The 71,560-nt window shown below is 42.7% G+C and overlaps 3 protein-coding genes across 10 annotated transcripts in view; 1 reads left to right on the top strand and 2 right to left on the bottom strand.

Annotated features, from left to right (window-relative positions):
- AP1G1 (adaptor related protein complex 1 subunit gamma 1) overlaps positions 1–14,511 on the bottom strand; it is an 81,462-nt gene extending 66,951 nt beyond the window's left edge. For both annotated transcript variants that reach the window (XM_024735588.1, XM_024735589.1), the window contains exon 1: positions 14,178–14,511. The gene's annotated coding sequence lies outside the window, so the exon portion shown is untranslated. The remainder of the gene's footprint in view (positions 1–14,177) is intronic.
- A 19,683-nt stretch (positions 14,512–34,194) lies between these two features.
- On the top strand, positions 34,195–45,261 carry ATXN1L (ataxin 1 like). Of its 2 annotated transcripts, none has more exons than XM_024735642.1 (3): positions 34,195–34,332; positions 36,191–36,258; positions 37,476–45,261. In XM_024735642.1, the coding sequence occupies exon 3, from the start codon at positions 37,593–37,595 to the stop codon at positions 39,657–39,659; it is 2,067 nt and encodes a 688-aa protein (XP_024591410.1). In that variant the 5' UTR covers positions 34,195–34,332; positions 36,191–36,258; positions 37,476–37,592; the 3' UTR covers positions 39,660–45,261. The 2 variants fall into 2 exon arrangements, with proteins under 2 accessions (XP_024591410.1, XP_024591411.1); XM_024735643.1 differs by having other exon boundaries at positions 37,473–45,261.
- Positions 45,262–47,010: 1,749 nt separating this feature from the next.
- On the bottom strand, positions 47,011–64,503 carry ZNF821 (zinc finger protein 821). Of its 6 annotated transcripts, none has more exons than XM_024735793.1 (9): positions 64,230–64,497; positions 63,524–63,586; positions 62,024–62,141; positions 60,603–60,717; positions 53,532–53,657; positions 50,883–51,028; positions 50,053–50,157; positions 48,722–48,888; positions 47,011–47,960 (listed from the first exon to the last, which is right to left on the bottom strand). In XM_024735793.1, exons 4-9 carry the CDS (start codon positions 60,640–60,642, stop codon positions 47,306–47,308), a joined length of 1,239 nt encoding a protein of 412 aa, XP_024591561.1. In that variant the 5' UTR covers positions 60,643–60,717; positions 62,024–62,141; positions 63,524–63,586; positions 64,230–64,497; the 3' UTR covers positions 47,011–47,305. The 6 variants fall into 6 exon arrangements, with proteins under 6 accessions (XP_024591561.1, XP_024591563.1, XP_024591564.1 ...); XM_024735795.1 differs by having other exon boundaries at positions 62,024–62,111; XM_024735796.1 differs by lacking the exon at positions 64,230–64,497 and adding an exon at positions 64,145–64,194.
- Positions 64,504–71,560: the final 7,057 nt, after the last annotated feature.

Raw genomic sequence — 71,560 nt, 5'->3', positions numbered from 1 at the left:
ATGATCAGGGGCAGTGATACACAGGAAACTTCAGCTATACTAGTGATGTTTTATTTCTTAGACTAGGTAGTAGGTAAGTGAAGGTTTATTATTTTCCAAATGCTTTATATCTGAAACATTTCTAAAAATTAGATTCAAATACATCTAATCTATGTAATGAATGTTGCAGACTATGTAACATACTTTTATTACAGTGTTGAGGATTTCCTTATTTTTTGAAAGTTTTTACTTGCTTTTCAAAATACTCAAAAACCATGAGATTCCTTAAAATACAACAGCTTAAACACCTATCATAAAAAACAATAAACTTTATGCTTTTTAAAAAAATTTGTAAGAATATAATGTATATAGTAATGACTCAGCTATATGGAACATAGCTGAGAATCCAAAACACATTTTCATAATCTCGTGCAGCCAATAGAGAGCATCACATCAACACACATCTACACAGAATATCTACTTTACTGTATTTGCAGGTTCTTATTCAGCCTTTTCCAGAATAGAACAAATTAGAAAACTAGAGCAACTGAAGAGGTTGGGGGCCAGGAGAAAGAAGCTGTTTTGGGAAAGGACACTGATGGTAGTTAAAGTGTCACCTAACAGCAAGGGAAAAAACAAAAACGGTAGCAAAACAAAAAAATAAAACTTACATATAACAGAAAAAAGCATTCAAAAGCATAGTAGCAAGACTAATAAATTCTAGAGATCTGCTATAACAACACTGTGCCTATACAATATTATACTGTGCAACTGAAAATTTGTCCAGAGGATAGCTCTTATTGCATTCTTACCACAATTTAAAAAGTAAAGTTTGTGCCCTTACTTGATTGACTTCTATACCATTAAAAGAAGTTAAATGATTAATCAAAAAGGAAAAGATCAAATCACTGGTAAATCTCTGCCTTTGGGGCTTCCCTGGTGGTGCAGTGGTTGAGAGTCCGCCTGCCGATGCAGGGGACACGGGTTTGTGCCCCGGTCCGGGAAGACCCCACATGCCGCGGAGCGGATAGGCCCGTGAGCCATGGCCGCTAGGCCTGCGCGTCCGGAGCCTGTGCTCCGCAACGGGAGAGGCCACATCAGTGAGAGGCCCGTGTACCGCAAAAAAAAAAAAAAAAAAATCTCTGCCTTTGACTTCCACAATAATTACCTTAATTTACAGCTTTTTAAAAAATATCCTCAATTAAAGTATTTATCTTACACACACACATACACACACACAGAGCATAGTAGTCTGATGATACTTAAGTGTGCTAGCAAAAAGTCTTCAAGTCTCCCTATAGTCCTAAGGGTATTAACAAATTACAAACAGTACCATAATCCATTTTTATAATAAGGCCCTGGTTCATCAAGGAATGGTTCACAAAGATCAACATTTAAAGTAGAAGGCAGAAAAAACTGAATATAAAACTATATCCTAACTCATCAAATGATACATTAAATATGTGCAATTTTGTCTATTATACCTCAATAAAGCTGTTTAAAAAATAAAGGTAACAATTACATGAAAATAAAGAGTATCCACTGAATAACCAATTTCTAAAAATTATGTAGTTCAGATACTGTCTGCTCTTATTAATTTAACTACCTGACCCATCAAAGGCTGAGAAAGATATATTTAAGTCTATTACCATGACTATGTGCCTGTCAACTTCTCCTTTTACATCTAACCACCTACATTTAGTATTTCAGTGGTTTCAGCCAATGATTAAATGTCTATATATTTTATATGTACATGCTTGTACACTTTTTCAAAATAAAATGTCCTTCTTTGTCATCTTTTATAAAACTAATAATAAAAAGTAAAACACTAGGACAAGGACAGAAGGGAAACACAGAAAAATTAAAAGTCTGACTTGTTAAGGTACAAGGACTGTGGTTAAATATATTCTATTTAATTAATGGTTATGATAAATAATGATGAAAAATATAAAGAAAAAAGGAAGTGTGAAATTCATTTTGGAAAAATTTCTATCCAAAATGGTTAAACAAAATTAGGTTTTGGAGCTTAAACTAAATTAGATTACTTTACATACCCAAAGTAATCAAAATTATAAATGCTTCATATAGGAAAGAAAAATTTTAAACAGTATAAGAGACCAGAAAAAAAAAAAATGACTACATATGTTCCAATTCTCCTAAATTTTATCCCCCAAATGGAGAAAATTGTTATTTTCCAAAATCTCTGCAAATCCCTTTGTGGGATAAAGATTTTCCTCATACATCAATACCACCTCCAAGCCATAATCTCCTCTTTTTTTCCTTTGAAATACCTATTTTTCCCACTCAAATATAAGTTCCCTGAAGCCTGATCCTTATTTGTTTTATTCATCCTTGTATTCCTCTTGCCTAAAAGAGTAGGAACTCACTAAATACTGTATTTATTGAATTCTAAAGGCTAGAAGTCTTATCTAAAGAAAATACACTTGTCCTTTCCAAAGCATACAAAATAAAGTGCACTGGCTGCTAACACCTATGGGAAAGGACTCAACCCAGTCCTCTATTCTACCCTGCTCAGTTAACTTTCTTCCTACTTCTGACCTCACTCCTGGGCTGTGAGCCAACAGTCAAAAACATATAACCAGGACTTCCCTGGTGGCACAGTGGTTAAGAATCCGCCTGCCAATGCAGGGGACATGGGTTCGAGCCCTGGTCTGGGAAGATCCCGCATGCAGCAGAGCAACTAAGCCCGTGTGCCACAACTACTGAGCCCGCATGCCACAACTACTCAAGCCTGGGCACCTAGAGCCTGTGCTACACAATAAGAGAGCCCCAGCAATGAGAACCCCGCGCACTGCAATGAAGAGTAGCCTCCACTCGCCGCAACTAGAGAAAGCCTGTGTGCAGCAACGAAGACCCAACGCAGCCATAAAAAAAATAAATGTACTTGTTTATTTAATTTATTTATTTATTTATTATTTTAAAAGCATATAACCAAGAGGCTGGGGCTCCTGCTTGCTATTTGGTCCTTCTTCCTCTAAACTTAAAGCTTAGATTTGAGCTCTAAATCTAAAAAGAAATCCTAAATTAAAAGCGATTTTCAATATTAAAATTATCTCCTTTTCTATCCACTCACTATACTTGAAGTCTTTCTTGCTAAACAATCAGAAATTAGATCTCAGTTAACTTTACCACTCATTACTGTGTAACAATCCAGTCACAGATTTCTAAGTATGGCTGAAAATACTCAAGGGACCTAAGTTAATACTGGGCAAAACCCTCCAAAAGAAGTTACTCTGCTTTCTCTCTCATACTCTCCATATGGCCTATAATTTCAAATTATGCTCCCCTCAGAACCTCTATTTCAGATTTTTATCTTGTATGTATATTTGAATTGCTTTAGTGCATTTAAAACTTGCAAAATACTATGACCAAAACAGTAAGAATGCTTAATAGTAAGAAACTTAAACCAAATTGATCAACAGTATTATGCTTCAATCAGACTTTTACTTTCCAATATATCTTACAGACACCACCTGTCATTAATATGACTTAGCTTTCTCACTGTGTTTTTAACTTTTTTTTTTTTTTTTTTTTTTTTTTTGCGGTACGCGGGCCTTTCACTGTTGCGGCCTTTCCCATTGCGGAGCACAGGCTCCGGACGTGCAGGCTCAGCGGCCATGGCTCACGGGCGCAGCCGCTCCGCGGCATGTGGGGTCCTCCCGGACCGGGGCACGAACCCGTGTCCCCTGCATCAGCAGGCGGACTCTCAACCACTGCGCCACCAGGGAAGCCCTCTCACTGTGTTTTTATGGTTTTCTTTCTTTTGGGGAAAGTGGGCGGGGAGGGGGAGGCAGTGCACATCTATTTCTCCTGTATGAAGAATGTGTTCATAGAAGGGAATGTTCTACAGAGTGAAGAAAAAGGAGAGACCAGTGTTAGTACATCATTGTTTGAATAAAAGAGATTAAATCTGGGGATAAGTATTTTGGTCTCTGGAGAGGCAAACACCATTGTGGGACAGGGACAGTTCTTTCATCAAGTTTCACACTGGCCTAGAATGATGAAACACTCAAGACCAGCCAACTTTATATGCTCTGGTTTCAGGCTCACAATGCAGCTTTCTGATTATTAATCACCTTCTTAAGTACCTTGCCTCCCAAACACCTCCATACAAGGAACAGAAGAATGTCCTGGAAAGTAGACACAGGTAATTCAGTAGAAAAGCATAACCCCTTATGAATTACAACACTGTTATTTTAACTTACACATCAGTGAGTTCAATCAAGATAAATCATTCCAAGGTGAAATACTGAAATGGAATTTCTGGATCTTCAAGGCTAAGGCTGTGAAACGAGTGACCACGTTAAGATACCACCACACCCTGTCTAGGCAGCCAGTCGGCATCCCTCTGAGAGATCTTAAGCTCAATTCTCCCTAAAATGCCACAGTGTTACAGGAATCTTCTTTTATGCTTAATTATCCATAACCAAAACTGAGATTTTAAAAATGGATGTATGTAAATGCAAATGTCTACTGAACGATTCGATCACATTAATTCACATGAAAAGAAATAAAGGCCGAATAGGGCTTCCCTGGTGGCACAGTGGTTAAGAATCCGCCTGCCAATGCAGGAAACATGGGTTCGAACCCTAGCCTGGGAAGATCCCACATGCCGTGGATCAACTAAGCCCGTGTGCCACGACTACTGAGCCTGCACTGTAGAACCCATGCGCCACAACTCCTGAAGCCCGTGGGCCTAGAGCCCATGCTCTGCAACGAGAAGCCACCGCAATGAGAAGCCCGGGCACTACAAAGAGTAGCCCCCGGTCACCGCAACTAGAGGAAAGCCCGCATGCAGCAACAAAGACCCAATGCAGCCAAAAATAAATAAATAAATTCATTTTTTAAAAAGGCCCAATAAACAATGATAGATGAACATGATCAACATCAAATTTGACACAAATAAAATAAAAAGCAATTTTTCACTCTCCTAACCCTGATTTTAGCAAAGATATCCTAGAGTCCTCAATTATCAAAAACTGTCACAAAATTCTCCAAATAAAATCTTAATTTTCTTAAAGATATGCTCCAAAGGATAAGATAAATTTTAAGGGAAATATCTGTGCCTAGTGTTAATATAGATGCATTTTTAACTTCTGTATATTTTGATATCTTTCATATAATGAACATGCATAATTTGAGAATTCTTGCTTTGAAGAGTCAAACAAATTAACAAAAACTACAAGAATGGATAAATAAAGCAAAACTGCAAATTTTCAAAATAATAAGATGGTATTCATCCTAAAAGGACAGAGTCACAGTTATCTATGGGCATTTTTCTACACAGTGACATTAGAAAGTTATGAGAAAATGATTTAATACTAAGATAACAAATTCTCCCTAGCACATTCTTCATGAATCCAAGTTCTGTTAATTTGGGATAGCAAGAAGGGGGTGGGGATGAGGGGCTCTGGTCTATAAGAAATGAAAGATTCATTTTTAACCTATATTTGACATTAGTCAGAAATAGAGGGGGGGAAAGTCCCACTTACAACAGTGCCGAAAACTATAAAATATCTAGGAATATATTTAGCAAGAAAGGTACATGAACTAGATGAAGACAGGTATTAAATCTATGAAACCTTTACTGAAGAACCTAAAACTAAAATAAGACCTCAATAAATGGAAACATCATAAGGAAAAGTTATCCTCATTAAAAAATGTCAGAAAAAAAAATGTCAGGCTTCCCAAAATTAATATATGAATACAGTGCAATTCCAAACACTGAGCTTGGGCTTCCCTGGTGGCACAGTAGTTAAGAATCTATCTGCCAATGCAGAGGACGCGGGTTCCAGCCCTAGTCCAGAAAGATCCCACATGCTGCAGAGCAATTAAGCCCATCTGCCACAACTACTGAGCCTGTGCTCTAGAGCCCACGTGCCACAACTACTGAGTCCACATGCCACAACTACTGAAGCCCGTGCACCTAGAGCCCATGCCTCTCAACAATAGAAGCCACCACAATGAGAAGCCCGCGCACTGCAGAGGAGCCCCCACTCACTGCAACTAAACAAAGCCCATACACAGCAATGAAGACCTAACAGCCATAAATAAAATAAATTTTTAAAAATTAATTAAAAATAAAAAAACACTGGGCTTTTCTGAGGTTTTCTGAACTCAACAGAATTATTTCCAACCCATACAGATATAAGAATAAATGTTTAAGAACAGTCAAGAAAATGGAAAAGTACAGTGACAGGAGCTATTCTTAACAGAGTGTAAGTTTCTATAAAGTTATGATATACAAAACAGTAAAATAATGGTACAGGAAGAATAAAACAGAACATCCAGAAATAGAGCAAACATATATGGGAACTTTACATATGATAAGGTGGCATTTAATTCATTGAGAAAAGGATGGTTTATTTAGTCTAGACATAGTTGGCTCTCTATACAAAGGAAAACCATAAGATCCCTTCACACTATATAAAAATTAACTCCAGATTAATAAACGCATGTGTTATACAACAAAGAATTAATGTACCATAAGATGTTCCTACAAGATAAGGAGAAAAATAACTTGAAAGAAAAATGAACCAAGGACATAGACAATTCTCAGTAAAGGAAATCCAAAAGGCCAAAAATCATATCAAAAGAGGCTAGCTCCAGCAATAGTCAAGGAAATAAAATTAAGACAAAACTGAGAAACCATTTACCAACTAGCAGAGCAGCAAAAATTAAATTAAGTAATTACGTCTAATGATGTGATGTTATGGAGAACCCACTGCTAGTGGAGATGGAAATTATGACAACCTATTTAGAGAGTAATCTGGCAATAATAACATTTAAAATATAATTCCTTAAAAAATAAAATAAATAAAATAAAATAAAATATAATTCCTTTAACTCAGAAATCCCACCTTGGAGATTCTAGCCTGTAGAAATAATAGCATCAGCAAATAAGGTGACATGTACAAGGATGTTTACTGTAGCGCTGTTTGTAGTGGCAAAATCTAGAAACAGCCCAAATGTCCACAAGAAAATAACTGAATAAGTTACGTAGAGTACATCCATACTATGAGACATAATAGGGATATTTAAAAGAACAAGATAGAATTATATTTACTGACTATGATGTGTTAAGAAAACCTTGTTACACGGTAACATAAAAAGTATGGTCAAAAAAAAAAAGGTATGCTCTACCTTTTGTAAAGACAAAGAATCCCTATATATGCACATTTATGTTGTATATATAGTACTTAACAAAGCATGGAGAGAAATGTTGAAGTATACCCATAACCTGGTAAAATGGCTGGGCAGTAATAACAAAGGGATTAGGGAAATGAACAGCTTTTTTAGAAGTATGTCTTTAGATTTTTTTCATTTATTACAATGGACCTCTATGATGTTGTAAATTAAATAAATTAAAGACTTCTAAAAATCCTCAGCACTATTAAAGTAGATTATTCAAACACAAGGGGAGAGGGACTTCCCTGGTGGCGCAGTGGTTAAGACTCCTTGCTCCCAATGCAGGGAGCCTGGGTTCAAGCCCTGATCAGGGAACTAGATCCCACGTGCATGCCGCAACTAAGAGTTCACATGCCACAACTAAGGAGCCCGCATGCCACAACTAAGACCCAGTGCAACCAAATAAATATTAAAAAAAAATTCACTTTGTTATACAGCAGAAACTAACACAATATTGTAAAGCAATTACACTCCAATAAAGATGTTAAAAAACAAAAAACACAAAAGGAGAGTCAGTAACAAATCACTGAACTATCAACATATTTCCATTTTGGGGGAAAAGACTGAAGTTCTCAACTTACTATTAGTTTCTTCAGTATAATGAATTACATAATAGGTATTCAAAAGAAAGAAAAAAGATGGCAGGAAGAGTAGATTTCTTTGCTGTCACTTGAAGCTTCTGCATAAGAAAGAGTCTGAACAAATTGCAAAGAGGAAAGGATAATATCAATTTTAGAATTAAACATCTAAATAATATTTTCAAAGACACGGAGATAAGGTTTTGTATATGTTCTAAACCTGAAAATAAACTTCACTAACATCAACTCTATCGGTCACAAGTAAATGACCTGTAGTAAACTTCCATAGCTCACTTAGGACCCTGACTGCTTTTGGCTTGACCAATTACCGTATATCTGAGGACCTGAACATGTTTCCATATTATTTTCATTCATATCATCTATTCTGCAGAGTAGCTACTAAGTGCCAGGCACTGTGCTATGTACTAGGGATGCCATCAATTAGATAGTTCTTGTCCTCTGAAGCTCAGGAAAAACAAACAATTCAACAAATACTAAAAAAAAAAGTACTATACTCCTTTGCCTGGTGTAGAGAGGAAGGAAGAATAGGTTCACCAGATGGAAGGGAGAAAGAAAAGCATTCCAGGTATAAGCAGAACAGGTACAATGAATGAAAGAACATGGAGTATTCAAGGAACAGCAAAAAGTTCAGTGTGTGTAAATAGAATAATACAACCAAGTGCTAGTAAAGTCAAATTGTAAGCAACTTCCTCATTCTACTTTCTCAAATAATCAACACCATCTATTAAGCTTTCATCATGTAAAGTTTCTAAAGAAAATACAGAGGTCATGTCTTCACTGACAGAGAGAAATACACATTTAAAAAAATCAAATATATTTATTGAGTACTATCAGAAAAAGAGGCTCAGGGACTTCCCTGGTGATCCGGTGGCTGGGACTCCATGCTCCCAATGCATGGAGCCAGGGTTCCACCCCTAGTCAGGGAGATGGATCCCACGTGCTGCAACAGAGAGCCTCATGCCGCAACTAAGACCCCATGCAGCAAAATAAATAAATAAGTAAATATTTTTGAAAAAGAAAAAGAGACTCTTTCTTTTTTGTTTGGTTGACTGTTTTTTAAATTTTTGGCCACGCACAGTGGCATGCAGGATCTTAGTTCCCTGACCAGGGATCGAACCCACACCCCCTGCAATGGAAGCATGCAGTCTTAACCACTGGACCACCAGAGAAAGCTCAAGACTGCTTCTTCTTACAACAGTTTTTCTTCGGTAATCATACCCAAAAAACCCTAATATCTACAAAGATTCAATTAACTCTACACAGTGTACCTATTTTTTCAGTTAGTTTCCCCATTTATTTCAAACGAGTATTTTCACCATATTTTAAAAGTATCATGTTATGAAAATTTTCAAAAAGTGGGAAGGGAATCTTTCATGCAGACTTTAAAAAGGAATTAAAAAAAATAACTTCCCTTCCTTTTCTTCAGCTTGAAACTGAACAATTTCCCAAGACTGAGGTTTAGTAAGTAGCTACTAAACTGAGCTGCAAAAACACTGATGGAACTTCTTTTAATTTGAGTTGTTCAACTGTGTGATCATTTACAAAAGTTACATCTTATAACCAAGTAGTGTACATCATCTATGCTCTGACAGTCTTAATTTTAACCCAAAGGCTTATAAGGAGGGGAGTGCAAATATTTTACAGTTCCAAAGATCTAAGTTCATGTCTTTCTCATATTTGCTCTTCCCAAGAATCCATAACATTAACCTCAAAGCCAGATAAGCTGCAAAGCCTAGGATGCTCAGCCCAACACAATCAGCTACATGCAAACTGGAGTGAGCAAAGCAACTGCATATCAGGTTACACTGTGACTTCTGCACTGTAACAACAGAGAAAGGAGGGTAAAAACTACTTGCCTTTAAAATGTCTTTAATTATTAATAAAGTACAAAGGTCACATATGTTTTCTCCATCTTTAAAAAAAGAAAAAACAATTTTTTTTCCTTCTAAGACTGTTTTTCACTGGTAATACTTATAACTCATTAATTTTCTCTCTCCAATGGTCTGAGTAGGCCAAAACAAGGCCCCCCCCCCAAAAAAGGCAAAATTTCCAAGTACCTAGTGAAAAATGCATTTCTCGTTTTAATCATATTATCCTAACCCTTGCCCTTTTTTGTACAAAAGTGTTAGTTAATACTGACTCAACAAGTTTGGCAAGTGTGGGGGTTTTTTTCTTCCACTTTTGGACTCTTCAAACTTTGACAAGAGATTGTTCCAGTAAGCAGAACTCATGGCAAATTAAGCGTTTTATGTTACTCCTTCAGTGAAGAAAAACCTTACATGTACTTTGAAGGTAGAAATGACGCCTTTACTGATACAAAATTTTCTATACAAAAAGCAAATGGAGGGCTTCCCTGGTGGCGCAGTGGTTAAGAATCCACCTGCCAATGCAGGAAATGGGTTTGAGCCCTGGTCCGGGAAGATCCCACATGCCACGGAGCAACTAAGCCCATGTGCCACAACTACAGAGCCTGCGCTCTAGAGCCCGCGCTCTAGAGCCCGCGAACCACAACTACTGAGCCCACGTGCCACGACTACTGAAGCCCACGCACCTAGAGCCCAATGCTCCGCAATAAGAGAAGCCACCACAATGAGAAGCGCACACACCGCAACGAAGAGTAGCCCCCGCTCGATGCAACTAAAGAAAGCCCACATGCAGCAATGAAAACCTAATGCAGCCAAAAATAAATTAATTTTTTAGAAAAGCAAATGGAAAAATCCTAATACTTTTTAACAAAGATGATTCTCAAAACCTATAAACCAAGAAACATAAGAACTTAGATAAATCTGTATGTTCCCTTAATTTTAAAACTGCTACTTTAATACCATCCTGCATGAAAGAAACTGAATGTAAGTAACAAAGGGATGAAAGAACGCCAAAATCAACTGAGAACAATTCATAAAGCAAGACTTGAATGATAAGCACCTAAAACAGATAAACAGGTTGCTGCAGTTTGAAGAAAGGTAATAGTTTTAGATTTTCTGAAGCTAAATCTAAATAAGAGTTTTAAAGTTTTTATATCAAATCCTGCTGTATACACAAAATTTTTAAATTCTCAGCAAATGCAAATAAGGGGATTAAGCATTTTGAAAATCTGTTTTGGTATGTATTTTCCCAATTCAATTTTTTTAATTAAAAAATAATCTTTTGGAAAATATTCAACTTTTTCAATTGGCATAGAGTTGTTACAAATCACATAAAAACTTGAGTTTTTGTTTTTGTACACGACTGATTTCCAGACTACTTTAAAAATAGTGAGATGAGGGCTTCCCTGGTGGCGCAGTGGTTGAGAGTCCGCCTGCCGATGCAGGGGACACGGGTTCGTGCCCTGCTCTGGGAAGGTCCCACATGCCGTGTAGCAGCCAGGCCCATGAGCCATAGCCGCTAAGCCTGCGAGTCCGGAGCCTGCGCTCCGCGACGGGAGAGGCCACCAACGGTGAGAGGCCCGCGTACCGGAAAAAAAAAAAAAAAAAATAGTGAGATGAAATATCACCAAGGCATTGCTGACAATTTTTGTACTTTATAGTTTCACTCTAAAATTCATCTTCAAATCTAGAACTGCTGTCAGTGAAACAGATCAAAGAACAAGTAACTGCTCCAAAAGAAAATAAACTGAGGATTCCTAAACAATGTTTATTTCAAGTATAATCCCAACAACCCCTCAGACAAAGTAGACATTCAAGTATGTGCTGATCAATCAAAGGTGCACTAAAATAGGGGCTTCCCTGGTGGTGCAGTGGTTAAGAATCTGCCGGCCAATGCAGGGTACACGGGTTCGAGCCCTGGTCCAGGAGGATCCCATATGCCGCAGAGCAACTAAGCCTGCACTACGCAACTAAGCAACTGAGCCTGCACTCAAGAGCCCGCGGGCCACAACTCCTGAAGCCCATGCTCTGCAACAAGAGAAGCCACCACAATAAGAAGCCCACGCACCGCAACGAAGAGTAGCCCCTGCTCACCACAACTAGAGAAAGCCCACACACAGCAACAAGGACCCAACGCAGCCAAAAATAAATAAATAAAATAAATAATAATAAAAAATTTTTAAATGTGCACTAAAATAAACACTTTACTTATCATTTGCAAGGCAAAGGATGCTTTCTCCAATTGAATGCAAACTACCTAAGAATGAATGACATTTAAATACCAGTACATAATACCATGAAATGAACTGAGTAAATAACACCTATCTGATAGCTCTTCCAATACCTTGTTTTAAAGGTGTATCTCAGAGGCTTCCCTGGTGGCGCAGTGGTTAAGAATCCACCTGCCAAGGCACTGGTTCGAGCCCTGGTCTGGGAAGACCCCATATGCCGTGGAGCAACTAAGCCCATGCACCACAACTACTGAGGTTGCGCTCTAGAGCCCGCGAGCCGTGTGCACAACTACTGAAGCCCACACACCTAGAGCCCGTGCTCCTTAACAAAGACGAGCCACCCCAATAAGAAGCCCGCACACCGCAACCAAGAGTAGCCCCTGCTCACTGCAACTAGAGAAAGCCTGTGCGCAGCAACGAAGACCCAATGCAGCCAAAGAGAAATAAATAAATAAATTTATTTTAAAAATAAATAAAATTTTAAAAATATATAAAAGTGTATCTCAGAAATGGAACATTTCAGTAACAACTACAAGGGGATACTTAGTAAATGAGTGAGGATTCCATACATGTTCTGTTTGACAGTTTTTTAAACCAAAAGAGAAAACTCCATAGCTTCAGAGTAAATACACAAATAGTAAATATATTTTTGAAAAGTCTCCTTAAAACAAATAACAAGAACACTATTTACAATGAAAACATTCACTTTTCTACTAAGACATCATAAGACTAGTACAGGAATTTATCTACCTGATAATAACCTGATAAGAACAACGCACTTATACATGGATTAGAAGTATTAAAAGATTTGATCCAGTTCAAGTTATAAATTTAAGTTTCAGCAGTCACTAGGCTACAATCTCAAATAAGTTATTTCTCTTTTGCAGATGTTAAAACGCAGGCTGAGGTGAAATAGAGGTGACTCAATCACACCTAACTTGAAATGTAAGAAATAATCAGTGAATTGCAGTGAAATGCTTTTTATTCAAGCATGCTATACTGCAAAACATATGTTAAGAGTAGAATAAAAGTGGTGAAATTATGGGTACCTGGAGAGTCTGTATTTTTAAAACAAAAGTTAAGGGGTATACAGTCTGACAAGCACTATGGAGAACAGTAAAAATGAGTATTTAAAATCCAACTATCTCCAGAAAAATCCGATACTCGAAGTCAATCCAAGTATTTTTTTGGAGTTAGTCAACGAAGAACACTACTGTACAAACCACTTGAAAGTTAAAATCACTAAGAAATTTTCATTCACTCCTCTCTTCTGTTAACTAATCCCTACAGCAGCCAAAAAAGTTACTTTCCTTTCTACCAATGTCAGATTAAGATTCTTTTTCAAAAAATAAAAATTCTTTTTCACAGGCAGATTTCCATGGTTAGGGATATACATCAAGAAAAATACTAAGTGTCAAAAAGTACCCAAAAGCTAAGTGTTCAGCATAGAAAAGGGAATCCACAAATGAGAAAACATTTGACAGCCTCTGCCTACCACCTTCCCCCACCAAAGCCCTTTAATGAACTTTATAAACATTTACTGTTGAAGTACACTCTGAGCGAGCGGTTCGACGAATCTCCTACACCTAACAAGGAAACACAACCAACGTCCCAACTCTGTCAAGCGGTCAAGAAGATCGGGAGAATTATTAGTTATCGACGCCTGCAGAATCAGGAGTTTGAGAGAAGGGTAAGCAGTGTATTCGCAGGTGAGTTTAAGAAAATAGAGGAGAGGAAAAAAAAAAAAAGCCCGGAAAATTGGGAAAGAAGTTGGTCGGAAGGCTAGAGAGAAAGCGAGGCCAATGTCCAGTTTGAAAACAACGGCAATGCAGGTGCAGACGACGTTCAACTGAGCATTTGGAAGTGCTGAGGAGAGTTCCACGGAAGACCTGATCCAGGTACGAGATACAAGAACGCTGATACGTGGCATAAAGAATACACGCGGGGGTGAGACCCGCCCCGCAAACCCTAGGCTCTCTGAATGAGCCCCAAAAGGAGGAGCGCAGGCTGAGAAAATCAATGGGTCCAAGGAGGCCCGCACCGGCCGGGCAACGCCACAGCAAGGAACGCAGCCGCGCGCGGACCCTCCCGGTCCGACGCTTCGGGGTCGGCGTTCAAGAAGTCGTAACAACCCCTGAGCTCCGGGCCCCTCCTGGCCCAGCTTCTGTCCTCTCTTCACCCGCCACGGTCTGGGACCGGACACCTGGGATTGACAGGAAGCTTCTGGCCGAGCGCTCCCGGCAGGCGCGGGGTAAAAAAGGCAATATGCTCTTTGCGCCGCGAGTGACACTCACCGGCCCGAAACCTCGAACGAAACCTGCAGCTCCGGGGGCGGCGGCAGCAGTGGCAGCAGGGGCAGCAGGAACCTAACATCCAAAATGGCGGCTCCCTCGGCCTCACCACCGCTACTGCAGGCGGAGGGATCCGTAGGTCGGAAGGAGTTTTTAACTAACTTTGCACACTATCGCAGAAACTTCGGTCCCTATCTCCCTCTGCTTGTCGATCCCGCGTCCCCTGACCGCAACTTCTCGTGCCTCCCCTCTCCTAATAACCAAGAACTCGGACCCCACCGAGGACTATTTGCCAAGGAGGAGGTTACTGCTCCTGGCAGAGCGACGCAAAGCGTAGCAAGAATCGGGGCTGTCACTGATGACGCGAGACGCTGCTGCCGAGTCACCGCTGCGAAGAGTCTGAGCGAGAAAGATCCGGTCGACCCCAGAGCCCACGGACATTGGTTCCGCTTTGGTGGGGGGCTGGGGGGGGGCTACCAGGAAGTGGCGGGGCCACCTGAAGAGGGTGGGGCTAGCAAGGTAGCGAAGGAAGTGGGGAGGCGAGGCAGAGGGGGGCGGAGAGCACTGAACCAGGCTGTGTCGGTCCTAACCCACCAGAACCCCAAATTCTCACCCATCAAGTTTGAGACCTTAGCTTTCTCTTCAGGTTAACTTCAGGAACATGCTCCAAGTGGTCTTGGATTCTGAGGTTTTTATGGCATCTTTGCAATGTATTTTATAAAAATAAAAAGGATGACACAGAAGAATAGATTCCAAGCCCAGTATCACCTTTCAACCTGTGCATTGAAAAAGATACTTAAACTCTCTGGGCTTCAATTTCCTCAAATGTAAAAAGAGAGGATTTGGACTAGTGATAGCTAAAACCATTCCAGAATGGACTTTCTGACTGATTCCATGCACTAATGACCTGAGCCAAAACAGTCCAACCATACAGGTCCTGGCTTGATAAATAATCACTAACACCTGACACGAATATTTTCCATGTTTATGTAAAGAGAGCCAAGATATCTTGGCCCGTTTAAATGAAAGGTGACCTACCATTCCTTCAGATGAAATGGCAATAAAGCATCCCTGAAAGTGAATAAAGCAGAGCACCTAGCTAGATGACAAAGAGAACTGAACTAACCACAAATCTTGAGTTTAGGACCTGTCATCAGCAGGAGGTTGTACTTTTTTACTTTGTGGGTTTCATGCAGGGGATTTCAAAACAGTTTACAAAAATTGAGTTTAGTAGGCCCGCCTGTACAATTTCGTTCTTGAACTACTGGGGCATGCCAAGTGGCCGTAAAGAAAGGAGGCCAAGGGCGTAATAATAGTAATTATCATTTTTCATTATCAAATATTGATATCACATTGTTTATAAAAGCATCTTCGTATATGTAATCTAATTTGACCCTCGTGACAACCTCCTGAGTCAGACTAGATAAGCATAAGTAACTTAGTTTTACAAATAAGGAGACTGAGGCTCAGAGAAGCTGTAACTTGCTAAACGACCCTCCCTGTCTCCTCCCCCACTGGGGTTCATCTATGTGGTACCACCTTAGGAGTTAGAAAATTGTAGGTACCTACTCACCCTCCCCCACACTCAGAGTGGTATCAACCGAGAGCAAATGATTTGGGGAGCAGAATGCTTATGGAATTCAGTCACTTCATATTCCCTCCATGTGCTACTGTATAGTACAGCTCTTGATCACAGGGCAAGTAAAGTGTAAAACTAGAACACCATAATAATGCCATAACGCAGATTTCACTGAGGTATAGCTATACATGCTAAAGTACAGTATGGGGCTCCCGTAAAAGTAAGGAGTTTGCAGGTTCCAAAGCAGTTACCTACAGCATTCTGTTTGCCAGTCACAAAAATTTGCTTAGAAGTCGAATTTAAGTGTTTACCATTGCAAACCACAAAAGAAAAGTTAAACTATCTTCTTAAGAAACAGGGAGGAGCTTGGATTCTACCATGCCAAGTGGCAGAACATTAAAGAGAAAATGACAGACATTATAAAATGTAAATCCTCTTCATGTATTTTTTTACTTATATTTATCTTTATAATTACTAAGCTCCTCTCATAATGCAACTGAAAATTAAAAGCAATTGACCCAATATATAGCATAATCATCATTATCATAGGATCTTTGGTTTCTGTGGCTGGCTATTAAAGTTTGGGAAAACTTACTGCCCATCTACTCAAACATAACCTCAAATTAAATTACAGCACATCAATAAAGTAGAATACTATGCTGCCAATAAAAATGAAGCTACACCTCTATCTTTATTAGCAGGGTATGGCAGATTTTTAAAAACATATTACAAAATAGTATTATAGGGCTTCCCTGGTGGCGCAGTGGTTAAGAATCTGCCGGCCAATGCAGGGGACACGGGTTCAAGCCCTGGTCCAGGAAGATCCCACATGCTGCCGAGCAACTAAGCCCATGCACCACAACTACTGAGCCTGCTCTCTAGAGCCCACGAGCCACAACTACTGAAGCCCACACGCCTAAAGCCCGTGCTCCACAAGAGAAGCCACCACAATGAGAAGCCCGCGCACCGCAATGAGGAGTCGCTCCCGCTCGCCACAACTAGACAAAGCCCACGCGCAGAAACAAAGACCCAATGCAGCCAGAAATAAATAAAATAATTTTTTTTAATTTTAATTTATTTCTGGCTGTGTTGGGTCTTCGTTTCTGTGCGAGGGCTTTCTCTAGTTGCAGCAAGTGGGGCCCACTCTTCATCGCGGTGCGCGGACCTCTCACTATCGCGGCCTCTTGTTGTGGAGCACAGGCTCCAGACGCGCAGACTCAGTAATTGTGGCTCATGGGCCTAGTCTCTCCGTGGCATGTGGGATCTTCCCAGACCGGGGCACGAACACATGTCCCTCCTAAAATAAATTTTTAAAAAATAGTATTATAGGGCTTCCCTGGTGGCGCAGTGGTTGAGAATCCGCCTACCGATGCAGGCGACACGGGTTCGTGCCCCGGTCTGGGAAGATCCCACATGCCGCGGAGCGGCTGGGCCCGTGAGCCATGACCGCTGAGCCTGTGCGTCCGGAGCCTATGCTCTGCAACGGGAGAGGCCACAACAGTGAGAGGCCCGCGTACCGCAAAAAATAAAATAAAATAAAATGAGCTTGTAAAAAGTGTATATATACACAGAAAAAATGTTGAAGGATAAAACTAAAATGTAAAAATGATTATCTGGATGGTGGGATTATAGAGGACTTTTATTTTCTTTATTACGTTTTGTTTTTTGCAATAAGTATACTGTATTTTTATTTGGAAAAAAAGACTTTCACATTTTGGGGGGGAAAAAGTCCTTATAAGATAATGTAGTTTTATGGATCCAAATACTAAAGGAGATTTTTGTTTTTATTTGTTTTAATTTATTTTACTTTATTTATTTTTGGCTGTGTTGGGTCTTTGTTGTTGCACGTGGGCTTTCCCTAGTTGCGGCAAGTAGGGGCCACTCCCTGTTGCGGTTCCCGGGCCTCTCATTGTGGCGGCTTCTCCTGTTGCGGAGCACGGGCTCCAGGGGCACGGGCCCAGTAGTTGTGGCACACAGGCTCAGTAGTTGTGGCTCATGGGCTCTAGAGAACAGGCTCAGTAGTTGTGGCGCACAGGGTTAGTTGCTCTGCAGCATGTGGGATCTTCCCAGACCAGGGCTTGAACCCATGTCCCCTGCATTGGCAGGCGATTCTTAACCACTGTGCCACCAGGAAAGTCCCAGATTTTTGTTTTGAAAACAGCAACAACCAGAAAGGATTCAACAAATTTCTAGCAATAGATAATGGTTGGGGAAAAAAGATCATTGTTTTTATGGTTTTGTTTATTATTGATAACTAGTATGCTTCAATTTAACAAATAATAACAACAAAAACCAAAAACAAACTGAAGAGGCATCTCCAGGAGTCAGACTACTCAGATGTCAGTCCTGGCTGGGTTTAACTGAATTTGTGCGCTGAGCAAAGTGTTTAATATCTCTGAACCTGTTTCCTCGGCTGTCCAATATTTATTTATGACTTGCTTTATTCCAAAATGGATTCTAAGTGGCTTATTATCCAGAGGGATCAAATGTGTGAAAGCACTTTGAAAAGTATCAGGCATCATGAGAATATAAGTATAAACACTTTTTGTACCACCTCACAATTCAACCAAATCATTTACTGATTGCCTACTACTGGTGCAGTAGTGTGTTCTGTCTTACAATTTACAAAAATATTTTCATATATGTTGATTCATTTGCTCCTCACCCACCATGAGCTTGTAAACTATGCAGGCACTATAGCATAGTAGTTAAAAGTGTTGTTTTCTGGTGCCAGACTGCCTGGATTTAAACTTGCTCTTCCTCTCTTCATTGCGTGGCCTTCAGCAAGTTCCCTAACATCTCTGAGCATTTCTGAACCTCAGTGTACCCGTCTGTAAAATGGAGTTAATAGTAGCACCAGCATCTTGGGACTTCCCTGATGGTCCCGTGGTTACAACTCCACATTTTCACTGCAGAGGGCATGGGGTTGATCCCTGGTTGGGGAACTAAGGTCCCACATGCCACGTGGCATGGCCAAAAAAAAAGTATCATCAGCATCTTAAGGCTGATATGATCATTAAATGAGCTGATACACGTAAAGTATTTAGAAACAGCAGGTGGCACTAAGTAAGGGCTCAATAGACATTAGCTCTTTTTAGGATAAATATTATCATCCCTATTTTAGATACAAGGAAACAGAAGGTCAGGGAAATTAAATGATTTGTCACAGCTTCAAACAGCAGAGATCAGATTCAAATCTAGATCGTCCAACTTTGAATGTAACTTTTAGTCCATACAGTAATCATTCAATGAATGTGCTGCCTGAGTCTTTCCACTACACCACACTGCCCTGGGTGCACAGAATATGTAATAGACAATGCAAAAGAGACAGTCGCTACCCTGAAGATAATTATAATCTCATTGAGGAAAACTGGATTTTTTTTAATCCAGAAAAATATCAGTGATATTATTACTCAGCGGATAAGTCCTAGTTCCCCAAAATCAGAAATATGAGAGGTCACTGGGCACCAGAGCAGTGAAAGATGGTTTTTGGAAGACATGGCATGTCAGTTGGAATCTGTGGTACTAGAAGGGGACCTGTTCTCTTGGGCCTAGATGCAGCAGGATTCTTAAGTGACTCAGTATCAGCAGCTGAAGCCATATGATCTTTGCAGCGCATGGGGAAAGCTCTCACTACAGAAACGTGGTCAGCATCTTTCACAAGGAACTCCTCCTGCTTCTCCACGTGCCAAAGCCCTCAGCCTAGAAAGAAAAGGAAAGCAGGGATGCAACCCTGCAGGAAATACACTGACGTGAGTCAAAGAGGCAGTTCCACTGGCCCGTTTTGCTATCCTTTGAGTCACCTGAATCTATAAATAAGCCTGAGAGACAGAGTAAAATTAGTCCCTCTGTTTTCTATGTAATGTTTGCACAAAAAGCATTTTTACAATTCTTTTAAGGGTGGCCCCTAAGCACAATTTATCCTGGCCTGAGAAAAGGTTTTAGGAATCAATCCTACAGTTGTAACAAAACCCAGAAATGATGTAAAAATTAATTTTCCAACAGCTAACTCCATACACTCTTTGGCCTCCTACCAAGAGCATTAGAAATCTGCTATATGTTCCTTCAAAGTAAAGACCAAAGCCCAGAGGATATGAGGCTCTGACAAGCTTCCTCTTAGCTTTTTAAAGACTTTTTAAAAAGAGGAAACCCATTACTAATAAGAACCTGCTGTTTAAAAAAAAAAAAGAGGCCATCTGAGATGTTTTATGTCACAATATTTTTTTAATTAATTAATTAATTAGATTTTTGGCTGCATTGGGTCTTCGTTGTTGCACACGGGCTTTCTCTAGTTGTGGCGAGCAGGGGGTACTCTATTGCAGTGGCTTCTCTTGTTGTGGAGAATGGACTCTAGGTGTGCGGGCTTCAGTAGTTGTGGCTCACGGGCTCTAGAGTGCAGGCTCAGTAGTTGTGGCTCACGGGCTTAGTTGCTCCACAGCATGTGGGATCTTCCCAGACCCGGGCTCGAACCCGTGTCCCCTGCATTAGCAGGCGGATTCTTAACCACTGCGCCACCAGGGAAGTCTCTATGTCACAATATTTTGTTTTTTCTAGAGTAGCTGTACTTCGTGTGTAAATGATTCTATACTATGCTGGCACCTTTGGAGTGAAAAATCTTACCAGATATGAGACTGCAACCACCTCAAACCCTAACTTGAGGAAATGGTGCCAGTTTCCTGTTTAGGAAGACAAAACTGAGGAGGGGGACTTAGGGGAGGGGGGAATGAAGGCAGTCGAAAGGTATAAACTTCCAGTTATAAGATAAATAAGTACTAGAGATGTTATGTACAACATGATAATGAAAGTTACTAAGAGAATAAATCCTAAGAGTTCTCATCACAAGAAAAAAAAATTAACTTTGTACCTATTTGAGATGATGGGTGTTCACTAAACTTATGATAATCACTTCATGATGTACGTAAGTCAAGTCATTATGCTGTATACCTTATTCTTCTACAGTGCTGTGTGTCAATTATATCTCGATAAACTGGAAGAAAAAGAACAACTGAGGCCACCAGAGAAGGATGCACCATCCAGAAACAGAGCAGGGCTTCTGACTCATTGTTTCCTACTCAAGTTATTTTATTTCCTTAGTATGTGCACTGTCATTTCCCTGGAAGGATTCACGGTAAAATGGTTTACTTTTCCTTTAAGTACATAGCCCCATCCTTGTTCTTTTAAAATCAGTCAGTCCTACAAGTTGCTTTAAAATTAGCCTGGGGGCTTCCCTGGTGGCGCAGTGGTTGAGAGTCTGCCTGCCGACGGAGGGGACGCGGGCTCGTGCCCCGGTCCGGGAAGATCCCACAAGCCGCGGAGGGGCTGGGGCCGTCCGGAGCCTGTGCTCCGCAAAGGGAGAGGCCACAATAGTGAGAGGCCCGCGTACCGCAAAAAAAAAAAAAAAAAATTAGCCTGGGAAGTCCAAGAAGTGTTGGGACATTCGCAGTAACTGGGGCAGCCAGTTCCTGGTACCCAGTTCGGAGAACACCAAACTCCTCTGCCAAGCTATTCACACATGCCAGAGGATGATCTAGGACTTGACCAGGTGCCAGGGTGTGGTGCCTTATCCCAAGGAGAGGCAGACAGAGAACCATAAAGTTTAGGAGATGAAAGATATTGTAAATGAGAAAACTACAGACCCACACACAGGTGGCCATATTAAAATTTGTGCCCAGGAGCCCTGATTCCCAAACAAATAGTCAATCCAGGACTAAGGAATTAGGTGGTTTCATCAGCATTTCAAGTCTCAGTTAAGAGTTTCAAAATCGACTTCCTCAGAACCATAATGACATTGTTTAATATTATGAAAGTAAAAGGTATGTGTTACACATATATACTGAAGTATTTACAGATGAAATTATAGGCATAATGTTTGAGATTTACTTTAAATTCCTTCTGTATCAAAAGAAAAATAGGAAGAGATAGGTAGATGAAATAAAAGCAGCACAATATTGATAACTGTTGAAACTGAGGGGTGGGTACATGGAAGTTCATTATGTTATTCGCTCTAATTTTGTATATGTTTAAAATTTTCATAATAAAGTTTTCTTTGTTTTATTTTTAAGCAGAGGACTTGAATACCTAGAAGCTGAGCAATACACAAGGTGGTTCAGACAAACATTTCAGCAAGGAAAATCAGAGTCAAATTATGTCTGAGGACTTCCCTGGTGGCACAGTGGTTAAGAAGCCACCTGCCAATGCAGGGGACATGGGTTGGAGCCCTGGTCTGGGAAGATCCCACGTGCGCGGAGCAACTAAGCCCGTGCGCCACAACTACTGAGCCTGCGCTCTAGAGCCCACGAACCGCAACTACTGACCCAACGTGCCACAACTACTGAACCCCGCGTGCCTAGAGCCCATGCTCCGCAACAAGAGAATCCACCGCAATGAGAAGCCCGTGCACTGCAACGAAGAGTAGCCCCCGCTCGCCAGAACTAGAGAAAGCCCGCGCAAAGCAACGAAGACCCAACGCAGCCAAAAATAAATTAAAAAAAAATTATGTCTGAAATATAAAATCTTTTAAAAAAGAGCTTCACGAGGTCAGAAATGCTTAGGAAGGCGAAAAGAATAAAACAATTTCTCTTTACTTCATACCGAAGGAACAAAGAGTAAAAATAATTAATGCATATGGTTCTTTAGGTTTTTTTTTTACTTCTCCAGAATTATGTACACAAAGTTATGAGATTTTTATACTATTTTCAACATAAGAGAAAATTGTTTTCACTACATAGTAATTAAATATATCTACTCTAAATCACTACACATTAAAGACTTTCAAAATTGACCAGCTCTTAAAAATGTTCTTTGCAGTCTACACTGTGGTATTGTCAAGAGGTAGATATAAGACTACAGCCCTATTTTCTCATGAATTCATCATAAAAACACATCAAATATCAGCTAAATGATTGCAAATATGCTCCCTGGCTTTAAAAAAAAACTTCACAAAATCATTTTACTATTCAAAAGCCCATTTAGAAATATGTTCTAGCGCTGCTTGGAGTCCCATTCCAGATTCAGTTTCTCTAACCATACTGACCTGTCTTTCAGGAGGAAGGGGTGAGAAATAAGGGGCTGGAGATGACACAGGTGAGGGCCCTGCTGCTAATACTGGCGATGCCCCAAATGGATCACCCGTTCCTGCTACAGTTCCACCTCCTCTGCAAAGAGCACTTTTCTTGACATCCTCGGTGAATTCAGTATTAACCGGGCCTGCTGGGGCTTCAGCCTGAGGCAAGAATCACATTGGCTTCTCAATTTACTACACATTTGTTCACTGCATACCTACTACACTCCAAGCACTCTTGGAAATCCGGGGGAAGAAACAGCGAGCAAGGACACGTGGTTTCTGCCCTCATGAAGTTTAGAGTCCAGGGTAAGTCAATGACAGTTACAGCAAACTTCAGGCTTTCTGGCCCACATACTTCTTCTTTCTCTCTGTTTCAAGGGCTGTGTTTTGAGTGCTTATGAGGTCAGACACTGTGGTACACCAGTGATTAAGAGCTAGATGTCAAAAAAAAGAGCTAGATGTCAATATGCATAGATATGTCTACAAGAAAGTTTATCATACTTTAAGCAGTGGTAAACTCTGGATGTATCCGTTCATTTGACAAAATCTATTGACCTTGTAATATAAACTAGGCATAGTGCTGGGAATGCCACAGTGAACAAACCAGACAAAAGTCCCTGTCCTCCTGGATCTGATATTGCAGGGGGAGAGACAGATAAGAAACAAGGTCACTAAGTGAATGATAACAATGTGTTAGATAGAGATAAGATTGATAGAGAAAAAATATAAAACAGTGAAGAGGGAAGAGAAGGTAGCTGGGAAGGGCTTTGCAGAGAAGAGAACACTCAAATACAGACCTGAAGAAAGTGAGGGAGGGACCAGGCGGAGAGCTAGAGAACACAGAGTCCCAAAGTACAAAGGTCCTGAGGAGGGAGCAGGTGTGTGTTTGAAGAAGCACGAGGAGGCCAGTGTGGCTGAGGCAGAGTAAACACACGGAGAGTAGAGGGAGTGAGGCGAGAGAGAAGAGGTGACAGTAGGTGTGGGTGGCCTCCTCAGTCATAGGAAAGCTGTTGCCTATTATCCTAAGTGAAATAAAAAGCCATTGGAGGGTTTTAAAAGCAGAGGACTTACATGATCTGACCTAGGTACTAACCAGATCTCTGACTGCTGCATTGAACATCAGTTAATGGGGAAAAGGGGTAGAAGCAGAAAAACCAGTTAAGAGGGTACTGCAATCATTCAGACCAGAGACTATTGCAGGTTAGATCGTGGTACTGTCAGTGGAGATGGTGAGAAGTGACAGAAATCTGGAAGGTAGAGTAACCAGGATTTGTTTAAGATTGGTTGGGCTAGGGGTTGAGAGAAAGGGAAGATATCAAGATTTTCCCCTAGCGTAGAATTACCACTAACTATAGAATGAGTACATTCTTGGAAAGGGTGAGAGCACTTTTGGACATGGTAAGTTTGAGATGCATCTGAAACATCCTAGTGAAGATATCAAGAAAGCAGGCGAGGGACTTCCTTGGCGCTCCAGTGGTTAAGACTCCCGCACTTCCAATGCAGGGGGCGTGGGTTCCAGCCCTGGTCGGGGAACTAAGATCCCACGGGCCATGCTGCATGGCCAAAAAGAAGACGAAGAAAAAACAAGGCAGGTGAATGCATCAGCCTGGATTTCATATCAGCCTAGAGGCCTTAGCTAGTGATAAACATGTGGAAGTCCTCACCACAAAGATGGGATTAAAAACTACAATGTTGGATGAAATCACCTAGAGAATAGGGAAGAAGTGGTCCAGAGACTGAGCTCTTAGGCACAACTCTGGTGGCATTTCATGTGGCTTTTACTTCTTCTTAGTCCCTTTCTGTATTGTCTAAATTTTTTTTACAACATGTCATTTTTCAACAAACCACATACTTTTTGGAAAAGAAAAAAAGAGTCCCTTTCAGGAAACCATCAAGAGCAAAGCACCAGAAAAGACAGGTGTGCCCTTAATCACAATCCAACATGGTACCTGCTGCCAACTTGAGGGCATTAGGGAGAAATTTCTCTTGCCCTAAAACAATTCATGACCACTTTTGGAAGCTTCATCCATCCTCTGTGATAATGATGAGCATGAAAAGCAAAACTTGATTATATTTGCTATGTGCCAGGTACTGCATATAAATTCCTTGTACGTATTAGCTCATTTAATCATCTCAACAAATTTATGAGATTTTTAAGTAACTCTTAACTGTTATTATCCCCCTTCTTACAGTCCAGAGAACTGAGTCTTTGAGAGGGTAAGCCACTTGCCTGAAGTCTCACAGTTAATAAATGGCGGAGCTAGGATCTGAATATGGGTTGTTTCACTACTGAACTCAAACTGTGAAACAAGGCTAAATGATGGTGCCTTGTGCCTTTGGATCTTGTAGCCTTTATTCCAAGAGCTCTTTATTAAAATGCAAAATAACCCTCGGATAAAGCTGAGATCTTAAGAACTAAAAACATTTTATATGCTTCTAGGTATAACACCAGGTAACTTCATCTTTGTTTTCCACTCTATTGCTAACAACTTAAAAGGGTTATCTGACCACAGAAGTCCAGCTCTGCTAGAAAAGGTATGTGGGTGGAGAAAAGGTGCAGATGTCACCTGTTTACAATCCTGCCAGAGCTACGGTGGAAGCCACATACCTAAGTTAAAAAATCTTCTGGTGCACAGTAAGAATCTCTGCTTTAAGTCAATTCTCTCTTCTTGAAAGTACTGACCATAAAGGTTGCTTTGGATTTATATGGGCCATTATAGTTCTTAGCCATTTCTATTAGGTACTTTTCCACTGGAACCTGGGGTAGAGTGTTTACGTTCAATTTACACATTAGCTGCAAAATAAAGAGCATAAGAAACAAAAAGGGTTTAAGTGGTCTTTCACTTTTGAATCATAGTACTTCATTTTTCTAGTCTCTGTTATGTAAGATGTATAATTTGTTTTTATTTTATTTTATTTATTATTTATTATTTATTTGGCTGTGTCGGGTCTTAGTTGTGGCATGCGGGGTCTTTTCTTGTGGCACCTGGGCTTCTCTCTAGTTGTGGTGCAGGCTCCAGAGCACGTGGGCTCAGTAGTCGTGGCGCGCAGGCTTAGTTGCCCTGTGGCATGTGGGATCTTAGTTCCCTGACCAGGGATCAAACCCACGTCCCCTGCGTTGGAAGGCGGATTCTTAACCACCAGGGAAGTCCCAAGATGTATAATTTTTAAAAGATGTGTAATTTAGCAACAACAAGGAGGGGCCCTGCTTGTTTCATAAGACAGCCTATCCTAGGGCAAAGGAACCAAGTAGAATAAGAGGAAGAGTATAAAAACAAGAAAAAATATTTTGAGGTAAGAATTCTGATTTCATGATAAACATTTTGAATTATGTCAGAGGTAATAGTCAACATATTCAACAAGGCACTATCCAATCAGAATGGACACCCTGAATGATGAGAGTGTCCACCAGCCTGAAACAACTACTGTGGCCACATGCCCGTGTCCCAACTGAATGTCTGTCTGAATTATGTATGTGGTCATGATTAAGATGTTCAAAAGTTGAAACTTCTAAGTTGGATTAACTTCCTTCATATTATAGGCCAGTTACATTTAGGAAAATGTATGCTTTCTTAATAAAGAAATCAGCTCAGTTTTCTTGACTCTAGCTTTTTGATAAAGATCTGAGTTTTCTAGTCCAAAAGCTTTATTCAAAGTTGTGCTGCCTCTAATGCAAAACTTATTTCTAAACATCTTTCAGTCTGTACAAAATTATATGATCTGAGTTTGCTCATATTTGCTTCTCCCAGACTTCTTGGTTTAAAAAATAATGTGTGTCTCTGGAAATGGTACTACCCAAGAGCTGACAGTTCCAATCTCATTGCTTTGACACAGCTGACCATAATTCTCAGCTGTACTTTTTACACAGCCAATTAGATACCTGCAGAAAACCAAGAAAGAAAGAAAGGCAAAATTCATCAAGTTATGGCAAATTTGCTTTAGATGAAGAACCACCAAAATAGCAAAACTAATTTCATGTTACCTCTTTGGAATTATGTTCTATTAGCTTCAGAACAACAATAACAATAAAACAAGTGCTTTGCTTTTAAGTATCTGATAAATGTGACACTTAAAATCTCTATTTCTAAACACCTGATAAATTATAACATCCCAACCCTCACAAAAGAAACCCAGTTTCAAGTTTTTGTTTTTTTATAAATTTATTTATTTACCTAGTTTTGGCTGTGTTGGGTCTTTGTTGCTGGGTGCGGGCTTCCTCTAGTTGCGGCAAACGGGGGCTACTCTTCTTTGCGGTGCGCGGACTTCTTATTGTGGTGGCTTCTCTTGTTGTGGAGCACGAGCTCTAGGCGCATGGACTTCAGTAGTTGTGGCACGTGGGCTCAGTAGTTGTGGTGCATGAGCTTAGTTGCTCTGTGCATGTGGGATCTTTCTAGACCAGGACTTGAACCTGTGTCCCCTGCATTGGCAGGGGGATTCTTAACCAGTGCACCACCAGGGAAGCCCCCCCCCCATTTTCAAGTTTTGTTTTATTTGTTGCCATTGCCATTTTTTTTTTAAAAAAAAGTATTTTTCACTTAAAGACCAACAGAAGAAAATACTTCTTTGGTTAACCCTTAGGAGAAAAAAGGACCCTCCAATTAATCCTAAAACACCAAGCAAGTAATACTAGTGATACCCTCACCTATGTCATGACACAGGCAGTTAAAAACAGTCAAACAACTATTTTCAACTCAGGCACCTCTGACTGGAGGTGAGAAGCTACCCAGATTAGTGTAGATACAGATTCAGACAGACCAGAATCCAGTTTCTTAAAGGAAACATAAAAATCTCAGGGCTTTATGTTTCCCTCTTTCCCCACGGACAATACTCAAAATATAATGTTAAATAAAATTTTTTTAAAAACTTAAATTAGAATACAAACCTATATGTATATATCTGTATATATACACACACATAGATACATACAGACATATAGACTGAAAGGAATATATTAAAATTCTTTTTTTTTTTGGTACGCGGGCCTCTCACCGTTGTGGCCTCTCCCATTGCGGAGCACAGGCTCCGGATGCGCAGGCTCAGCGGCCATGGCTCACGGGCCCAGCCACTCCGCGGCACGTGCGATCTTCCCGGACCGGGGCACGAACCCGTGTCCCCTGCATCGGCAGGCGGACTCTCAACCACTGCGCCACCAGGGAAGCCCCAGGTTACTTTTATGTTCTAAAATGTTCCATATTGAACATTTATTATTTTTGTAATAAAAAGAGTAGTTATTTTCAAAATGAGAGTGCACGTCATGGTTTGCATTTTAAAAAATGTTTTCTTATATACAGTTCCATTTGATCTGAGTAACACCTGTGTGAGGTTTGCATGTTATCTGCATTTTACAGCTGACAAAATTGGGATTCTGAGAGATTAAATGGCTTGCCCATGTTCACATGACTAGGAGTAACTGGTCAAATTGGAACTCAAAACTAAATCTTCAGGCTGCAAATTCCTATGCTTTTCCACCACATTATGCCATAGAATGAACAAGTCAAGTCATGTTGGAGATGTAACAAATGTAACCTGTCCCAGATTAATCCACTGCGATAAGGGAAGTCTTACTACCTTGAGCTATCAACTGATGACTGAGCCTGGGGAAATAGGCTTTTCATGAGTCGGGGAAACCTGAGCCTGCAAATCATACACTCTGCCTGTCTGCCATACCCTAAAAGTGATGCTCACCTTCTAATCATGAATAGAAGAGTTACTCTTTCATTGCAAAAAATCTTGACATGAGACTGTACTTGAATCTGAAATAAATGCAAAGCTCAGTACTTGGAAGGTTGCTTAGCTAAGTTCAAAGTACGAAAATGGCCTTTGCCCTGGACATCACAGAGAAGAGGAATCACAGTAAAACTGGACTGTTTCAGATAAATGCTGAACTGTTGTTACACAAGTGCTAATATTGGCAAACATTTATTGGGTGCCCAGGTTATAATCTGTATTACAAATAGAACCCTGGAGTGATAGAAGGTCAAGATTATCATCTCCCTTTAAAAAAGAATATATTTAGTTAAGAGAGCACTCATTAGCTTTATTTATCTTGAATCATTCAGGCATTCCATGTTTAAATTTCTCTATTTGTAAGAAGGGGATAAAATGTATCTGAATAATAATATGTATCCCTGATTGTCAAAATCGAATAAAAGAACACATGGGCATGCAGTTTAAAATTCACAAGTTCTATGTACACCATCAATGTCATCCTCTTTGTTCATGGTAACCATAATGGGTACCACTGGTTTTCCCTAAATTTCATTTGTTCTGGGTACTTTCCTTAGGCTCCTGTTATCTAAGTAATGCACAAACACCCTCTGCAAGATTTGGCTAAAGAATGCCCAAAAATCAGTTTGGAAGTTTGGGTAACATCTGCCTCTCTACTACTATAATAGGCTATAGTAATTCAATAATAAATAGTGCTATTTACGGAGCACTAGGAAAACTGTGTTTACATGAAATACGTATTTCACCTGAACCCTCCTCATAATCAGAGATCATGTTTCTCAGTTTATTGAGGGGTCCATCCCACATGTGATCCATTGGAATAAGGAAAGAGAAAAAGGCAACATAAAATAAGTTGGACTTACAGCAAGAAGACAACAGGCATCAGCTACTCCTGCTCATGGGTATGACACTACTTGAGCTGTCATGTGATAGAAGAAATAGCATCTTTTGTGTGTGTTTGAAAAAAGCTAAGGAAGCTCTTTCAGAAATATTTGCCCGGGAGCTCAAACTTAATAGCTACTGCACATCTAAAAAGGCTTGGCTAGATAAAGTTCTATGCTTTGGTGGAGAGAAATCCAGTAATTTGGACATAATGCTACATTTTAAACCTTTGGAAACATTTTCTTTTTCTTTCTTTTTTTTTTTTTGTCCGCACCAGGCAGCACTCGGGATCTTAGTTCCCTGAGCAGGGATAGAACCTGTGGCCCCTGAAGTGGAAGCATGGAGTCCTAACCATTGGACCGCCAGGGAATTCCCTAGAAACCTCTTTTTAAATTAAACTTTTTATTTTGAGATAATTGTAGATTCACATGCAGATTGTAAAAAGTAATACAGAACAACCCAGGGTACTCTTTACCCAGTTTTCCCTGGTGGTAATATCTTGCAAAACTAAAGATACTGGTATTGACACAGAACTGTCAAGATACAGAATGTCAAGATACAGAACTGTGTTTGGAAACTTTTAAATTATTTGATCACTGTAATAATCATTCCCACAATTCAGAAACACTCCTTTAAATTCCAGAGTTGCTAAGTAAGGTCTTAGGAGATATGTCATGGGGCTGGGAGGTGGTGGCACAGAGGATTGCACAGGAATCTGAGAGGCAGCTTGCTGTGCTGCCTGGAGAATTTACTCATTTATCTTTTTTTTCCAGGAATTTTAAGCGGTTGACAACCAGTGGCAAGTTGACGCAAAGGGGATCAGCTTTGAAGGAAGAGCTGAAATGATTTCACCACAAGGCACAGCAGCTCGCAAATCACCTTGCTGAGAAGTTCCCCAGCCAAAGAGAGTTATCAGAGGCTCTAATTTTTCCACATCCACGTTATTTATTCAACAAATCCCATGTAAGGAATTCCTGGCTGCTTAGTACTGGCCTTAATGCACTTGTTTCTCTGTGGACCAGTTCCCCAGATACAACTCTTGTGATTCAAATAAGGGTTAGATCTCTCTCAGTTTATTCCAATTGTCAGTGTTTTTACTGCAACTTTTGAGAGTTCTGCAGGAAGTTTCTGACAAAAATGAAAGTCTTTGGCAAGTGTCTGAGGAAGTAGACAACAGAGGGAGATTCCCCTCCCCAACGAACATAATAGTCACTTACGGAGAAGTTATAAAACCTCCTTCTAAATAAAATATTTATGAATTTGAAAGGGAAATCCCCATTGGAATCTGGAGAGGTTGCATAACGTTAAAAGCATATGCAAATGAGAACACAGAGAAGTAGATAAAACAGAAGCTTGAAAATTGCACATTCCTATATTTGGCCAGCTAGAAAACTTTTGAAAAATAGTTTAATACCAGGAACCAACACGTTTCTAGGGAAAGCTAAATCTGCTAAGGATTTCTATAATTTTAATGTATGCTTGAGATTAGTTGTTTTTTCCGCCATTAGATCTAAAGATAAAAGTTCCAGGGGCTTCCCTGGTGGCACAGTGGTTAAGAATCCACCTGCCAGTGCAGGGTACATGGGTTCGAGCCCTGCTCCGGGAAGATCCCACATGCTGCGGAGCAACTAAACCCGTGCGCCACAACTCCTGAAGCCCTGGCGCCTAGAGCCCGTGCTCTGCAACAAGAGAAGCCACCACAATGAGAAGCCCGCGCACCGCAATGAAGAGTAGCCCCCGCTCACTGCAACTAGAGAAAGCCCGCGCGCAGCAGCAAAGACCCAACGCAGACAAAAATAAATAAATAATAATAAAATTTAAAATAATAATAATATAAAGACAAAAGTTCCTTTCCTAAAATGACACCTTGGCATGCTAAAGCACACAAGCAGGAAGACATGACAGTATGAAAAAAGCCACCTACTCCTCTTATGACACACATGGTTTCCCAAGTTAACAGCACTTCTCTCTGGTTTGATCCCTTAATGTCAAAAAAAGTTGGATAGTTGTCTGAGCTTACCCTGCCTGTACTACATGTCTAGAAAAATCGCCAACTAGGAACTAAGCAAACATAGAGCTGGTTTGAAACTCCTGCTTGCTTTTAGGCAGAGCAACTAGCATGGCAGGGTTTTGTCCTTGTTATTTTCTGTCCAGCAGAGTTGCTCAAGCTCTCTCATCATACAAATTCAACCTACACACATCAAAGAAATTTAATAGGAATCCAGGGAAATGGAAAAGGTGGACAAAGCAGACTAAAGTTTAATTTTTAAGTCCCCAAATGTCCCAAATACCTTTAAAAAATCTCTTTTCACTGCATCAGTTCTTAAAATTCTGTGGAAATTTAAGAAAAAAAAAGCTGTGAAAGAAATAAAGGATTTTCAGATGAGACTAAAAAAAGCCAATAGGCAAAATAGATGAGAATAGAAACGAGGAAATGAGAGCAAAAGAATTAGCAAGGGAAGTCTCCCATTTGGGGATAGCTTTGTGAAATTTCATTCAACGACTATTTATTGAGCCAATTACAGTTTTTTAAACCCTAGGTTGACTTAAAAAACTTTAATAGGGAATTGTCCACATTCCAGAGAATAATACAGATTTTTAGAGAAGTGAGGTAACTTTGGGTTATTTAAGTATCTTAAATTTAAAACTGTATTAGTTTACTTGTCACTAACATTCCTGTCAAACTGTCACTATGGGGCTTCCTACCATCAATATGTACAACCAAAGAAATGCGGATGGCTTGGAGTAAAGAGTTCTAGAAGAGGATACAGAAGATATGACCCACCCTTTTGGGACTGCAGCACCAAACCAGGAAGTCACCAGTGCTTCACCAATCAGAACATCCTTTTTTAAAAAAATTAGACACACCTTTGCACCAAGTGATGTTAATGTCTGGTAGCCAAAAAACTTTTTGTTTGCATCTACCAGTGTCTGCTCTTTCAACTTTGCCTGAAAACCAGCTCTCTGAGGGTGTATCTTGATCTGGGAGAAACTGGTTATCCTTGAATACACCTGGATGGTCTCTATCTTGGCAGTTTTAATGCCAGTTTAGTGAGCTAAGCAATGAACTAGAAACCATTCTGCCAGTTAGTACTAAAATGGGGCCACTGAGCGACCACAGGACTTCCTTCTTGGACAAACTGAGAAGACAACTGTTATAAATAATATTAATATTCACAAAGCAAAGTTCTCTGTTGATTTAGATGGCTACAAATCAGTAGTGTCACTATATTTTACCCACTGGTGCAAGGTGTGTGTGTCTGTGTAGTGTTCAATAATTTTGATAATTCTCTGTTCCCACCCAAGTGAGAAAATATCAAAGTTGAGGTCTAAGGGTTCTCTAGAAAGAATCTTAGAGATCATATACTTTATTTGTATTTTAACTTACTCATTTTAGTATTTCTAAGGTAATAGTCTCCATAAAAAATCCAAACAGTAACATAAGTCCCTTTTGTTCCTCTTGGCCACCACCCAATTCCACTTTCTTCTCCAGAGATAACAAATGTTAGCTAGTTGTTACATATCCTTCCACTCCTTTTCTCTACAAATACATAAATATATGCAACTGTAATATTACATGTCTTTTAACAACAAATATGTGATCTCACACTGTATATATGTGCTTATTTTTTCACTTAAAATGTTTTGAGAGCTCTCCTATCTACATTTCACCCCCACTCCTTCATTCAGTTCAAGTTCCTCATTGCACAGAAGTGGAAACCCAAGTATAAAGTAGTAAAACGATTTTCCAAAGGCTGGATAGCTAGAGCCCAGCCAGTAGTACTTTCAAAATCAAACAAAAATCAATGATTATTTATTGAACAAAGTTTGCAGAAACTGAAAAGGGAAAAATCTGCTGAGAATCCAATCTCTCCAATAGTTAAAGTTACTTTTTTCTCAGTTCAGTTTTTGTCTGTATGCAGAACTACTTTTTAACATAGTTGTAATCAAAGCATAAATTCAATTGGTGTTCATTTTTTTTCACTTAGTTTTTTTTTTTTCTTTCTTCTATTTTGGCTGAGCTGTGGGGCTCGCAGGGATGTGGAATTTTAGTTTCCTGGTCAGGGATTGAACCCGGGACCAGCAGTGAAAGCGCCGGGTCCTAACCACTGGACCACCAGGGAATTCCCTTTTTTCCTTTAAGTTAATCAGATGTTCATATTACAATAAAGTCAGCTAGTTTATTGGCAATGAATGGTGACCTCATAGTTCATCAAGTAGTCAAGCCCTCTTCCCTCTAAACTAAGCTGCTTCCCACTGTACTAATCCCCATCCTCTCATTCCTCACAGACTTTCAAGACACTAGCTTCACTTTCCCCTAGGTCCTGGTTCCGGCCCATTCTCATCCCCCTCAGAGCGATTTCTCAACTCTTAAAGAGCTCCATCTCCATCCTGGGTCTCTAGGGGTATCTCATTACCCTCCTGGGCCGGGGTCGCCTTGGAGCTCTCCGAGGTCCCCCAAAGAAGTCTTCACAAAGTCAGGTCCCGAAGTCCAGGAAATGATGGGCACGCCTCAGGGCTGTGTTTGGGAACCCCCAGAATTTACTGGAGTAGACAGATATCAGGGTCCTTGTGGGGTCAGGGTGAGGGGGCCGGGCCCAGTCCTATTTACGTGACCCGGCCCCAGGGAGAGGAGTTCGTTTTCCCACCAGAGGGGGGCGCTGGGGGCGACGGTCGGACAGCCTGCACAGTCCTCTCCCGGGTACTCCTGGGCGTCGCTCTCCGGCCCGGGGCCGTGACGCAATCTCCCCGCGCCGGGGGCGGTACGCGCTTGACACCATCTTCGGGCGCCCGTCTGGGGGGGCGTTGGGTGTGGGGCGGCTCCGGGGCCGGGGATGGCGGCGGCCGCCGTTGCGGCGGCTCCGGGACCAGCGGGAGGAGCCCAGGGAGCGCCGTGAGATGGGCCGGTGAGTGTCGCCGGGAATGGAGGACGCCGAGTCGGCCTCACTGGGGCCAAGCAGGCCTGGGCTCGGAGCTCTGGAGGAAGTGGCCCCCCAGAGCCCGTTGCCCCGCGGACCGAGGGAGCGAAAGAGGCCGCGCCTAGACCCCCGATCGCTTCTCACCGGCCAGGCCCAGAGAGAGGCCTCCGGTTCCTGCTCCCCCGCGACTGTGTCCTGGCGGGCCGGGGTGTCCGAGTCCTCGGGGCGGGAAGGGGCCCCCAAACAAGGAAGCAGCGCCTGCGGGGCCTCGCCCTTACCCCTCTGCTTGAAAGGTCGACCCCCCACTCTCTAAATGCAGAGTTTCCAATTTCGGGCCCTACCCCCTTTGGGGCAAGGATTGCGGGATCAAGGGAAGCCATAACCCCTGTCTCTTCTAAGCTCCTGTCTTTCTGGCGGGCGCACCTCTCGCCCTCAACGAATTCGAGTCCGAGGCTGGGTTCACCCTCTTGATTCCGGGCTGTGCTGCCAGCGCTGGCAGCTCTCCGGAATGGTCCTCCTTTCCCGTTAGCTCGGTTGGGGTCACAAGCTGCGTCTTCCCCTGGAGAAATCCTCATTGAGCCTCTTCAGAGGCCGAAGTTTCAGATTCCGAAATGTGTTTTGCGTTGTGGGAACTTAGTGCACAGGCTTGGCTCTTTGTTATTCCTGCAGACCTTTTGCCTCTTTCAGTCCTTCTATTAGCCTGTGTTTGGCTAACCCCTCTGTGACCTAGAGGCAGGTTTTCTTTAATGCTTTAGTTGTGAGAAGCAAGTATCATTCTGAAATTGAAGTTGTGACCCCATTTTCAGTTGGGAATGAGAGAGAAATCTAACTGCTTTTCAGTCACTGGAACTGCTGGCAAAGAAGGGATGCAAGACTTGTGCCCACTGTGTAAATTTGTGTTTATGGAACCAAGAATTTGTCTTTCCACCTTGTTTTCCTATCTTGTCACTTTTTTCTTTTTGTACATCTGCACCTTGCTGATCTTAAGAGGGAAGTGTCTTCAGTTTGGTTTGAGGCGTGCAGTGTTCTTTAGGACTTGGACAGGGCAGTGGGTAGTAGTTTCTCTGACTACTGGTCAGTAGTACTTTCTCTGTTTTTAGAGATTAAGGCTCTGTTCTTCAGTGCTTAACGTTTCTGGCATGTGTAGATTCAGATATTGACAGTTTAGCATGAGTTTTGTTTCCCACTGGTAGGCTACATGAGGACAAAGGGAATGTTTTCAGTTACTGTCACACCTGATTCAGCACGTGGTACAAAGTTGTCACTTAGAAAATTTTACACAGACATACACACACACACAGAGGAGCCTGTTTTTTTACCCTGGAAATCTGCTAATAAGGCTTCCCTTTGAGTGACTCCCCCTTGACCTCTTTTTCTGCCCCAGAAACATAAATAATTGTTCTTTTTCCTCTAGTGCCTCTTATCTCATTTAAATAACCTCCACATCTGTGTTTTCATCAGCCCTGAATAAAAGTGAAATCTGTGGGGCTGATTTTTCCTGCTTCCCTTTGTTCACATGGGGACAATGTTGAGTCTTCCACGTTTATTTGTACATTTACCTGAAATTGGGATTGGAAGTAAATTTAACCTTTGGGGAATAGGTACAGGTAGAGAACGAAGAATATGATGTTAAGGAAAACAATGAAGTTTGACACATGGAAATTTTTTTCCAGAGATGTTGTCCTACAAATTAGAATTTAATGTGTTGTTACCTCTGGAGAAGAGTAGGAGGCAGGGACTCCTGGACTTTAATGTCTTTGTGGTTTTGGAATTACCTTTCTTGATGATCCTGGGGAGGATCAGAGGCTAGGTTCCTGCTTACTCTATTCCTATTTCTGTCTCCTAGGCTCCCAAGCCAGTGGGGAGGACACTGCTTCTTATTACAGCTGCTCAGAAGCACCACTGGAAGCTCAGGTAATACAGGCGCTTTGGATACCTTGTTGTGGAAAAACATCTGGAATTCAGCAGTGGAAAAACAGAACAGAGTGTAATATCATAGAAATCTCATTTCAGATCCGAAGAACTGAAGCCTGATAGGAAGAAATAGGTGAAAAATTTCGTATGTGTTGAAATGTTCAGACCAGAAAGATACTTTATGAAAATGGACAAAAGCATGTGTGAAAGGTGATAGAGAAAGGGGAGAGAGAACTTTCTTATGAATCATATAGACCTGAGATAGCAATAAACAGGCATGTTTGGAGGAATAGAACCAGAATTTTAAGAAGTGGTGCCTAGAGCAGACCTACAATGGAAAAGGAGCCATTGGCAAAACAAAAAAGAAAGGGAATGCATGAAGAAGGCCAGTTGAAGGTGGTCAATGGGAAGAAAAGAAGTCTTGCCAAACTAGGGAACACAAAATCTATGGGAGGTCAGAAGAGTTTTGTTGCCCTTTGGAGAGGAGAAATAAATAAACTGTAGAAAACACCAGTACAATCACCTCCCCATAGGGCCCAAGTTTGAATGTAGTATTTCATGGGGTGAAGAAGATACTTTCATAACATGTTTAGGGAACAACGTTTCTAAAAAAAAAACAAGACGTGCAGACCTCAGGACCTATTGACTGACCCCTGGGTCCTTGGGGTAGTGGTGATATGAGGCAAAGGAGGATGAGAGTTTAGGCAGGCCTGGGGTGGGGGGGATGGGGATAGGTGAGATAATAACCCAAATTAGGCTGGGGAAAGGAAGCAAGGATGAGATCATATGTTCAGGAAAGAAGATAGCACGGTAGTGTTTGGTGGCAAAAGGAGAAAGTTAGGAAAAGGAACCAGCAGCAAAGACCATGTGTTCAAATCCCCCTTAAGGGAAAAGGCTTAGAATAGTCAAGGTCCCCATCAGAGGAACAGCTAATCATGAAGCTGTTGGTTTCCCTGGGGTTGTGGAGCCCACAGGTTATTTATGCATTGTTGAATGCTTGTCCTTGTACCTCTTTGTGGTTTCCGTGATTGTTTCTTTCATGTCCTAGGCTGGATGAGCGAGAAGGGTAGCATCTTTGTCTGCTCCTTTCTCATTCCTCTTTTTTTCCAGCAGTCCCCTTTGTTACATCTTCCTCCGTGGACACAGTTCCTGCTCTTTCCTTTGACTTGGTTTACCCCTAGGTTACTTTTCTTTGCCTCTGATTTGTTCCCTAGCAGATGTGGGCGCCCCAGCCAGCAGCAGAGAGGGGTGCAGGGGAGCCACAAAGAAGCCCCTTCTGATGCCCCAAGGAGCAAGCCGACCCCTTCCAGGCTCCAGGAACACCACAAAGCAATATGAAACCTGTTCATGAGAGGAGTCAGGAATGCCTTCCACCAAAGAAACGAGACCTCCCCGTGACCAGCGAGGATATGGGGAGAACTACCAGCTGCTCAACTAACCACACACCCTCCAGTGATGCCTCTGAATGGTCCCGAGGGGTGGTGGTGGCCGGGCAGAGCCAGGCAGGAGCCAGAGTCAGCCTGGGGGGTGATGGAGCTGAGGCCATCACTGGTCTGACGGTGGACCAGTATGGCATGCTGTATAAGGTGGCTGTGCCACCTGCCACCTTCTCCCCAACTGGCCTCCCGTCTGTGGTGAACATGAGCCCCTTGCCCCCCACATTTAATGTAGCGTCTTCACTGATTCAACATCCAGGAATCCACTATCCCCCAATCCACTATGCTCAGCTCCCGTCCACCTCTCTGCAGTTTATCGGGTCTCCTTATAGCCTTCCCTATGCTGTGCCACCTAATTTCCTACCGAGTCCCCTCCTTTCTCCTTCTGCCAACCTCGCCACCTCTCACCTTCCACACTTTGTGCCATATGCCTCACTCCTGGCAGAAGGAGCCACTCCTCCCCCCCAGGCTTCATCCCCGGCCCGTTCATTCAACAAAGCCCCCTCTGCCACCTCCCCACCTGGGCAGTTGCCACATCACTCGAGTACTCAGCCACTGGACCTCGCTCCAGGCCGGATGCCCATTTATTATCAGATGTCCAGGCTGCCTGCTGGGTACACCATGCATGAAACCCCTCCAGCAGGTGCCAGCCCAGTTCTTACCCCTCAGGAGGGCCAGTCTGCTCTGGAAGCAGCCGCTGCCAATGGACAGAGACAACGAGAGCGAAATTTAGTGAGACGGGAAAGCGAAGCCCTCGACTCCCCCAACAGCAAGGGTGAGGGCCAGGGACTGGTGCCAGTGGTAGAATGTGTGGTGGATGGACAGTTGTTTTCAGGTTCTCAGACTGCGCGGGTAGAGGTGGCAGTGCCAGCACACCGAGGGACCCCAGACACCGACCTCGAGGTCCAGCGGGTGGTTGGTGCTTTAGCTTCTCAGGACTATCGTGTGGTGGCAGCTCAGAGGAAGGGTGAGCCCAGCCCCCTCAACCTGTCCCATCATAACCCCGACCATCAGGGTGAGGGGCGAGGGTCAGCCCGGAACGCAGCAGAGATGGCCGAGAAAAATCAGGCCCGAGGGTTCTACCCTCAATCCCATCAGGAGCCCCTGAAACATAGACCTTTACCCAAAGCAATGGTTGTAGCCAATGGCAACCTGGTGCCCACTGGAACTGACCCAGGCCTGCTACCCATGGGCTCGGAGATCCTGGTGGCGTCAAGTTTGGACATGCAGGCCAGAGCCGCCTTCCCAGACAAGGAGTCAACGCCACCCCCCTTTACCTCTTCCCACTTGCCCTCCCATTTCATGAAAGGCGCCATCATCCAGCTGGCTACAGGGGAGCTGAAGCGGGTGGAGGACCTCCAGACCCAGGATTTTGTGCGCAGTGCCGAAGTGAGCGGGGGGCTGAAGATTGACTCTAGCACAGTCGTGGACATTCAGGAGAGCCGGTGGCCTGGATTTGTCTTGCTGCATTTTGTGGTGGGTGAGCAGCAGAGCAAAGTGAGCATCGAGGTGCCCCCCGAGCACCCCTTCTTTGTATATGGCCAGGGTTGGTCCTCCTGCAGCCCTGGGCGGACTGCACAGCTCTTCTCTCTGCCCTGCCATCGGCTACAGGTGGGAGATGTCTGCATCTCTATCAGTTTACAGAGCTTGAACAGTCACTCAGTTTCTCAGTCCAGCTGTGCTCCCCCTGGCCAGCTGGCTCCTCCCCGAGAAAGGCCTGAGAGGACAGTCTTGGGACCCCGAGAGCAATGTGACAGTGATGGGAAAAGCCAGCCGTTAGGCGAGGGCTCCCGAATGGTAGAGCCCTTGCAGCCAGAGCCTGGTGCTCAGGCCTGCTGGCCAGCCCCGAGCTTCCAAAGATACGGCATGCAAGGGGAGGAGACACGGGCTGCGCTGCTCCGTCCCTCTTTCATTCCACAGGAGGTAAAGCTGTCCATTGAAGGGCGTTCCAATGCAGGAAAATGAACCTCTCCCAGACCTGGACTGGGATGCTACCCCAGAGCTGGGCCTCACCGTGAGCAAGCAGAGGATTTGCACATGCCGAGCAGGGGATGGCTCTCTTGGCAGTGAGGTTAGTGGGGAAGAGAAGGCGTGAAGGCAGCCTCCCAAGGCATGGTCTGTTGCCCATTACCCCATGGCATCTTTTCAGAACAGCCCCAGAGGGTGCTGTGATGGGGAGCAGCAGGCCCGGGCCAAGGAAGGAAGGGGGTGCACGCAGGATAAGAAACATTCCAAATATCAGGGCCTCCCTGTTCTTTCCTCCTCATCCCTAGCTCCTGCAAGGAGAGGGTCAGGCTTTGGGAGCAGGTGCAGAGGGAGGGAGCAAAGAAAGAGCCAAAAATGATGATCCACAGCTTATAGTAGCAGTTCAGCTATCTGAAGTTTTTTGTTTTTGTTTTTTTTTTCCTTTCTTTTTTGTGATGGGAGGGCAGGAGGCCCCATGCTTGGAAATAAGAGGGTTCCCACCCAGAACTCTTCTTTTGAGAGCTGTGCACTTTAAAGGGTAGTTTTGTTACAGATGTCTAAGGCTGGGTGTGCAGGGGACTCTGCTTGATCCTCTGCTTCAGCCCTTTCCCATCTCTCCCCATCATTCCTCCCACAAGGCTTCTAGCATTAGGAGAGAGAAGCCGCTCCAGGGTTCAGTGAAGTACTGCCTTGGCGGGGACCCAGTCACGGGACTTTGGGAGAAAGACCCGATGGCCAGACTGACCGGGCTGTAGGCAGGGCTTCTGGAAAGGTAGCTGACCTAACAAGGCTCCTCCTACTCAGCATGCCAGACCCACTTTGAAATTGTACTGAATCTCTAGTTGGTAATGGTGACTTTTGAAAGAACCAGTGGACCCTTTTCCCTAGGCCCCTACACCTGGTCCTCTGTCTGTCTATGTTGTGCCTAAGTGCCTGCACTGCCCCCACCCTTCCGCTGACCTAACCTGTCTGCATGGTGTCTTGACCTGGGCCTATTTGTAGCTGCACTGCCTTTCCCCTTCTGCAAAACTGGTTTTGTCCACTCTGACCAAGACCTCTAGTTCTTGGTGTGTAGGGGTCTCTCTGGTTTCCCTTTCAGTTCTATTCTCTATTTTTAAAAACTCAGAATCATGTCCTCTCCTCTTCTGCAGCTGAACCAGTTGGTGGAGAAACGAATGGAACTATGCCCCGGGTTGGGACCAGTACAGCTGGCTGGGCAGTGCCCATCCTTGCGCTTTTACAGAGTCCCTCCCATCTTACTCCACTCCTCCCAGCATTCAGGCTTCTCCAGGCTGTCTCCTCCCATAGCCAGCTCTAAGGTTTTGGGATACTCTTTTTTTTTAAATTTTGGCCACACCATGTGGCATGTGGGATCGTAGTTCCCCGACCAGGGACTGAACCTGGGCCCTCAGCAGTGAAAGCGCAGAGTCCTAACCACTGGACTGCCAGGGAATTCCCTAGAATAGTCTTGATAATGTTTCAATACCTGAAAAGTCTCCTAGATTCCATTTCATGGTGGAGAGTATTCCTCTGCAAAGAGTATTTTCAATCTTAGTTGCATTTGCCCCCTGTATCTTAAGCCCACTTTTTCTTCACGACTTTCAGCATCACCTCGGACTGTGGGATTCCAGTGGGTGTTGAGAATTAGGCTTCCCCCCTCAGCTTTCAGGTGGGTGGGTGGGTTTTTTGTTTGTTTTTTTGGGGGTCTTTAGACTCTTGAACAACTCAGGGTATTGTCCACTCAGCTCTCTTATGAGGCTTCTCCTGGGGTATGACCCTGGCATTTCCTTTCAAGATGGACTGGCCAAGGCCTAGCCTGTTGTCAGGAGTCCCAAACCTCTGAGGTCTGATCTCTGCTCTGTCAGAGACTTTAGACAAGCCTTGTGACCTCTCGCTCTTTCACTTCCTCCCCAGCTGCCAAATGGGGATAAATAATCTTACCTACCTCCTAGGGGGAGGGGGAGTTCTGAGAATGGAGTCCTTCTTAGTGTTCAGGTGCTAAAGGTTGTTCTCCTGGGGGAACAAAGTGACTGAGACTGGCTTGTTCGCTGCAAGCCCTACACTCCACTGTTTCATTCCTTGAGAGCAGTTACCTGGTCAGTCAGCTTTTGGAGGCCCGTCCAGAGGAAGCTGCTGACCTGACCACAAGTATGTAAGTCTCCAGTTCACCTCAGAACCAAATACCAACCGTGTCTGGTGAACACTCAACCTTGTACACATTTGGGATCATGTCTTTTCCCTTCTCTGTCCCCTTATCTCTCTGAATGCTGCTTTCTCTGGCTTGTTTCCCACAGTTGGGGGCCTGTGGGGCTGAGTCTTGAGGAATCCTCTCAGAGGACGGCCCTCGGAGAAGGCCTTGTTTCTGGCTGTTCCATGAGCAACTCATTCCTAGTTTCTCATGCACGGGTTTCTCAGAAACATCCTTCCTCATTAGGAAGGCTCATCAACTGAATATAGCGACAGGCACACAGTGGACACTAAAGAAATATCCACCAAGGGCACCCACCGAGCTTCCTCCTTATGGGAACAAACCTGTATCTAACCAGATACAGGCCAAGTAGTTTAAATACAAGAAACCCTCACTGCCCAGCCTGGTAACTTCCCCTTAATCCTGGAAAGAGAAAATCTTGTGCACCTTGGCGAGTTGGGCCCTGAACTTTCTGCTGCTGTTCCTCTTCTGTCTCTTGCTGGTGGAGCAGCACCAGCACTTCCTGTAATACTGTGCCATGCGTATGTAATATATTAATACTTGACTTTGTTGTGCTGCAGAGGTGTCTTCTCCCAGGGGAAGAAGCTGTGCTCTAAATCTTGGTCAGAGCTGAGGTATTCCCCTTACCTTTTCCCTCTGTTTCAGTCTTTTCTTCCAGGCATGAGGAATGAGAGTAACCTATGGTGTGTCCATTCTTCCTTTTAAAGATTTCGTAAGTGTTATTATAAGAGGTGTAAGAGCAGTTTTGAGACAGCATTTTGGAGGGAAGCTGTCAGCTTTTGGGGGAATGGGCAGTTAAAGAAGGCCAATGTCATTAGTAGGACAGTCCCAGAGCTTAGGGGTAGAAAGGAAGATGGCTAACTCTGGCATTAAATAGAAATGCCTATACCAGTTTGGGAGTAGGGGAACCAGGTGAAGGACGGTAATACATCCGTCTTGGATCATCATTCCTATCAAGATTAGTGTACACAGAGGAGGGGGAGTGGCATGGGGGAAGGGGAGACTGGGAGGTCAGAGCTGAGCACTCGTACCCAAGGGGGAGGGACCCCAGTAGATCTGGACTGACCCTTCTACACTCTTGGTCCCAGGTGGTCTGTGCTGCTTTGCCACTGCTGCTGTCTATTCACTGTCCTGCTTGCTGCCCTTTATAGCTCTCTGTCTTTCTGTGTCTTTGGCCATATAGGTGAAATCCAGGCATCCTGTCCATCCTTACATGTGCAAGGGTTACTTTATAACAAAGTCATCTTGAGTAGGGATAGTATGAAATGCTGCTGGTGGGCTGGTGAATCCAAAGGGATATGGCTTCAGTGCTTGTTGGGAGCCCTTTGGCTCCAAATATCTGACTCTCTTGAGGGAGAGACAAGCAGGTCCTATAAGTGGGTGTTTTCTTTGTGTTAACTGCTTTCCTTTATGATACCTTGTGTCCTGTTTTAAAAATTAAATGATGGGGAACCAGATTAGGGCCTGTGTCAGCATCCCAGGGAGGTTCATCTGGCTCCAGTTAAATGGATTCTGGGGTTGGGGGAGCGTTTGAAGTTTGAAATAGACCCTCAGGTGGGGTTTAGTTTTATTTTTACCACTGGGCGCCATAGAAGATGCACAGGGTGGTGGTATGATTTAAACCTGCAACAAGCAGGCATGTTGAAGAGTTGAGTGATCACACTGGAGAAAAAGGGTGGACGTGGGTTCACTGGGCAAGGGCTTGGGTCCATTGGAGTAAAGATAACCAGGTTGGTTGAATTGGCCATGGGAGATTAAGTCACAGTCTTAAAAACAAAGCAAATAGGGCAGAGGCCAAGTTTTAGGGAGACTTCTTGGCCTCCTAGGGCTGTTTACTAAACCACACTGAAGCTACAATACTTTCCAGATGGGAAAAAGTGTACACTACAGTTGAAGAGCTGAACCGTGTTAGGTTGGATGTTGACCAGGAACCTGTTAGCCCTTTGCCGGGAAGCCTTCACCCTCCAGCATCCCTGGGAGAGGGAAGTCCTCCCACATTATGCAATAATAAAATAAGCATCTGGGTCCTTGCAGCTGTCAGTTGCTCTTTCAACTCTAGGATCCATCTTTGGGCCAGAATCCTGGTCTGGGCCTAGGATGACACTGGCCCTTGAGATGCTAGAGTTGACTGCACTCTCTCCTTACCTGCAGACTATGCACAGTGCCTGGGGCGGAAGGAGGAGAGGTGGTGCGGTTTACCCTGCTGAGCCTCCCCAGCAGGAACAGTAGTAATAAATGCACTTTTCACACTAAGGTTTCTTTATTCGTTCTCCTGTTAAGCCTAGATCCTCCCCTGGTAGACTGCAAATTCAAAGTCTGTGTGACCCCCAAGCCATTCTGCTGCAAATGCCCAGCAGTGAAGATGGCCTCAAACTGGGTTCCTGTCTACAGTGTGTGTGGCGGCAGCCCATGTGCCTTTACCTATTGTCAAACTTTCAAGCATTTATTTCTGTCTTTATGACTGTCATGGGGACTGAGGTTCTTCAGAGAGAGAGAGCGAGCGAGCGCGAGTGTGAACAAGCTGATGACACAGTGGTTTTACACCCACTCCCCAGACAGGGAGTATGCACATAGTTGTGAGCTGTGAGTGGTTAGTGCATTGCTGATGTTGCTGAAGGCAGGGTTCATCCCTCATTTGCGTGACACTCGCATTCAGGAGAAGCTTGTGTTGGGGAAGAGACTCGTGGCAAACTTGAAGTATTAAAAATAAGGCTGTCCCCTACAACCTTCCTAGTCACACACAGGATCCCTGTAGCCAAAACAGTATATGTTCCAGCTGCAGAGAGCAGACTGCTCTCAGCTTGCACAGCACCTTAGGGGAGGGAAGAATATATGGATAGGGAATGGGGTGGAGAAAGGATGGTAATGTTGTCATCCAGGTGGCTTTAGGGTCCTCAGGAGTAGTAGAGAAGGATGGCACTGGGGAGGTCTGATGGATGGATCTGATTTGTGTAGGAGTTCCCTGTAGATAAATTACTGATCCCCCAACTACTATCCCCAGTATGTAATGGCTAAATTAATATGTAATCAACTGCATTGTATCTAAAGCCTTAGAACTAGTCAGGTGCTCCCCCCACCCGATACCATTTCTTACCCTCTAATCCTACCTGATCTTTAACAAAGCATTAATAATTCTAAGGATAATCTCTATTTTGTTGTGCTTTTTTGTAACTGTTTTAAATAAATCAATTTGTACTGTATATTTGTACTTTTGTGAGATCCTTTTTGCTGTTTTACCATTTTAAGTCTCTGTACTTGGCTACACACAGATTGTATTTTTATTGTTAATGCTCTTCTTATGGATACCTGCATTTAACTTGTGGACTATGTAAACACAATATATATCAATATCTATATATCTATATATCTATCTATATAAACTACTAGCTTTTCCTTTTGGTGTTTGCGCCTTCTTCGTATCCCAGCCTTAGATGGTGGCCATGGGGTGGGGGATAGAAGGCCTATGCGGCAGAGCTTGAAATAGAGAGCAAATGGTGCCCATCTTCATGTGGTGGGCTGGGGGCAGATTGCACGAGCTAGTCCTGAAGCATGGTCTGTGTGTTCTGTTGTGTGTGTTTCAGGGACCCAGAAATCTACCTGTAGACTCAGATACTGTTCTAGCACAATCAGTCACAAGGACCTGTAGATGCCCTCACTGCTGGCCTTTTCTCCAATTCTTTTCTCAGGAATACTGCCAGAAATTTCTGGAATAAGTCAGCTCCAGAACTTAGCTTGCCACTAGTAAGAGGTGAAGCACTCAGATACATGATAGTTACTCATACATTTATTGAGCACTTGCTACATGCCACAAAATAGCCTAGGTGCATTATATATTAATAACCATTTGTTGCTAGTACTATTATTTTCACTTTGTGGGTGGGGAAACCAAGAGGTTTAAGTAACTGACCCAAAGTTACACAGCTATTAATTAGCAGTACAGAATGTTAAATCCAGGCACCTAATTCCTGAGTTTGCATTAACTCACAGTTCGTTGTAAAAATTAAATGAGATAATCCACAAAAGTGCTCAGAACAATCTTTGACACATAATGAGTGCTCAACCATTTTGAAACATCCCAAGTAGGACTTCCATGTGGGCTCTGTGAGAAAAAGCCATTTGGCTCAGTTAAATATTTTCTTTTAAATGTCCAGTATTTTGTAATAAGCTTATTAATATTTTTGTATTTTTCAAGACAAATATTTCGGCCTGCCTGGTGGGAATTAACCCTGGTTTGGTGGGGGGTCAGTTAACACTCTTAAATAGCCTTGAACCTGTGGAGGTCAGAGAGGAGTCCAAGTTTCCTTGTTACGATATTGGAAGAGGTCCACATTCCTGGCATAGTTATTTTTCTGGCTACAACTTAACTAGGGCACTTCCTTCTGGACTTCAAGATCTGTAATTATCTAAACTGGATACAACCTTTGGTGCAGGCTAAGGAAAGTTCTGTGCTTGTTGTGTACCATCACAGAACCTTTTTAGAAATGACCTCAGCTCGTCTCCTCCATGGTTTGGCAGCCATACGTACTGCCAGAGTCGTCATTTTGCTCTGGCCTTGACCGCTACTGACCTGAGCTCTCATGGCACCTTAATTCTGGATTTTCCTCAGTGGGTTTTATTATCCTACCTTGGCTCTGAGGAATAAATAAAAAGATGGGTTTTTACCTCTTCTCTCAAACATGAGTTCCTCGGCACTATGAACCTTAATATTGCAGCTATTTCTATGAATGTATTCCTGAATGCAACTGAGTGCTGTCTAGGGTAGAATTTTTAAAAGTTTGGCAGACTGGGAAAAGTAGCTGGTACCTGGTCCAAATGCGTCATCCTCTTTAGAAATGCCAGTTATGAGGGAAGGCGTCTACTTCTGAGTTTGGAAAAGGAAGCTGGGTTGAAAGAGCTCTTGGGACCACAGGTGATCTTCATTAGTGTTGTGGGCATGTACCCTCACAAAGTCAGCATCGGTTCTTCCTTAACGTCATTAACGTGTGAAGGGCCAAATAAGGGATCTCTGCCGGGAGAGCCTCTGGTGAGGAGCACCCTCCCTCGGAAAAAGACAATGGCTAGACGTCCCTGCCTGAAAACTTCCATCCATGTCTCTCCTAGATTTGCTAGAATGAAGTCGAGAGAAAAGCAGGAAAGGGCCAGTAAAGATAAAATTAATTTATTAGCCCTCACAACTCCGTGGGGTGGGTGTGGGCCACACTAGGGCCCCAGAGTCCTATGCTCATGCCCTGCAGCAGTGGGCTGGGGAGTCAAGGTGTCTGGAGTGCCTGCTCCCTCATCCAGAGCTGCCTTGAGCTGGGTCCCTCCTGACCCCATCATCCTGCTCCCATATGCAAGGGGTACACAGGTCCACCTGCAACAAACTCGGGCCTGCCTCCAGCAGCAAGGACAGGACCCTGGGGACGGCTGAGTGGGAAGGCAGGCAGGAGGGTGTGGTTCAGTGCAGAGAGCTGCTGTTCTGCTCTTCAAAGGCCATCTTGCCCAGGAGCTGGCTGTCCAACTCCACCCCACTCACAGGTAGCTGGAAGAAGTTCATTTCGGCTGCTAAGGCTGCCATGGCAGAAGGGTCCTGGCCAAACTGAGCTCGCAACATCATGTCCATTTTCTCCAGCCTCCTCTTGAGCCGCTTGGCCTCCCGCTCCCGGATGAGCCGGGCCTGCCGCTTCTCCGGGGTTTCATTGGCCCGCTTCAGCCTCATGGCCTCCCGATCTCGCTGCAGCCGGCGTGCCCGCTGCTCGTCTGTCTCCTGCATGCGCTGCAGGCGCTTGGCTTCTCGGTCCCTCATGCGCCTTACCTCCCGCTCCTCGGGGGTCTCATTGTCCCGCCGGCTCTTCTTGGCTGTGCGCTCTCGTTCCAGCCGCTGCAGCCGGACTTCCAAAGGCTCGTTCTGTCGACGCAGGGCCCACTTGCGTACACTGGGGGTCTGGGCTTCTAGCAGTTTCCGGTAGGCAGCACAGTTGTTGCACACAAGCAGAATTCCAGCAGGGTACACTGGAGGACTAAAGGCAATGTCCTTCCCCTCAGCACTGGAGGGGCCCTCACTGTGGGCTGGTGGTAGGGATTCCATATTAAGGACTTCAGGAAGTTTCTCACTGGAAAGCAAAAAGTTTAAATGGTTAATGCCACGGTCTAACAAGGCTCGGGTATCCAGCCCTGACTTACTCTGTCCTAGCAGGCCAGCTGCTCCAAGTTCACCACTAGGGGTCAGTATGAGTGCTTGGGAGACCTCCTCTACCTTTCCACCCTTGCCCTTCTTTGGGCTAGGTTGTCTACCAAGTCTTAAAGCCCACCTGGAGTTAGGGGCTGAGCCAACCACCATAGCAAGCCACCAGAAATCGGATGAGCCCTTACAACGTGCAGTTCCATTCAAGCCGGACTGATGGTGTTTGTAGGAACTGTGCAGGGCAGTCCTCCCTGAGGCGGAGGCTGCCTTCAGGGGAGGTCCAGTCCACTGGCTCCACCTCCTCCCAGCCGACCCTGCGTTGTACACTAGCAAATGGGACTCAGACACAATTTACACAGTTCCAGTCTTCCTGGGACACAGTGGAGACTCTGTCCTCACATTAGGGTCCTCTCAGCACCCTGTAACTTCTTTCTCATGAATGGTCTTGGTCTTCCCCACATCTCTTTCTAGTTGAAGATATTCTGATCGAGGAAAGAAATAAGAATTCATTTCCCTTTGAGGATGTCTAATGGAATGGACATATTTACTAGCCTCATTACTTGTATTTACAAAGAGTCAAGAGTCGGTTCCCTTTGCATTGCCCATCTCTAACCTTCACTTCGACTTGGGAAAGCAGAACCCACACCCAGTAATTTGTTCCCAGCACAGAGGGTCAGTTGCCCGGCTAACCTGTTAAACGTGGCATGGCTAGTAAAACGGGCTCCACACACAGCACAGTTAGACCGCTGGTCCTCCGAGTGGATTAAGAGGTGGCGACCCAATGACCCGGGGGAGCTAAGGGCCCGGCCACAGACAGGACACATGTAGCTCTTGGCGCTCACCACTGCTGCAGTGTGCTGTAAAAGAGAGCCTTAATCTGTCAACTCACACCAGCTCCAGGACAATCTGTACCCACTTAGGAACTACTTTCTGGGAAATGTCCCCTTTCCTTAGTGTTAGAACAAGGACTTGCAACTATTCTCCCTATCTAGCACCTGGAAAAGTAAGAGTCTCTTGTGTTAAAGGGCCTTCAGAAGGGCAAGGCCATCCAGACCATCACTCAGATTTCATTAGCTTGAGTTCTGACTACGTACTGGGACACGTGGCTGGCTTGGGGGACAATGGGACTCCATAGCCTGAGAAGAAGAATTGCTCAGGATTAATTTCTCACGGCCTGCTTGCCACATGCTGTGTAGGTACAAGTGCATTTTTTTGTGTGTGTGTGCGGTACACGGGCCTCTCACTGTTGTGGCCTCTCCCATTGCGGAGAACAGGCTCCGGACACGCAGGCTCAGCGTCCATGGCTCACGGGCCCAGCCGCTCCGCGGCATGTGGGATCTTCCCGGACCGGGGCACGAACCCGCGTCCCCTGCATCGGCAGGCGGACTCTCAACCACTGCGCCACCAGGGAAGCCCACAAGTGCATTTTAAAGGAGCACTGAAGGTCAAGTCTAGAAGCTGGATGGAAAGACTGATATCCAAAAGGTATTTAAATGCACTGCCTTTTCTTCAGTCTTTTAAAATCAGTCTCCTGAAGAAATGCTTCTCCTCATGAACCAATTATTTTTATGGTAAAACTCAGGCTGCCATGTGTGTTGATGAGATACATCAATACAGAGCATAAGGCACATGTTCTGCGACTGGGTCGGGAAAAAAAAGGAAACAAAAGTTTGTCTAGTTCTGATACCCTGGTTTACACTATCTTTCTCCAATACTTCAGAAACACCTATGTTAACTCATTTTTTCTTCTTTAAAACAAAGCCCAGTTTCTATTTCACTGTTTTAAATATGTCTTAAGTAATTTAGAAAAAAAATGATACTTAATTTTCACAGTGTGTCTGCCTGGGAACCCAGCACATATTCACTCAACATATCCCACTTATTCTCTACAGTAATTTTCTGAGGATTGGAGTGGAGTCTTGGTGGAAGCAACAACCCAAGGTTCTTTCCGGGCTTGGAGGCAAAGGCTACACCAGTTGCTGGCGCCCGTGTTCTGGAGCATGCGGCTCCGCACGCCATACCTGGTACACATGCGCAATCAGCTGCCCCCGACTCCCACAGTCCAGCTGGCAGAGGGGACACCGGCAGAGTCCAAGTGAGGGGTCGGAATTCAAATTCTCCGTGACCTGCAATTTAACAAGGAGGCAATTCGTGAACACAGTTTACCAGTCTCTTCCCTGCCCCTTTGAACACAGTTTACCAGTCTCTTCCCTGCCCCTACTTCTTTTAAAAGGGTATCCTGTTAAAAGGAACACGACCTCTTATCATATGTTATTATTAGGTTCCCATTGTGGGTCGAAGGAAAAAGTGATAGGGGAAAGGGAATTAAATTTGCTCCCATCTTCATTTTCTCCAAGGCTTCCTGCCATGAAGACACAGTATTACTCCAGAGAGAGCTTATCTTTTTTTTTTTTCCCCCTAAGGTAAACTCTGTAGAGAGAAGATCAGCTTTCCCTACTGCCATGCCTCTTGCAGGAATCCTTAGGAAACAGTTTAGTGAAAAGATGGCACCTCAGTTAATACTTTGACTGAAATTTGCAAGCATATTCAAGAGTACACCCGAGGAAGTCAACTAATAGTTCTGCAAAGACGGATGTGCTGCTGGGAAGAAGTGGGGAGCTTTAGGAAGAAGAGCTGTGTGGGAGTGAAGTGATATGTGGGTGGAAAAGGAAAGCTGGGTGTGAAGAGAACTGTGTGTCTGAGGTTTGGGTAACTCATGTTGGGAAGGAAGACAGGCTTCATATGAAGCCCAGGAGACCCTCAGAGGCAAGAGTGTTACATGTGGAAGAGAGGCATCTTGGGCAGAGAAGGGTAAGGAGGTTCCCGGACTCAGGAGCCATTTGTCACTTGCCTCATGCTCTACCACACTGTTCCCACCAACAGGCTGTTCTGCATTTTCTAACTCTTTTTCCACTTTGACCACCCCTCCGTCTTCCTCTGATGTATGGGAAGAGACTTCATCTTGTGTGGTCTCCTCTTCATCACCCTCACTGTCACCTGGAACACACAAACTGGTCACTTGTTCTGATTTTTGCATGAATACATCTTACGTTGCTTTCCACCCTAAAGTTTGCAGCTAAAATGGAAAACATTCTCAGATCTTCCATAATATAGTTTGTATCAGGGCTTATTTGGGTACAAATCACATTAAGTGGAAGCCAGCTATAATTGTTTATATTGCCATATACACACTAAAGAGAAAATCGGAGGCAAAACTGTATTGGAAAATGGTTATTAGGTCCTGTATATTATCATAAAAATGGTAACTTCTTACACAGCGTTCCCAAATATCTCACACTTTCAAATCACACCTCCTAAGCACCTCACACCATGCTCATTCCAACACACCACTTCTGACTTACCAATGCTTATCACTGACTTTATTACTTACTTTTCTCCATAACCTCCCTGCACAATTTCTCCATGGTGTCACATACACTATTCTATTCTCAGACCCACTAATCTGTTCTCTCCCAACAAACCCCAAGGCATGATTACAGAAACACCAACAAGTTTTTCTTTCCTCTTATCAATAAAGGAGGCAGTAGGAAATTAGGTAAAAATGTCACTTTATAGGGAAAAAGCTCAGTACAGTGGAAAAGTTAGCACAGCAACCAACCTCGGGCATTCTGTCGTGGTATTTGAGTCACAGCGTTCTTACCCTGCTAGTAACTCAGCATTCTACGTTAAATAAGTCCATTGTTTCTGTTGGTTCTTTGGATTATCTGATGGATTATTGAATGCATCAAGTGGAGGGAACAGGACATTCTTTACTTTAGGATGAAATATAATTTCTCCTGGCTAAAGAAAGAATTGATTTGTTTTAGTTCAGGGTGCAAGATGTTGCCGTGCAGAGGTCTGCCTGTGGCTAGGGGATCTGCAAGGTTTGTGTGTGCTGATTTCTTTCCTCTATTACTTACAAAATTGGAAAATAAATGATTTTTAAAAAACACAATAACATAGGGAGTTCTTTCTGAAAGGAAAAAAAAGTGCTAGTACTTTGAAGATCACAAGAGGAAGCCAAACCTAGGGAAGCTGTCAGACTCCAGTCCCATCCTAACACCACCTAGATCCTGGACTCCTGGGCCTGACTGTCAGCAAGAGAAATACAGGATAGAGTTTCACCAGGCTCTCAGCATCAGCAGTGAGACTCAGCTTTCCTAGCTAACAGTGTGCTTATCTTCTCTCTACTATCCCTTACATAATTTCTAAATCTACCAAGAACTGGGCAAAACTGGTTACATTCCCTTTCTTCAAAAGAAAATCTAACCAAATCATCTGCTAGTAGATACATGTGTCTCTGTTAGATACTTCACTTGGTTGGTGGACTGGATTTGGGCCCTGGAAAGATCTACAGTACGCCTTATTCCTTGGTCCAAAGCTTTAGTGTGAATCCATCTCAGTAATAAGGGTTGGCACAGATTAAATCATACTATATTTTCTCACCAGCTTATTTGGAATACTTGTAGTCTAAGACAACACTGTATCAAACACTTTTTGTAATTCATCAAAAATCCAAATATATCTCTCTACTAGAAAGGTTAAAAAAAGAATAAGTATGCCATGCAGAGGGATGATGCAACTTTTCCAGAATGGAAACCTATCAGACTTCTATAGATATTGCCATTCCTACCTATTACTCAAACTGGTGGCTCCCACAGATTTTCTAGAAATATTTGGTTCACTTTTCTGTACCTGAGCAATTACTCGCTAAATTATTATTTTTATTGCTAGAGTATTAGTTTAAATAGAAAATGTAGTTCCTGGAAGGTACAGAACTCTCTGCCTCTTCTTTCTTTTACAACCCCGAACATGGAGAAAAATCAGAAATGTCAATATGAATCGACACTAATAATAACCAATATCAGATGGATCAGATGTGGAAATCATCCTAGGAAATAACACATCTCAAAGTGTATTTGTTCAAGCAAGTCACAGAACAGACAATCCATGAGGCTCAACCAGTTACCAGCCACTGTCTTTTCAATCTCTTAACCAAAGGGATCTACTCAGGACTTGGTGTGGGAAGACCTCGACATTAGCATTTTACATGCTGCATAATCTCACTGGTAAGCAAGTCCTCTTATAAAACATTAAAACTGGGTCCTCAAGCAAAACTTTCGTTAATACCACTCTTACATTTTATTAATTATGAATAAACAGATCCTAAGAGACAGGGATTTTTTTCTTTTCATTTGACCTAGCCCAGGGGCTGCTTGAGCACTCATTATTCCTATGCCCCTGTCTATCACAGTCATCACAAATCTATCTGTGTATGGCACTATGCCAAGTACTGCAGTCCTTGAGTTAAAAAAACCTGTTCTCTCTCTGGACAAACATATGCCCATACACCTTAGAACACCTTTGGGAACACTGAGGATCCACAAATCTCCTTCTTCATGTCTTCCTCCCAACCCCCATGCATAATCCCCAGAGCACACACACTCTGATAATTCTTCTCCCATTGCCCTGAGTCATTACCAGAAGGTGCAGAACTCACTGCTACTGGAGTCCTGATCTCTTAGTTGTTGGATAGCTTGTCGCTGACTGCCAAGGTCTCCAGGAAAATCAGTTTTCATCATCGCCTGGCGGGCTTGCTCTTCTAGCCCAGCAAATACTTGATCCCCTGGTGGTCACAAGGAAAAATAGTCAGGCCACCAACTGGGCAGTACATCCCCAGGCAAGCTGGTTGGAAAGTCAGACCATTCAAAGGTAGGAGACAGGCAGGTACCCTGTGGTGGGGTCATTCATCTCCAAGTCAGCTTGTTGCCTCCAGTGGTTTCCGGGCACAGCTACTCTTCTTGGGCAACAAGCCAGATGCTCTAGAAAGCATCATTTGCTTCTCTTAAATCCTCCTAATATTGACTCCTTTTAAAGGTGATCAATTGCTACTTTACCAATTTAACATCAAAATCTCAATTCTATTTATAACCTTCCATCAGGACCGGGGAGACAGAGGCAAGTGGCAAAGTGATGGAATGAAGATGGGGCAAAAAATCTGGGCACAATCTCTGAATCTCAATGTATTAGCAATATGGTCCTGATTCTGTCTGCCTCTGACTATAAACAAGTGCTTCAAATAATCCAACTGAAACAGTATCTATGACCCCATCTTTCATCCATTCTCCTTACAAGACGTACTCTAGAAGTTCTTCCTTTACTCTCTCACATCTATTAGAATTAGCCACGAGCAAATAAAAAATAATGGATTAAAAGGAAAACAGATAATATGTGAACTCATTTCTGCTGAGGAACAAACTTCCTGAAACATGCCAACCAATTTGCAACAGGTAATATTTCATCTAGTCTCCTTGGTTTAGTGTGGTCTTTTTTCTTTTTTCTTCTTTGTATGCAGTATCCAAAAGCCCTGGACCCATCCTTGATTATGCATTTACTGTGAGGAACTCTGCCTGGGATCTGTGTGGTTATTGAAGAGTTAACATTTAAGTGCTCTTTTATTTCCAAGAGGCCAGGCATAAGGAGAAAAGAGAATTGGGTTTCTTGAGGTTTCCATTATCTCAGTCAGAGTGGAAACTACAGTCCCCATTCTCCAGCCACCAAGAGAGAATAATAAAAAGCCCTAGTGAAATGTCTGACAATAGACCAGGCGCTTTCTTAATGAAGAGAGAGAGGAAATTAAACAGGCTCAGGTTCCGAGGCTGATACAATGATGTAGGAGGAATGAACTGGTCAGTTGACCTGTACAACTAGTCCTTGGGCAGTGAAAGAACTGATGTGAAGTAGGCTTCATGTGATTCATTTAGGTATTTGTTCAGCAAATATTCATTGAACATCTACTATATGCTAAGTGCCAAATGCTAATAATAGTGATTATTTGGCACTTCCTAGTTCCAGGCTCTACGTTAAGTGCATTATAGTTACTACCTCACCTTAATTCTCTGCAAAACTCTATGTGGTACGTATTACTATCCATATTTTACTTAGGAGAAAACTAAGGTCTATGGTGGAACAAAGTATTCAGACCCCAGTCTGTCCAACCCTTAATTACCATATTTTTCAGTTGCTTTCTAGCAGAGTTGTAAACAGAATTTTAAGGGGTTCATTAGAGCAATTTTACTGAAAACAAACGCTTGTCTCTGTGTGACAAGAATAGCTCTGATCCTAGTGTGTTACCTTCCTACCATCAGAAACTGATATATACAACTCAAATACCAAAATAATGTTCTCAAGGCCAAGACTGACGGAAGGAACCATCATTTTTATGGTTCTGATTCCATGTGATGAGTTACCATGCCTGGGTTAGAGTAATATTATGGCTATTCTGACTGACACTATGAGTGGGAATAGAGGTGCTAAGAGTCCAAGTGTACTTCTAGCCACCCAGCCCTCAAGTAAATGAAAAATAACCTGCTTTAAGTCCACTTTCATAATATTCAGGATGACACACTGGATATAAATTACCACTAGGGAGAGCAAAAAATGAATTCTGTGTTATAGCGCCTCCTCTTCCCTCTTTGCAGGAGTAAAATATTTAATTTCTCCACGTTGGTTCCTCTGTAACCACAAGACCATGGCTAACTGGAATAGTTACTGAATTCTTCTGGGTAAATGCATGTTTTTGGACCTGGTGGCTGTGGGCAGATATGACACTAAGGAACAAGTTATGTACCAGCATATAATCATCAAGGGCAGACCATTCTCATCAATGACATCTCTAAAGAAACCTATCCAGAAACCAGCTAGGTTTATAACATACTAAGAATCTACACTTCCCCCCCTTTCTTTTTTTTTTTTTAATTAATTTATTTTATTTTTGGCTGTGTTGGGTCTTCACTGCTGTGCGCGGGCTTTCTCTAGTTGTGGCGAGGAGGGGCTACTCTTCATTACGGTGCGCGGGCTTCTCATTGTGGTGGCTTCTCTTGTTGCAGAGCATGGGCTCTAGGCACACGGGATTCAGTAGTTGTGGCTCGCGGGTTCTACAGCACAGGCTCAGTAGTTGTGGCACTCGGGTTTCAGTAGTTGTGGTGCATGGGCTTAGTTTGCTCCACGGCAGGTGGGATCTTCCCAGACCAGGGATCAAACCCGTGTCCCCTGCACTGGCAGGTGGATTCTTAACCACTGTGCCACCAGGGAAGTCCCCCCCCTTTCTTAATGGGGAATCACCACTGTATTAGAAGGACATCTATAAAGATATGTAATTTTCAAGATCAGCTAGTAATTCAGTCTAGTCTCCATCAAACTTGAGCTAAAAATTTATTCCTATTGAAGCTGTCTAAGTATTTCAGCCTTCACAGAACAGAGAAGAGTCTGTTCAATACAGCTGCCCTATCTAGGACTTTTGGGAGCATTCTCACCTAGGATAGTTGGGCTATTCCTTTTTTGGCAGTTTGGAAAGAAAAGCTATGCTCTTCTATTTTATTCCATTCCTGACTTGGGAAAAAGGCTAAGGTAAACTTTACTCCTTAGGGCTATTCTTATTTAAATACCAACATAAAGCAAAATATATAAAAACCATAAGGAGGGATTCTGGCAGACCTCACAGAAAAAGATATGTGAAAGATCTCCCAGTAGTCACTATTCACCTAATCCCTCTGACTGTCCAGAATTATCCTTTCATAAGAAGGTAGTGATAATTGCTAAAAGTATGTCATATTAACTCAAGTATAATGTGATCCATAGAGATACTAGTGATTAAGAAGTGTTATACAGTTGCCTGCTTTTACAATGTAGCAGTATTATTTCCTTCTATCTTGAGACTGTTGGAGTAGGTTAAAAAAAAATCCTCTGTCTTCTAGATATTAATGTAGGGCAACCATCTTCTTTAACATGGGTATTTATTTGTCTATTAATAGTTGAGAAAAAGTCATCTAAGTTCAACAGTAAAAAGCAAGGTACTACCTCTCCTTTTTGTGGTATGAAATCAAGATACTGTTGGTCTGATTTGGCTAAGGTTTTTTAGACCAGGTAAGAACAAAGCCATGCAAACAAGCCTGTAGAACAGATGAGAAGCCTGAGATGAAAGTTACTGGAAGACAAAGATTTTACAATTCTCTTTCTTGAGTCTTTGGTGCAGTTAAATAAATGCAATGTCTGGCTGACTTAAATTAAGTAAAGCAGCTGAGACATATTCTAAGAGAGCAGATGCCTAATTCAGAATAAAATGAGCTAGTACTGGGAGTGAGGCACTTAGGATTCCTTTTCTAGCTGACAGTCTCCGTAATCCGAGGTGCTATCACATATTGGGAACAGAACCATTTACCTCACAAGGATGCTAACAATGAATGAAGACAAAACAAACTGCACTTTTTAGAAGAGAAGGGACTTTAAAGGCTTCTTTTTCCTACTTCTCTGTAAAAGCTGAAAACTTTAATTGAAGTTGAAAGTTTTTAGTCTCATATATAATCTGAAAACAAAAGTCTCTTAAGAAATGGAAGTTTTCCTTTACTTAGTGGTTTGCTTGGTACAAAAGCACCAAATGAAAGTGTGCAAAGGATTGTATTTTCAACCTCTCTAGAAACAGTTACAGAAATTTGTATTCAGAAGGGGGTGAGATGAGGAAGGAGGGAGGGAAGAGGTCTACAGAGATTTCAACCCATATGCACTTCCTCTGTGACTAACAATTCTGGACTTTTATTCCAAAAGCTCTGCATCAAGTCTATTAAGGAACTGGGCAAAACACAAGAGTCTGCCTGGACGACTCTGGGTAAAGGAGAGATCATGACGGTAATTTAGATACAGAGACAATCCTGAGGAAAGCCAAGTATATACCAGAGCAGCCTGCCCATTGACTTCTAAAGTGGATCTGACAGATGCTGCCAGGCTACAGCAATGGGATTCTTAATATATTCTTTTAGGAGCTGCCTGCTACACAATCCTCTTGTTCCCAGAAGGCAGATCTAATGGAGCTCAGCCATTACTTTGCTCAAATGCCACTGGCTTTGACATTTAAGCAAAGCTTCTGCAGACCTTCCTGCCTCCCAGACCTTGAGTTCATTCTGTTTACTTTAAATAGATGAGCAGCATTAAATTCAATACATTTGATTGGTTCTATTTCACTGCAAGGGGTTAGGAGACGCACGTGGTCAGAAGACTGAAATTACCTATTTCTACTTGGCATTATTGTGGGCAATGAGAAGATGACCTTGCAAAAAATGTAGGACCAGCTTCAGTCCCCAAATAGTAAATAAGTAGAAGGTCCTCAGAGACCAGCAAATCTGTGTCTTTCTTCTTTCTTAGTCCATCATGTGAGATGCCTTCACAATTCCCTGCCCAAATGCATCACTGAAAACAGCCCCTCCCTGCGGGTCTGCTTTTTAGTTGCACCGAACATTTCTGTTCACGGCCCTCTTAATGGTCACCACTGCAAAGTCCCACCCGGTCCACCACAATACTACAAGTTTCACTAGCTCAACTCTAGAAACTGCATTTCTGCAGTTGCGGATATGATATTCCCTCCTTCTCTGTGGTCTGTTTGTCCATCTGTTTTCCAACTCCAGTACCAGTTCATCTTGGCTTTGACTGATTACGGTGGGAGGAGATGCAGCTATCGACTTATGCTATGTGGGCGCAGGCACTGGCCACACAAGCATTTACTAGCTTCCCTGTACCTGATCATAGTATCATCCCCACCAGCTACTTTCCTCAGTCTCTTTGGACAGGTGGCTTTTAGAGGTAAATGCCCAACTCCAGTGATTGCCTTATTTGTGAACCCATCACTCTACTAAGAGTTCCTTTCCTGCCCTGCCTTCTTGGGGTCACATCTGTGTCTCTTCTCAATATCCACCTTCAACCAGAGAGGAGAAGACAATCCTTCTGAACCTCTGTGTTGTATTACCTATGGTAGAGATACTTCATTTTATCTCTCTTGAAAATCCTCACATTCAGGCCCACTAAATTTCACTGTTTTAGCAGCAGTTTCTAAATCCTTCCTGAACCACTCACCTTTATATTAGGCAGCCTTCCATATCCACCTACTCCAGAATACACTCCTAGAAGTATCCAACTTGCGCTGTCTTATAAAACTTTTCTAGGACTTGAAGAATTAATTGTATATGAAAGTTTGCTACCCTAATCTCATTTAATCTATAAAATGCTGAAGTCCTCTTAATTCCTCTGAACCTACTGTTTTCTCTTCTACTTTTGAAATTACCCAATAAAATAAAATAAGGTACATACTGTCTGGCATACGGTATGTTTTTAATAAATTTTAATCCTCTTATATTAACTCCATGACTGATCTATCCTCTCAAATGTAGGTTTTTTTCCTTAAAAAAAAACTTTCATATGTTATACCACTGAATTCCCTTCAAATTTTGCTGTAGTCAGTCCTCCATAAGAACACGGAGCTATCTGTCTCTTTTTTACATTTGAATGAGGATGCTTATCTCCCCAGATCATGGGAAACTGGTTAATTGTCTCAAATCTACATAGATATATTAGTGTTAATTTAATAAGGCACTTTTGAAAACCCACTATGAGCAGTGCTAGAAGTAGAGAGGGATAGCAGGAATTATATATGGGACATAGTGTCTGCCCTCCAGAAATTTACAATTCAATTACTAAAATAAAACATATATATGAACCTGCTGAGAAATAAGGCAAGGCAATAGTGCATAGCTGGTTCTTGTTACCAGTCTCTTCTTCATGTGATCCATCCCACACACTATTCTGTAGTCCCAAAACACTGTATTCTGAATGTCACTACATTCTCCCTGCTTAAAAACCTTCAGTAGCTCCTTACAGTCAGGATGAAGCGTGAACTTGGCCTGGCCTTCGGGCCTCTACAATGCAGAGTTAAACGTCTCCAACGTCATGTTCTATGGCTTCTGGACAAATGCAACTTCTGCTTCATACAAAGTCTCCTTGTCCCCTGAGCATACCATGTGCATTCCCTCTTTGTTTCTTTGCTTTCCCCTACCTGATTTTACCCTTCCTTTCCTCTTTTTTTAAAGAATCCACTTTCTACCTTCCAAGGTCCAGTTCAAGTTCATAGTCTAAGGCCTCTTCCATCAAGCATTCCCTGGCTATCTCAGTCCATGGAGCTCTCTCCCTCCTCTTTTTTTTTTTTTTTTGGCCTCAGGGCATGTGGGATTTTAGTTCCCCGACTATGGATCAAACCCATGGCTCGAATCCGTGGCCCCTGCAGTGGAAGTACAGTCTTACCCACTGGACCGCAAGGGAAGTCCCTCTCCCTCCTCTTAATTTCTGTAGTACACACAGTCTGCAGCATCCCTATTTGGCACTTAGCATATATTATCTTGCTATATGCCCATCTATCTATCTATCTATCTATATATCTGTGGCTACGTTATAGTCTTATATATCTTTATATTGTTTTACGGCCTTGGCATCTAGCACAAGGCTTTGCACAGAGTAGGAATCCTATAAATGTTTGTTAATGTGAATACTAAGGATGAATCAAGAGCACCTATTCCTAAGACAGGTTTCTAAGACCTCCTCCAGCATAGAAACACTTTAAATCCATCATGTTTGACACCTTTAACCCTTTTTTCTTCACAAATTAGCGTGAGTCGATCACCTAAATTCAGATTACACTTCCTTTCCAACCCTCAGGGTTCTCAGGTTCCAGAATAAAAAGCCCAGTACTCACAGTGAACTTTATTTGGATTTGTCTGTTTCCGACGGGACATGTTTCCCTGATCCAAGAGCTCTGGCTTTTCCCAGTTTCACGACTGGATGTTACTACCTCCTTGCAAGGTGCTGACCTACAAAAAAAAGGATAATGTTAGCACATGTCATTTTGCTCATAAATTATACACAATTAAAAGATGAGAGACTTTTTAAAATAGTTTTTGAGTATATATAGAACTCACCAGTTATAAATCATTGAACTTCTTAAAGAAAGAAAGAAATGAATAAATCTCTAGCACACTTTAAGGTCCCAAGAAGTTTCAGAGAGAATTCCAAAGGATTTAGAGAATTCCACTCTAAATCCAACTCTGGAATCCATAATACTGTTAAGTGTTCATGATGAAGCTCAGAGGGTAGAAAAGGAAGCAAAAAAACTCAGGCAACCAGCGTTAGAAGCACCATGGGCTCAAAGGGATAACCCTCATGAATTGTAAAAGGAAGCAAAGGAAGCTAAACAGGGTGGCAGCTCATATGTCACATGCCCTCTGGAAGTCAAGCCCTGCAATCTGCACCAATGAGAACCTCCAGATGTTTTTTTCAAGAAGTTATCTCTCCTAGAGGTGACGAAGGCACCACATCCCTGTGAGACAAGAAATATCTCAAAACTTCTGGACATCTGTAAATGAAACATGGGAAATAGAGCCTCTACCTAGGGATGCAGGCACAGTGCTAGGCACTGTGGATGACAGGGCACTAAAGCAAATCAGACTTCATGTTGAAGATGGGCTTTTACCAGAAGAGCCAGGTGCCATACACATTGTTGGGTACTAATTCAATACCTCAATGTGGAACATCAACCTGACCCTGCTCACATGCTCCCGAGTGGTGGTCAAAGTTAATAACTTTAGTGCCTCTTCTCAATCCAGCCTCTTGTAGCAAAGAGTGGGAAGAACAAAGAGAAAAGGTCCCCAAATGAGAAGTGCTGCAGAGACATGCACCTGCTTCCCTGAAATAGGAGAGAACAGATACTTAAGCCTAGAGGTTCCTGGTTAGTTATAAGAAAGGCTTTCCCAGCATTAAGTGTTGTTAGAGAGTCCGAAATGGATTAGTAGTGGGGAAGCTGTGAATTTTCTTTGAAAGACAGAGTGAATAAACAGACATAGATTAAAAGGAGATATTCTCTTTCCTACCAAAGATGAGAACATGGATCTGGTCACCCTCTAACTTTTCTTTCAGTTCCTGCCTTCTCAAATTGTACTCACACTAATAAGCAAATATAAAATTGTAGTTTATTGCCTTAAGAGGCATTATGAGAGGCTACTTACTACCATCTACACTTTGCACTCCAGTTAGTGAAGACTCACCTCCTGTATGCCAACTAACTCCTCTATGTAGCTAGAAAGGACCTCAGACCTGTAATCAGATCCTGCCTCCCCTTACCAAAAGAAGAAAGAAACCGCAAATGGCAAAGACAGGCCTCCACAGGAAGTGGCAAAGGAAGCAGCTTTCAGGCAGTCTTCTATCATATCTGCATATCAAACACAGTTCTTTTTCAGACCTTTAATTAAAAAAAAAAAAAAAACAAACTCCAAATGTATACAGTAAAAATCAATTTTAAGGTAGTATGTTGAGTGCTAATGCTAATGAAACGTGTTCTCTACGTTCTGTTTGTGTAGATCATTTCTTTCTAATCAAGTAGTTATTTTACAAATTGAAGCAGTGAATGAATATTACACTTTGGATCTTTTCCTATAAGTCTGTGGAATCACAAAGTGGAAAGCTGAATGAAATGCAGGTTGCCTATCATTTTTTTCTCTAAAATTTGCAGAGCTATAGCTCTCTATTGTATAAGGAAGAAAATGAAACCTTAACTAATCTTTAAATTTTCTTTCTATTATGATCAGAAATTGAAACTGTGAGATGAAGGTAATAAAGATCCTTCTGAATGAAGGCCAAATAATATGACACAGGCTCTGTTCAGATCATCTTGGTGAGGCAACAGCTCAATACTAAAGCTACAAGTCAGAAACAGAAATCAACATCTGGCATATTTAAAGCACCAGTGTCCACTGCATCTCACAATCCTCCTAGTGGCCAAATGGGGAACCAACCAGATGGTACCCAATGGGACTTCACACCTGAGGGATTAAGGGGAAAACATAAGCAAATACTCTTCCTCCCTCAAAAAAAGAAAGCCTGTGGGGTCGTGGACTCTTGAAATTAAGTAAGTTAATTAATTATGTAATTAATTAACAATAAAAAACTAGCACTAGCAGATAACATTTTTGACTGCACAACAAGATCTCAGAGGTTAAACAATTGTTTTATAGCAGTAAAAGCTAATAAAATCCATAGACACATTGCCGTAAAGTTCACTAACTCAGTTTTACTTTCAACACTGCCTCAGTTCCCAAGCCTGAATCTGAAACCGATACAAAAATGTAAATGGATAGCCTGAACATCACCATCTGGAAGAAAAACAGGATGGGAAGAAAGGTAACCGGTGAGATTCAGGTCTACAAGGGATTCTATTTAAAAAGGGAGGCAGTTTTGTCCATCTTTTGTTTTTTTCGGTACGTGGGCCTCTCACTGTTGTGGCCTCTACCGTCGCGGAGCACAGGCTCCGGACGCGCAGGCTCAGCGGCCATGGCTCACGTGTCTAGCCACTCCGCAGCACGTGGGATCTTCCCGGACCGGGGCACGAACCCGTGTCCACTGCATCGGCAGACGGACTCTCAACCACTGCGCCACCAGAGAAGCCCAGTTTTGTCCATCTTTAGAATGAGGTTAAGAATACTTGGGAGCGGGGCCAACGTCTCCCCTTAACACTGTTCCTGCTCTCCCACAGGTGTTAGGTTGCAGCTTCCAGGACACACCACAGACTTTAGCAAGAAAACACGGGTGAAATCCAAGCTTTAAGAAAAGAGGGTGCACTCCCACCTCCAGTTCTGGTGCAGTTCCCACGGAGCAAAGTAAACTCGCCTGAATCCCCGGTATCTGTATCTGCCAAAAAGGAGAGGACAAGAAAGCTGGTCACGTAGCCGCCTCACAGTTCACCCTGTTCCCTGGTGTATAACCAGCCGAGACGGTCCCTCTGGCTTCCTGAAGCATGACCACAGGTAGATTCCCGGGAATTATCAGACAAGAGCCAGAGGTCTTCCGAGGCGGCTCAAACCCTCAGACAATACAGTCTTCTCAGAAATCTAAATTTAGAAGCCCTGCGAGAAGGCGACTCGGGACTGACACCCGGGTCGGCGCCCCCACGCCCATCCTCCCCCTCCCCCAGCTCCAGCCCAGCCTGTCAGACGCCCGGGCCGTCCCGGCGCTGCCCGGCTGAGCCCGACCTGGGCCCACGCGGGGAGGGCGGCGACGCGGACGCCCCTCCCGTGCCCGAGACCTCCAGAGGGACGGAAAGTGGAACAGCCGCTGTGGGGAGCCAGCCCGGTCCGGCCTCGTCGCGGGAACCCGGGGCAGGGGGAGGGTCAGAGCCAAGGCGGCCCCCGCCCCCCAGGCCAGAGCGAGCCCCTGTTCCCCTCCCCATACACAGACTGACAAAAGGACCGACAGCCGGCGACCAAGGGAGGGGGCGAGGAGCCCCTGCATCCTCAGCCTGGTCCCGGAGGGAAAGAGTCGGGGGTCTTTTTACCCGGCGCCTCGGCGCTCCGCGGCGCTCCGGGTCCCTGGGCCCCGCCTCCGGACAGACGGACCCCCGGACAATGGGCCCTGGGCCGCAGCTCGGGCCGGCCGGGCCGGGGCTCTCCTGGACTGGGCCCCGGCTGGCAGAGGGCAGCTCCGGGCCGAGCTGGTGGCGGGGAGCCGAGGGGCGGCGCTGCAGACGGACAAAGCCAAAAGCAGACAGACAGACGGAGGGGGAAAAGATGGCGACGCGGGCGGCGGGGGCGCGCAGCTCGCGCACCCGCAGCGAGTGGGGCGCGTGCACGAGTCTCTCCTATCCCCCCCTCCCCCCTTCGCAAGCTTCGTCCCCCTCCCCGCTCCCCAGGCGCGCGCCCGGAGGCATGGGCGGGGCTTAAGTGGAGAGGGGTCCGGGGAGGCAGGACTTAAGGGAGCATCCAATCACAGACATTCGAGAGGGGCCTCGCCTCGGTTCTCGCGCCATGGAGACCACCGAGCCTCGCACCCTCCTAGGTCTTCTTCTGGTCCTGTCAACTCCTCAGCTCCCCTATGCTCTCCTGAACCTTTAAACTCTACCCTGACTGTCAGCTCTGATCCTGGCTTCCTACCCCACCTTCGAGTTCAGCCACAAAAACCCAAATCCCCCAACCACAGCTCCACCGCAGGCTCCCCCTCTCCTTAGCCCAACCTCTTCCCCTTCCCCCAACCCAAACCCTCTTCCCTTCATTTCCCCACATCTCACGGTTTCTTCGGTCCCCACGGCGTTTAATGTGACCGAGATCTAGGGGCCACGGACCTTTGTGGGAGGGGCTAAGTTCGGCTGTCAGAACCTCAGAGGAGAAAAATCTTTAGCTTCGTTTTAGACATTTAAGTCTCCAACATGATTCTCAACTAATAAAACAACAGTAGCTGTAGACCCTGGGGCATAGAATTAATTTAGAGAACGGTAACTTGTGGCACTGTTGCCACTTAAGGGGCATTTGGGGCAATTGAAAGTGGTTAGACTCACTTCCTAATAAAACACCTCCTTCCCCTCTCATTGTCCCTTTCTATTTCCTCACCGCTTTCCTTCCTTTCCTCTAATTCTCTCGTCTTGTAGAATGCCTAAGCCTGCCTTTGACATAGCTCACTTGGAGAAGTAGGGCATGCGGTGGAAAGATGGGATCTGACATTAGAAGATCCAGCTTTGAGTCTGCTGCTGACCAGCCTGGTTACTTTGGGCAAGTCACTTCCCTATTCTGAATCCCTGCTTCCTAAAAATGTAAAATGGTTAATAATGTAATAATTCCTGGTCTCTACTCTCATAGGGTTGTTGTGCTGATTAAGTAAAATGAATATATGAAAGAGTTATGTAAACATCCCTTATGATCACTGGCCCCACAAAGGTGGAGCTAATGAGGATGCTGATCATTGCTTATAAAACAAGTCTTGGTATTTGCATAAAGCGCTCTTGCAAAATGTCCTTTCCAGAAATCTCTAACGAGATGATATCATTGTCTGCATCTTATGTTTAATGTGAGAGGATCTTGGTCCTTCACAATTCTGTGGTAAATGGCTCATTCATTCATTCTTTGTGGCTGGGATATGAGGTAGGAATTATTCTTTTTTTAATAAATTTATTTTATTTATTTACTTTTGGCTGCATTGGGTCTTCATTGCTGTGCACGGGCTTTCTCTAGTTGTGGCGAGCGCGGGCTACTCTTTGTTGCAGTGCGCAGGCTTCTCACTGCTGTGGCTTCTCTTGTTGTCAAGCACGGGCTCTAGGCACACGGGCTTCAGTAGTTGTGGCTCGCGGGCTCTAGAGTGCAGGCTCAGTAGTTGTGGCGCACTGGCCTAGCCACTCCGTGGCATGTGGGATCCTCCCGGACCAGGTCTCTAACCCGTGTACCCTGCATTGGCAGGTGGATTCTCAACCACTGCACCACCAGGGAAGCCCAAGGTAGGAATTATTATTGTTTAACTTCAGTTAAGGAAACTTTTAAATTTCATTTAAAATTTTAATTCTTGGGTAGGTAGCCAGAAAATGGAATATTCTCAACCAATCAGAAGGTTTTTAGTCAGTGTAAGAATGCAAGCTGGAATAAGCACTGGCTTTTGTACTTAACAGTAATTCTTGATGAGTTTAGACTGAGGGATACAAAGATGGCTTTATTATGTCACTTTAAAGTTGATGTAGTTGACATTTTCAACATGACAATAGCTAGCAGGTAAAGTATTAGGAGAGAGCCTCCAGTGAAATTTCTTGGCTTCATCAAATAATAATGTGTAATACTGGGCGTCTTGTTTCATCTCCTTGAGCTGCAAATAAAATGGGATCATAATAATGCTATCCTTAAAACCTTCATGTGTCCTAGAAATGCCTCTGAGGTGTTGTGATTCAGGGTTATAGTCAAATAAGGCAAAAATCATTAAATAAGGAATTAGTTTATTTTTGCTCTCACCTAAACTTGTTCTGGAGCTACAAGACTTTTTCTTTAATCATGGATTTTTTTCAGCTTAATTTTTTATTTCTACTTTTCCGGTCTACTCATGGATTTATGCAATTATTTTGCCATTTTAAGTATCTTAACTTTCCCTTGAAATATCCTCTGGTTTATATTATATTATAACAGGTCTACCAAGACCCTGTTAGGGCTTTACATTACAACAGTATTGGTAGGGTAATTTAAAGAACTCCGCTTAAAAATTTATTATGATATAATTCACTTACCATGAAATTCACCCTTTTTTGTTTTTTTGGGTTTTTTTGCAGTACGTGGGCCTCTCACTGTTGTGGCCTCTCCCGTTGCGGAGCACAGGCTCCGGACGCGCAGGCTCAGCGGCCATGGCTCACGGGCCTAGCCGCTCCGTGGCATGTGGGATCTTGCCGGCCCGGGGCACGAATCCGTGTCCCCTGCATCGGCAGGCGGACTCTCAACCACTGCGCCACCAGGGAAGCCCATAAACTTTTGAGCTTATATTTAGAATCTAGAGTTATAAGTTTTCATTTCTTTGAATTCATTTAAGGAAAAATTACGTTTTCTAGGATGATTGCAATCATGATAAATGTCATGAAAAAAATCTGATTTGAGAACTCTCTTTTGATCTGTGAACCCATATCAGATCAAATCACAGTTTATAACTGTGATTTAATGCATTTTTCTTTTTATTTGTTGATAAATTCAATATACACAAATTGAAGGTAAAACAGGATGCAAATTATTATGGAAATATGGACATATGAAAATTATATCATGTCAAGTCTCAAGATCTGGGTTCAAGATCTGATCCTGGCATTTATTGCTGTTAATCTTGGATTGCTCACTTTACAGCTCTAAGCTTCACTTTCTTCCTGTAAAAACTAATAGACATTTCTGACCTACAGCTGCTTCACAGGAATGTTGTGAGCCTCAGACTGAGGTCATGTGCTTGTAGGTGCTGTAAATTGCAAAATGCCATGGAGATGTTTAATATTTGTATATAGTCCTAATTATTGATGTTAATAAGTTCTCTGAGGAGTCATTTCATAGGTGCTCTAAAAACTGCTCTTGATTTTTTTCTAGGCCTTAGGAAGATATCCAGAGAAGTTTCTATTTCGTTCTATAATTTCTAGCCTAAAAGCTTTCTGAGACTTTCCCCTTTCTAAATGTTAGTACTTTAAAAAAAAAAAAAAAAACGGCAAATTACTCAATGCCCATCATCTTTCCCTTCTCTCTCACACAATGTGTAATACTTTCTTCTATTGCCGGAGTCAGCAAACTTTTTCTGTAAAGGGTCCAATAGCAAATATTTGGCCCTTTACAAATAGGCTTTGTGGGCAATATAAGGGTTCTGTCACATGTTTTTCCCTTTTTTGGTTTTGTTTCTTTACAACCTGTTAACAATGTAAAAAAAAAATTCTTATCTGGAAGGGCTGTACAAAAACAGGCCTGACTAATTTTGTCCTACAGGCTTGTAAGACTCTTATGTTATTGGGTTTAAGTATTATATCAGGTTTTAGTTACAGCCACTAGTTATAATTGTGTACATAAAAAAGAGTTACTGGTTAGTTAACCAAAGAATGTTTTGTGTTAATTTTTATCCTAAGAGCAAAACAGGATTTTCAAGTGAAACAGTGTGAGTCAGTTTGTTTCTTTGGATTATGTTTAGCTTTGATTGAAACTGGTCTATTCAGCCAGGGATAGAGATAACTGTTTTGAATAATTGGCTGGTTGTGGTACAATTCACATTGATATGTTATCGGATCTAAATAACTAGATGGGACAGGACACAGGTGATGATTGCTGAATCCAAGAAACTACTGAGTTGGAAGCAATTTTTCTAAATGAATCATGTCATTTTTAGCAAGACATGGACTCAATGACACTTTTCTCTCATCTTTACTTTCATGGTTTGTTCAAGGGTGCAATAATGTCAAGGATTCCAAAAGTTATCTAAACACACTGTGTTACTGAGGGCATGGGGAAATAGAAACTCTCATACATTGGTGGTGGTGGTATAAAACAATACTTCCTCTTTGTAGGGTGATTTGGCAATATCTATCAGCATTAAAGATATACCTACCCCGTCACCAGTTCTTCTGCTTCTAGGAATTTATACCCAATCCGTACAATCCATATAGGCAAATATCTAGTCATTGCAGCATTGTTTATATAGGCAAAAAACTGGAAATAACCTAAATGCCATCAATAGAGCAGTACTTTAAAACTATGGTACACATATACACTGGAATATTATGCAGCTCTTTAAAAGAATGAGAATTATTGATAACTACTGATATGAAACAGTCTCCGAGATATGTATCTTAAAGCAAGTTATAGTACTAGACAAGTTACAGTATACAGTCAGCCTTCCATATTGGACAGTTCTACATCCATGCATTCAATCAACCTCGGATTGAAACCAGTGGGAAGGAAAATTCCAGAAAGTTCCAAAAAGCAAAAATTGAATTTTCTGCTCACTGGCAGCTATTTACACAGCATTTACGTTGTATTGGGATGATCTGAAGTATACTGGAGAATGTGCATAGGTTATACACAAAAACTACAGCATTTTATGCAAGGGACTTGAGATTTTGGTATCCTTGGGGGATCCTGGAACCAATCCCTTGCTAATACTGAGAGACAACTGTAGTATGTATAGTATGCTACTATATGTGTAAAAAAAAGACATTTATACATATAGTTATACATGCAGATAATATCACTGGAAGGATTTTGATAGCATTAAACATTGTCAGACACTGTTCTAAGAGTTTTTCATAATTAACACATTTAATTGTCCTAACAACTTTATTAAGGTAGGTGATATTATTCCCATTTTACAAATGAAGAAACTGAAGCACAGAGAGATTAAGTAACTTGCTCAAAGGCACGAGAATCTGGTAGCAATGGTTATTTTACTTCTAGAGCAAGGGACTGAAGGACTAAGGGTCTGAGGAAGGAGACTTAATTTTCATTGTACATCTTTTTCCGTTTTGTGTGTGTGTGTGTATGTGTGTGTGTTTTGCCATATTTATGCCTTACTTTAAAAATTATTTTTAAAAGTTTATCTGCACCATTAGGAAAATGAGCAGAAGACTATCATGAGCGCTATTTACAAGAGAGTCAATCTTATTAATTTTCAAAGATATGCAAATCGTACTAATTTTGAAAGATATACAAATTAAAATAACTGCTTAGTTTCAAAAGGATTAGAAAGGTTGATAATGCCTGCAGTTGGGGAGTATGAGGAGCTGGACACTAGGAGGATAAAGTCATAGAACCTTCTGGGAGAGAAGTCTGGTGATTGGTTTTGCTAGTTTGCATGTGCTGCCATAACAAAGTCTGCAAATAAAGTCACATTCTGAGACACTGAGGGTTAGAACTTCAACGCATGTATCTGTGGGGTACAATTCAACCCATAAATAACATGGGTATCAAAATTTCATACATGCATACTCCCTAAACTTGCAATACCACTTGTGGGAATCTGTCCTTAAGAAATAATCTGAAAATATGCACAGATATTCTTAGAAGGATATTCACAATGGCATATTACAGAATATATTGGGATCTACCTAAATATCAATAAAAGATTGGCTAAATAATGATATAACTTCTTCCATTGTTAAAGATAATGTGGATCTATATGTATTGACATAAAAAGATATGCAGAATATATAAAGTATAAAAAGCAGGTTTACTGAACAGAGTGTATATTATCCTATTTGTGTTAAATTTTAAATAAATAAAATTTTGGAATAATATATTCTAAAAATTAATAATGGCATGGGGAGTGTTACACAGGCTTTTCTTTCATTATACTCTACATATATATATACTCAAATTAGTAAAAACAATAAACATTTTTCTCTCCTCAAAAAACAAAAAGAAGGTATTGAACTCAGTCCCTTTTATTTTGCTTTTAAACTCAATGCAGAACAGAATCAGAATATACTTAACTGCTGGGATCTTGGCTTAGTCTGGTAGTTTCTGGGGGAAACCTACCACTTCCCATTGAGATATATAATAGCCTAGTATGCACACACACACTTTTTGTTTTCCGAACTATATGAAAGTAAGTTGCAGACACCATGATCCTTCAGTTCTACACAGTTCAGCATGCATCTTCTAAGAATAAGGGCATTCTCCTACTCAACTATGTTATTACACCAATGAAAATTAACAATAATTCCACAGTATCTAATATCTAGTACATATTCAAATTTCCCAAGTTGTTCCCCCAAATATCTATCTTTTCTAATCAGGATCCAATTGAATTTCATTTGGTTATTATATCTCTTAAGTCTTTTTAAATGTAGAGCCAGTTTTCTTGCAGAAGATTCCACATTTTGCATTTAATTATTAGTATATATACTGTTTATTTAATTCTCCCCCACAACATAGACTTAATTTGAAAATTTTTACTGTGAACATTTTTTTATTGTGGTAAAATACACATAATATAAAAGCTACCATTTTAATACTTTTTAGTTGTACAGTTCAGTGGCATTAAGTACAGTCACATTGTTGTGTAACCATCATCACCACCCATCACCAGAGCATTTTCCATCTTCCCAAACTGAAATTCTGTACCCATTAAACAATAACTCCCCACTCTCCCTTCCCCCAGCCCCCCTGGCAACCACCATTCTACTTTCTCTCTCTGAATTCGACCTCTAAGTATCTCATAGAACTGGAATCCTGCAGTACATGTGTTTTGGTGACTGGTTTATTTCACTTACCATAATGTCTTCAATATTCATCCACATTGTAGCATGTGTCAGAATTTCCTTCATTTTATTACTACCTTTTAAAATTTTTATTTTATTTATTTTTGGCTGCATTGGGTCTTCGTTGCTGCACGTGGGTTTTCTCTAGTTGT

The sequence above is a fragment of the Neophocaena asiaeorientalis genome, unplaced genomic scaffold, assembly GCF_003031525.2.
Source record: "Neophocaena asiaeorientalis asiaeorientalis breed wild unplaced genomic scaffold, Neophocaena_asiaeorientalis_V1.1 scaffold40, whole genome shotgun sequence".
NCBI lineage: Eukaryota > Metazoa > Chordata > Mammalia > Artiodactyla > Phocoenidae > Neophocaena > Neophocaena asiaeorientalis.
The sequence above is the reverse complement of the archived record's forward strand: the minus strand, read 5'-3'. Positions and strand labels throughout refer to the sequence as shown.

Excerpts from the sequence above, each read along its gene's own strand:
- ATXN1L (XM_024735642.1), top strand. The coding sequence starts at position 37,593 with ATGAAACCTGTTCATGAGAGGAGTCAGGAATGCCTTCCACCAAAGAAA.
- ZNF821 (XM_024735793.1), bottom strand. The coding sequence starts at position 60,642 with ATGTCCCGTCGGAAACAGACAAATCCAAATAAAGTTCACT. Across the intron at positions 50,158-50,882 it reads ACAGTGTGGTAGAGCATGAG|GTCACGGAGAATTTGAATTC; the intron begins GCAAGTGACAAA and ends GTTAAATTGCAG. Across the intron at positions 47,961-48,721 it reads AGCCATGCCACGTTTAACAG|TGAGAAACTTCCTGAAGTCC; the intron begins GTTAGCCGGGCA and ends TTTGCTTTCCAG.